The following is a 72,089-nucleotide window of genomic DNA, read 5'->3' as shown; positions in this document are numbered from 1 at the left end:
TTATATTGTCAGGGTAAGTTTTTGTCTTTATTTTAATTCTGCTGAAACAAATATTCTTTTCTTTCTGCCATTGACTGAAAGTGCAAAAGACCATTTGTGTAGGCATATCCTGCTAGAGTAATTTACAGACGCACGTAAACTGTGCTGGTAATGTGGCTGGGTGTGGTTCTTCCCCATAGGAGGAGTTCCCTCCTCTGGGTGATTCTGCAGTGAAACTTCTCCCTCCGTGTTGATGTGGGCTGCAGGAATCTCATGTGCTGCCTTCTTTTAGTCGGCATTCACACAGGGAGTGTGGACACTGGTAGCAGCAGTGAAACCTTCCATGATTCAGGTTTTCAATACATGCAGAATTCAGAGCAGAAATGGTTGCAGTGAAGTCACAGCAGCTACCTGGGCAGCTGTCATGCTGAATGAGGTCTCTGGGGAGGAGATGGTAGGACTAGTGTACTATGCAGTTTCCAGCAGTATCGGGTCATGTTTTGCAAACTCTGTTTCCTGTTTTCCAGTGCTTTGGTGGATGGGTACAAAATCTCACAAATTATTTTCAAGAAAGAACCCTTAAATGCAACAGGTTGGCAAAGGCAATATCTCTGCATACACATGCAAACGAGGCTGACCAATTACAGATCAGCAGCAAGGGAAAGGTGGAAATTTTGGAGACTTTCAAAGGTCGGGAGCTGCTGATTCTGGATGGACTGTGCTAGAAACCTTGCGTGTGTTTTCCAATGTCTTGGCCAGATTATGGAAACCCATTTTAGGCTCACAAACATATACTCAGGCAGGATAATTAAAATGCTTCCCTTTTGCGAAAGGTGCTGAATATCTCCTGTGGAGTTCGGTTCAATTTGTCCTTCTTCAGTATAACAGGGCACATTTATTTCAGCTTCTCAATGGGTGGGTGACTTTAACCTCTCAGATCAGACTGTATGACACACTTTTCCCGGGCCACATGCACCAAACATGACATTGAAGTGATCCAACTCTGAGCAGTCTCCCCAGCAATTGAGTACCCTGAGCTGGAAGGAACCCTCTAAGATAATCAGAGACCAGTTCAAGCTGTTCACCGGAAGGTTCAGGTTGGACATCAGGAAGAATTTTTCACTGTAAGGGTTGTCAAGCATTGGGACAGGCTGCCCAGGGAAGTGGTGGAGCCCCCATCTCTGTAATTATTCAAGAAATGAGTGGATGTGGCATGTAGTGCCATGGTTTTGTTGACATTGTGATGTTTGGTCAAAGGTGGGACTCTATGATCTTGGAGGTCTTTTCCAACCCTAATGATTCTATGATTCTACTATTAAATTAATGTTTTATATTTCAAAAAAAGCATTTTCTCACTAAGCCTGTTAGAATTGGGGTCCTGCAACTTTCCTATTTCAGTGGAAAAAAGAACTATGTTGCTTTGTGATTACAAAAGTGGGAAAAACTTGTAAAAGCAGGGTTCCAATTATTCATCGATTTGTAAACATTGTCCCTCTTCATTGTCCTTAAAGTCTTCCACAGATTTCATTGTCATTTAATTAGCTGCTCTCTCCCTCTCTTGTAGTTATAATTAGTGAAATATATAAATATTGCTTCATTAGTTCTTGTTATTTATTTGCCAATAAGTTTAGTATATGAGAAGTAGCTGGGTGAAGAGATGAGTAAGATTTAAAAATCAGAAAGAATAATTACAAGTGGATAAAGTGAGTTTGAAATTGTTTGTTTTGCTCCAGATAATCTGCAGAATGATAATCCTCTGGTTTTGTATTATTTTTTACTTCTCTTAGTGTAAAAACTGTGATGTTTACTATTCTTTAGAACAAGATTTATAGAGATGAGTGATCAGCCATGCTGTATGCAGAATACCATCTTCACTCTTTATTGGACTGCCAAATTAAAGGAAACTAAAATAAGACTATGATTTTTCAGCAAGGCTAGGAGCTAAATTTAAAAAGAAGGAACAATATCCAGTCCCATGCCATTTAGACCACAGGGATTAATTATACTGAAAATCAACTCAAATGTAGGAAAGAATCAGCTTTCTTTAGGCTTATAACAGCTTGTCTATGTGATGTAAACCATGACAATGTCAGCTCTGCTGTCACTGGGGGCATCTAGCAAGGAAATAAGAGACTGTGTAAGCAGGAAACAAAGGCAACCTGTCATTCACCCTTTATTGAGACATAGTGGTTCTCTTTAATTTTTACATAGCCACAGAAACCAAGCTGAATAATGATCCAGGAAAACACAGGTTATTCAGTACAGAAAATAAAGCAATCTATTTCTGTCTCTGTAGGTCTTTGGTTGCCTTGTTGTGCACACACCCACCCCCTGGTCAACACCTCTAATGAGTGCATTCATCTATGCAAAGAATGGATAGAAAAGGAATTCAAGATCATTTTCCATGCTATTCCCCTTGAAACAATTCTCTGCCAGTGTGATTCCCCAGGGCTTAGCAGAAACCTGTAGCAATTAATCCCAGAAGTGGCTTGATAGACAGTATGGATTGATAGAAAATCCCTGGATGATACCGAGCCCAGGTGGTCACACACCCAAGTCCTCAGCTCTATTTAAGAGTGTGACATTACGGTTTTCTCTCAAAACCAGTGTCACCTGGTGATTCCTGAGACTCAGATGAACCTTCATGCTTACTCCTACCTGAGAGTGAACAGAATACACACTGCTACCACATCTTCAGATTTCCCTTTCTCTCTAAAGAGACAGTCAGTAAGGGATTTCAAGACCATCATATACAACCTTGGGAAAAGTCAAAGCAATAGGAGCCAAATAACAACATATCCCTAGCATAGGTTGTTGTTTTGACAATCAACAGCTTCAATTATGAGGAAGTTTTGTTCTCGTTTTATAGGGCTTTGTTGCTACTTTAACCCTTATCTAAAAGCTTCATTGTTCTTCAGAAATTCTGAGTTTTCCAGAGATGCTATTCCAGCTGACTGCAAAGGGATATACAGCCAGGAAGTGAGAGTTTGTGAAAAATAGCAATGGCAGAGATATATTTTTGATCCATACACTACCTGGCTCATCTGTAATTTTTTAGATGGAGTCATTATGTGACTAAGTAGTATCTTCACTTTTCAATGCTTCCAGTTTGTGTTGACTTTGGTTATCTCAGAGCCTTGCATCACATGGCAAGAAATATGTCCATGTCCTAGTGTAAGAAAACATCTCAGTTTGGTTGTTTTTAATAAATTTTGGGGTTAGAGGAAGGTAGTAGGTACTGAGCTATCTTGTTCATTCTTTGTACATTTAATCATTGTTCTCCTGAATACCAGGGACACCTTTTTCCAAGAATGGCCAGCTCTGGTCAGCATCTGTTCACAGGTGTTAACACAAGAGTTTCTCATCCATCTGCAATTTCGTGTTGGGGAAAAAGTGGCTGTGGTCAGCCAGCCATCTGCATTGAGGCTGACTTCACCTGAGCTAATGACCACCCTGCTTCACTGTGCACCCCATGGAGAGAAAGGGGCTGGCCCAGGAGTTCACCTCAACCTATGCAGGCACCAGAATTAGGAGGAACTGCACTAAGAGCTGTGCTATAAAAGCTGCCACAGTGAGCTCTCTCTGACAGACACCTTTATTGTAGGCATATAAAATCAGATCAAATTATTCCACCCTAGAGTTCTGTAGTTCAATGTTGCCTCAAACTTCTGAGCTACTTGAATTTAATTAAGAAGCCCCCTATAGACTTGGCTGAATCCTTTGTATTGTGCTTTCTGTCCCTGAAGTAGCTCAAGTCCCCATACCAGTGAGTCCCTTGTGAAGCCCCAGATGGGTTTTTATTTGACTGACTTTGCCTTGTTTTATCCAAGTCAGATGTGCAGCATGTATTTTTCCAAATCACTACACAAACATAAGTATTTGCTATAAAATAAGATTTATTTTACATACCTTAAGGTCTCTCTGTTGCTGGGGTCAGTTGTCTATTTTCTGTTCCCTAACTAGAGATAAGAAACAACAGTGAACACTGGAAGACTTATTTCCAGTACTTATACCAAAGTCTGGGCACTTGCTGAAATGGATTCAGACTTCTTACTGAAGGATCACGCTTTAAAGCTCAGAAAAGTTGTCCATTTGCTATTCGTTTTTTAAGAGGGGAGTATTTTCTTATTTTGTTTGAGATGGAAAAATCTATGTCCTTATAGTAAGACCCGCTTTTGGTACCAGACAAAACCAGGAAATGCAGAGACAAGTAAAGCTAAAATAAAATCACCAGTGCCATTGTTACTAATTGGTATCCTTGTTAGCAAGTTCAGCAGCGATGCCAGAAAATTAATGTATATATACGAAGACACAGTAGTAGACTTGGGCCCATAATTTACAATGAATAATTTATTCAATTAATTTAGCCTGCTTCTCTTCTCAGCAAAACAGATTACAATTTTCCTAAATTTATTCATTATTCAGAAGTGCTCAATAAAAAATGCTTATTCTTTTCACTGTATAGACTGATTACAAATATTGTAGTGCTGAACTGGGTTGTTAAGTTCGATTGAAGAACTTGAAGCAGCACACTTTCTTTCACTTTTTTTTCTCCTCCCACTAATTGGATGGACAAGCAAGCACTTAGGGCTCACACATGTGCTGGAGGGAATTTAAAATTTCCTGTCAGCAGGTATTCAACATGCACAACTTTAAAGTTACTTTCTAAGAAGATTTTTACTTTTTTTTTTTTTTTACCCAGGAAGGGTCAAAAGCAGTGGAGACCTGGCCCCCAATATTGAGTAGCTCTGGTCCAGTGTTATAAGTGTTGCAGAAGCACATTCTTTAGAAGAACACAAAATATGTAAACTTCATTTTATTTAGAACAATAGGTATGTGACTGTCTTGGGGGGACAGCTGCCTTTGGTGCAATTATTTATGGGGTGTTTTCATCGTGGCTATCAAACCTGGCATTTTTGTTCACTCTCCTCAGGCTGCCCCTTTCCCCATTCTCTTTAAGTTTATAAATGTTTTGGAGTTATTTTAAGATTTGTTTGAAACTTAAGGTTGCTGGTTTAGCAAATTAGCTTCTGCCACACCCTAGTGAAAGCCTGCAGTTTCAGTAAAAGGAAACTGCCATGAAGAAAGATGAGAAGAGAGAAGATGAAGAAGTTGCAGTTGTTTGTCCTGCAGATGAATTTCACACTACACCCTGTGTTGCCCTGGAGCTGCAGTTGCACACCTGTAAAAATACACACCAGCCACTGATACTCTTGAGGAGTGAGCCCTGTGAGGAGTGATGCAGTGAAGCGTGAGGCCCTGGGCACTCAGCTTCCCCTTCCAACAGCTGCTCCAGCTGCTCCCACAGCTTTTCTGGGTATGGAACCCCAGTGAACACAGGTAGGGCTCTCTGGCAGGATTTGAGCAGACCCCAAACCCTCACAACCCACATGCCTTCCCAAAGAAAGATGCCTCTCCTCCTCCTGCTGTGATTCCAGCTCTGCTGTGGGAGCAGTGGGAGCCCAGCTGGGGGGGAAGCCACGCTCTGCTGTATCCATCCTGCTCCCAGCTACGCCGATTAGCAGCAATATCAGGCTCTTGATATCCCACCGATACAGCATCATTCTGCAGCCCAGCAGGCAGGCAGAATTTGCAGCCATGGCAATAGTGACAGCTGGGTCATTACACACAAACTCGACATTCTGTTAGTGTTTACTGTGATTTTTAAGCAAATTCTTTTTCACTGTATTGGTGCCTCTTTGTGGCAGGGTATCTTCCAAAGCAGGAATATTCTTCACAGCAGTGAATATAAAGTCAGTATTGCAAAGTGATCATTGGATGGTTTCATTTGATTTTTCTCACTCAGTCATTAGGTTTTGCTCAAACTGATTCTTTTACAGGCAGCACATGGCCAGTCAAGAAACTGAAATTTATACTGTGACCTGTTTAGTAAAAGCAATTGGAAATTCAAAGCTTGGCTCTGTACAAGGAACAGCGTGCAGGAAATGCAGCAGGCAGGTGATGAATCTCACTGAATATTAGTGAATAATGAATACATTTTTAGGAGACTCATGGCCTCTTAGTGGACATCAAAAAGAATCATAAGATGCTGCTGAGAACATTTCGCATGTATGTGCCTAGAACTAAAAGTAGATCTTGGCTTAAATAATGAGATCTTCAAACTAGATTAATGCTTATTTGCTGGGAGCTCTGAAAAGAAAAGATTACCTTTTTGTCTTTCATCCTGTAGTTTTTTAAGTGAATACCAGCCTGCAAAGCTGTAAAGCAATGGATAGCCATCTTATTCAGATATTTGATCATCAAATGTAGCACCTTTGCTAAAGGAAGAGATCAAATGTAAGAACAAAGAGAAGGGACCATAAGGCAAAGGCTACCATTAGTCACATCAGACTCTGAAATTACTTCCAAATTTTATTAAAGAGAAGAAAATAATAAAATTTAAATAAGGCAGTGCAAATGAACTTGTAAGAATTACTTGGAACTTCTAAAAAAGCTAAAGAGAATTCTTGAATAGTGTCTGTTGGGTGCAGGACTACTTAAAGATACTCTGCCCAAGGAAAGCTTGTCTTTATTTTTTTTTCCTTTTTTTTTCCTTTTTTTTTCCCCCTTTTTTTCCTTTTCTTAGTCTTTAAGAATGATCTAAGTACTTTAAAACATGATTATAACAGACATATTTTCTGAACAGTGATTCACGAGGCTTCTCTTTTGGTGCTGTAATTTTATGTAGGCTGAATTTTTGGTTAAACAGCATGGCTGCTTTTGGAAGGCAAATAGCCATCAGACCAGCAGCGTTTGTTTCAGACATGTAAGAGCCATGGCTTCTAGCTTTCCTTCCCTTTACCTTTCCATTTTTGATGCAAGATTGAAAAGTATCAGACCATGAAGGAATGGTACCATGTTCAACTTGATATTTTTATAATTTTTCTCTCATGTGATGTAGGTATCCTCATTCAACAGAGCTAGGGAAGTCTGAATCCCATCTGGTTCTGTGTGAGCTGGCAACAGATAGAAAGAGAAAAGACATATGTGACTGCACAAAATAGCATATAATTTTACCTGTAGGTGTTAAGGTTTTACATGTGACCTTTTTGGACTGTTAATCCAGAAATACAATATCTATTGGAAGAATTCGAATAATGCCTGGTCATTGCACTACTTTTGCCAATATCTAGCTCACCTGGTAAGTGTGCTGCAATTAGAACGGTCCTGTACCCTGCCAAATGAGTGTAAGTGTCCACAGCATGAGGTGGGTAGTAAATAAAAGATTCCTTATCTTTAAGGAATTTTCTTCTCTTGCCAAAAGTGAATTGCCTAGCACAAGGATCTTCTAGCACTCTGGAAGTATAACATTCTCCTAGGAAATTAATGCAAAAGAACTCATTTGCTGAAAATTTCTGGTTTTCTTAATACCATCCTCACGTTCACAGGCTTGAGCCAAAGCCCATTGAAATCTTTCCAAGGGTACAATGGGAATGCTAGGAATATTTCCAAGTTTGCATGGGACATCTTTTCTTCTCTTTCTTCTCTATTTGCAGTTCATGAGTTTTCTGTGACTCTCAGTTAAGTTTTTAAAATAGTGGACTCTGACTGAAGAATAAAAAAGATGCAACAGTTTGGGGGTGGGCACCCTGTAAAGTCTGTGGGAGTTTTGGAGCATGGACATAGAAAGAGTTCATACATAGTAAATCACTTTATTGTGGATTTATGATTTGTGATTATTTTTTCCAAAGTCTTGACTTGCAATTAATAATATTTCACACAAGTGACTTATGAAAAAAAGGGTTCTGATCATTTATTTTCTTGCTTGCTTGTTTGCATCTTCCTACTTCTTCTACAGGGAGTTCAGAGAATTCAAACTGCAAGTCATGCAGCTCAAAATTCTCAAGAATTAGTATTATCACCAGTGGATGTTTGAACAGATTCTTTGTTGCTTCATTTCTTGTGCTCAAATATATTTACAAGAAACATCTATTTTTGCTTCAGTCTTCTCATTGCAGCTTCCTTGCCAGTCACATATGTTATAAAAGTGCCTTTTTCATGTCCCCTGAGTGGTACCATATGCTGACAAAACCTTATTAAATTCACAAGTCAGATTTCATTGGCTATTTGCCCTTCAATTTAAAAGAGACTTGTTAATAAATACTCCTCAACACCACTACTTTCAATCTGCTCCCCCTTTCCCAAGGCAGCCTCAGATCAACTGTTTTCAACAATTTCATGATTCCTAAGTTAATTACCAGGTGAAATCTCACAGATTGATGCAAAAATCTCTTTTCTCAGGCACACTTTCCTTCTTTTTGTTTGCCCCTGCTTGCCTTCCTCTGCATTCACTCTTTGCAGTCCAGATTCTGCTGCTCTTTTCAGAGCTTTAAGGCACAAGTGCCCAGAGCTGGGAAGGCTTGACATTTAAAAGGTCTTGACATCGTTCGGGGGATTTTCCCCGGGTGTCGGACAAGTGCAAGCGCACTGGATAATGGCACCATTGTATCCTGCCGCTTCCATGTCAGCTCTGGTTCTCATTACTGCAGCCCCCTCCTGACAGCTCGGCTTAAAAGGGCACGAGTTCAGGCTGGGTTTTATTAGGGCTGAGGCCTGCTATGACTTAATAGAGAATAGAAATCTTCATCGATAGCACGCAGATGTGTAGGCTGAAGCAGAAGTACTGCTTTGAGTGAAGTAGTCCAGCTCCTGGGCTCTAGCAGCGTGCGGGTTGATTGCGCGATGGGTCCTGTCCTCAGTTGCTCCTGGGAAGTTTGTTCGGTCACACATTCCTGTGGGCTGGTCACATAGAGCGGGCTGCAGCTACAGCTGCCTCTGTCCTCTCTTCCTCAGTTCTTCTGCACCCCTCTCTTGCACACTAGCTTGCCTTGCCTTCCTGTCTGACTGCTTTCTTTGTCTCCTCATCCAGCTTTGCACGCTGCCCCTCCTGACTGGAACAGCTTCTCCCTTCATACATGCCAAATTCCGTTCCTCCTCAAAAATGTCTGAAGATGTGGCTTCTCTGCAGCATCCGGCTCAAGAGCCACTAGCGCCATGCCTGCCTGTGTCAGGCAGGATAGCCTGCACTGGCCTTGCCACTTTGGTAGGGAGGGAAACCATCATTTCTTTATCTTTTTTCCCACAAAATGATCTCTATATCTTAATACACAGGGCATTCATAAAATTTTTTCTCTTACTCAGTACCTGATTTTAGAGTGCTACTTAGATTACTGAATTTGTGATTAAGAAGCCCAGATTCTGTCCCTAACACATGAAAGAGCAATGACTGCACCCTATAGGAAAACTTCAAGCATCTCACACTGAAACAAAATCTGTTACATCCTGAAGTGCTCTGAGGCAGAATAGCTAGTGTTAGCTGTAGCAGCCAGACAGGCTTGGAAAGATCCTTTTCCAGCCTTTTATTTTTAGGACTCCTTGATTTGTCATTTTCAGAATTAAACACTCATATTCTTCAATCCCAGCCCTGATGTTTGTTAAGAACCATCAGAGCAATCTGTTATGAGAAACAGAGTATGGAAAAGTAACTGATACTTGTGGTGTTGGATGCACATTAGTTACCTGCCACTGAGTACTTTGTTCACAACTTCAGCACTACAAAGCATGCCATGACATCTAGAGATGCATCAGCTCAGAACTGAAATCAGTAGGATAAGAGAATACAAAGACAAGACGTAAACCCAGGCTTAGAGAAATCAAAGCTTCTGCAGCTTCAGTAGGAGCATGACATTCAGTTGCTTCTATTGCAACCTATGACAGAAACAGTGCAAATAGCCATGTTACAAGGGAAACAGAAGGGAAACATAAATAGTAAGCCCTGTAGTGAATTTGCATATGTTTCTTTACCTACATATATATATATATATATACCTGTTTGTGTCTACCAGTTTGTGTCTACCAGTTTTTCGAAGCCATTTCCCATAGTTTTCATGTTACTAGTGATAACCATGACAAAGGTATGGGTGTGGCTGACAGGTGTAAAGATGCAGTGGCAATGCACTGCAGATATTGAAATATGATGTCAGGAGCGATTGGCTAAAAGAGACTTGCGGCTGATGGTGTTCTGTAGGTTGAGTCTATGAGCTGCTCAAAGTTTGAGCTAAGGGGTGAGCATCCCCAGTGCTCACTAGTTTGACCTGAGGATTCTAACCACTTATTGGGCTCAGATGATTAGCTTGGTGTTTATGCAGTTTGTGCTTTTGCTCCTTCTGGCAGCTTGTGCTGGGGAATGAGAGAGGAAGTGAGAAATAGCAACATCGGAAGGCCTGAAAAATGCATTAGTTAACTTCGTGTTTCCTTGACAGCAAGACCTTTTGCGATTTAGGAAACAACAGTTAGCATGCACTCTTTTTCAGGGATTTGTTGTGCACCCTAGGATGCTCTCCAAAAGGTAGCACACTGTGTGGGGGCAGGCAGTGCTGGCTAACATCCAGCACTTTCCCCCTCCTCCCCTCCCACAGCTGGAGCTGTAGGCAGGCTGTGCAGCAGGTGCGCTGTGCTGCATCTCTGTTGAATCAGGCTGCTTTCCTTCTTAATGAATCTTGTTAGTGGAGTGGTTTATTTTACTTTATCTTTTCATAAGGAGGAACACTTGACTTGTTGTTATGAGGCAACATGTCATTAATCCATCTGATTGCTGGAACCTGCTCAGTAAAATGAAAATACTTGGGAATAGTTAGAGTAACAGTCTGTAGCTTGGTGCTGGAATGCGTGCACACGCATACAAAGGCCTTTGTAGCCCAGCTACAGAGACTGGCAGGCATCTGAGCTACAGGTGTCCCTTTTCCTCAGACTAATTTATCAGGTGTACAGTATAGGGAGTTTTATTTTCATGGTAGAGCACCAATCCAAAGTGTAACAGTCACACTGTATTTAGACTGTCACCTAAGGATCACTGAGCATGTTCATATAATAATTAAATTTTGCAGCACCTTTTGTGAGATCAGATTATTTTTTGTGGCGTAACTTTTCCTATTTAAACAAATACATAGGCTGGCATTGGGGAGTTTACTGGAGGTCATGTAAAGAATCACTGAGAGGAGAAAAATCAAAACACTCATGCTTGAATCCTTTCTGTAACTATTAGGCATTTCCTAGTTACAGTATAGGCAGCCTGGAGAGATTCAGGCATGACAAGTTATGTAGTAATTTAAAAGCACAGAAGGTAAGACAAGCCCCACCTGCTAAAGATCCCCTTCTTACAGTTCTTCTAAAGTTTAAGCTAAATCCATTAAGTTTAATTAATTAATTTTATTAATTTAGCTTAATTAATTCCTTAACTAAATATTGATTTCAGAATTTTAAAGTCAACTTGAGGGTAATTTTAGCTTGATTCATGTCTACTTTTGTACAAATATTGGCTGCAATGCTATTATGGAAAACTGTAACTATTCCAGAAGAGTTTCTAGATGACTCTATTCCAACTGCAGATTTTGAAACATTTCTGTAAAATACTGTAGTTCTGGGGGAAAAGCTTTCTCTCTTTCATTAGGCAAAATTCCTATTGGCTTTAATAGGAATTTTCACAGATTAAAGTCTAGTGGAGATCACAGGATTTTGTGTGATCTTTTACCTTTATTAAAGGTAAAAGATTTTTCATCAGTGACAATGGTGCTCATCATCTTTGGGATCTTTTTTTTTCATTTTCTTTCTTTTTTTTTTTATTCTTTTAGTTGAAATTGATAGAAATGCCTGAGCCGGCTTCTCCTGTAGACTTAGTTACTCGCGGAGATAAATGGATATCTAAGAGAAAAAAGAAAAGAGAAAGAACCTAATTCATTTGGGTTTTTTTCTCAAAATCTGCAGTACTATACTGTGTCATCACTGATATTCTTGAAAAGCTAAAAAACAGCAAACCAAACCCTGGAAGTCCAAACCCTTCTGGTATTCAAATACTAGAGTGAATCAGGCCCCTGTAAGAAAAAAAAAACCAACTCTTTAAATGCAAGAGTTCTATTCCACCAAAAGCAGAAATCTTTTCATCCATTTCAGTATTGTTTTTCTCAGTATGAAGATCTCTGTCATCTAGAGGACAAAATATCCAAAATCTTACTGAACATATCCAGGAATTTCCATTGCTAGTGTTTTTGAAAATACAGTAGATGTAGTTCTGAGAGGGTTTGGGTGCCCATGGTTTCCTAGTCAGGCAAGAAGTTGCATTAAGCCCATTTCCCCACTCCCACGGGTTCCCAGTGAACTTATTCCCTTCTGCTTGTGATGAAATAAAACCACCTCAGCCTGTGGGTCAAGTGTGATGCTGGCCAGCCTCTGTGTCATTGCTCTTCTGTCTGGCTGTGGAAATCAGTCTTGACATTGCCGAGATGTTCCCTACAATACTGTATGTCCAAAGAAATTACGGTGTTTTTCTCCATCAGGAACCAAATACTTGCGGTGTTCCTCAACAGAATGAAAGCAAAATTGCATAGCCTGTATTTCCACGAAATACATAACCTGCCTTTTCAGGAAATTAAGATTACAAGGTAGTTTATCACTGGTTTCATCTACAGCAACTTCTTTTCTCTTATCTTTGATATTCAAATAAACATTTCAGGCGCCAGAAATCTGCCTAATTGTAAAAATTGACCAGTGCCTATTCATCCTGAAATTTATGCTCTTTTTCAGTTACTTCTGCAGATAAACTCTGCATGTAATTTGTAAGTGGAACTACTTCTAAAGTATGTGATTATGAGTGTTAAACTGAACAAAATGGTATGTGTGTTTTTGGAGAGCATATACTCTTGCAGACCAGCAACACGTTAACTTCACACACCATACTTTCTCTGCTCCAAGCACCTTCTCAGCACCCATTATACAGCTATATATCACAAGTGCTTACATCCATAGGCACTGCACAATTATCAGTGTGTATGCATTGCCTGAGCGTTTCCATGTTCGATGAGTTCGATAAGCAAACGGCATAGCTTGATTTTCTCAAAGGCGTCAGAATCACACAAAATATTCTCCCCAGTCCACTGGGTATCCATCCTCTGAGTTTAAGAAGTAAGAAATTACAATAATAAAGAAAAGAGTTGGATTGTAGCATGGCAACCTTCCAAGCAGTTATGATAAACCAGCATTCGCTGCTTGGGAAGTTAAACAGAATTGTGCATTGTTCTAAAGCAGCTGGGGAGTGGTTCCCCAGGCTGTCTCTTACAATAGTATTTTAAAGAGGTATAATACAATCTAGTATCACTTTCATTTAAATTAGCCTAAAAGGCAAAAGCATGTACTGGCTAATTTTCAAGAGCTGCAGCTAAAAAGTAAACATTGCCAAGGTAAAAGCAAAATGGCAGTTTTGGGGAACAGGGCTTTTGTAAAGGAGAAATCTTGAATGTGAATGTTTTTTCACTATAAACTAGAATCATAATAATTTTCAATTACTTTAAATAACTGATTTATTGTTACTGCATATTAATTTCAAAGTCATTGTTCATTATCTTTGCTTCTCATTGTGGGCAATGAATGGTAAACACTTCAGTCCGCTGCCACCACATGGAAAAGAAATAATGCTTTACCTCTGAGACATCTTGGCCTAAAACGTTGTGCATGTTTCCAGCATAATCCTGGATAGAGTGCAGTTTGAAGGGTAAACGTGACTATTCACTCAGATTATTTTGGGACCAAACTCTGGGGTTTAACTTTACAGACGATGGGAGCGCAGTGCACTGTGCTTGCTGGGCCAGGAATCCTTGCTGTCAGGAATCTCAGGTAAGGCATTTTGTGGGAGGTCACAGGAATCTGTGCGAATACCAGAAACTTTAGTACATACGAAGTATATGCATATATTGCACATGTGCTGTTTAAGAAAAGACTTTTGGAAATTAAAACATCCCTTGAAATAAACCGTGTCCCTTTTGTCCCTGTCCTTCAGATGCAGCAGGATGCAAAACAGTTGCTATAGAGACTATTTTTATAAAATGGAGGAATGGGGGGAAAAAGCTACATAAAACCTGAAAGCTGGTGGACAATTTTTAGGTAACAGGGGCTCAGTGGCAATCCACTGAACAGCCCAAAATAAATGTGGAGGCCACTAACCTTCCTACGTGTAGTGAAGATTTCATCCTTCCTACCTGTGTTGAGAGGACGTCCTGTGGCTCTGACTTGTGGTAGTGAGAATTACCCATCTGATGAACTGTAGCAGAGGAAGAAAGTACATGTACTTCCCCAGAACTTCAATCATGCCTTAGGCCAGTGGGGATGCTGATCATTTTGTTGTGGGTTGAAAATATAACATATTTTCAGTCTTGCCAGAAAAAGGGGTAAAGGTCTTCAGTGCCTTTTGAAAAAGGATGACTGCAGGATGGAATTTCCTGCATCTCTAGCATTTGAATCCCCTTCTTAGCTAACATTATTGGAAAGATACAGACACTTGAACTCTTGATATTTTCTGTGAGTCTGCCTTTGCTTCAGTACAAATTGGAACTAATCCAAAGTCTTTCCAAGTTGATACAGGGCATCCCCATAACAATTTTGGTGGACTTTAGAGCAAGGCATATGTATGTCTTAGATCTTTACCATACATTAGGTATTATTTTTCTCCTTAACATCGAATATTCATTAGTGAATATTAGTGTTCTGCTGGTAATGGTTGGTTTTATTTCTTTTTTAAAGATATATTGAGGAGACATTTCCCCATTTTTAATGAAAGGGAAGCTGATCCATTTTCATATTTAAATTTACAATATTCTTATGCATTAGGTTATATCTTTAGGATCCTTTGATTTCTACTTCCCTCTTTTTTCAAGCTCCTACAGGATGCTCATCAATTTCTAACTTGATAATTATACCTTGAATTATTCCCAACCAAGATTTTAGCTACAAAAGCAATTAGTATGATCAACATTGCAAAGGAACCTTCCTTTCTTCTCTCTTTTGCATATTTCATTGTTATAATTCTAAGGATTTGTATTTGTTCCACTGAAAATTCTTTGGTGTGACAAGAATCATATATGTAAGGAAGAAAAGAATATTTTTGTCAAGGAGGGAGAGAGGAATATTGCAGGAATTGTTCTCTAATTATATCTGTTGCAGTGAATTACTTAATATTGATTTCTCTCTTCAGAACTACATATTTATGGACTGGCATACAAAGGCATAAGGCTCATTTATACAACACTTATGTTTTCCCTTGGTAGTAGGAACAGAATTATTATTGACTTGATGATTTTTGCTTTCAAGAGCTTTTATTCCTCTCATTGCTTAGCTGCCATTCATTGGTTTCCTGCTGGTCCCTGATGTGAAAAAAATAGAAGGGAAAATGCTAATTGGAGACCAATTTGGTATCCAAAGCAGCCTAACAGTACTCTCTTTAATAACACATGGGTATTATGGGTTGAATATTTCATACCATAGGTCTAGATAGTACTGATTAATGATCCCTATTTTCCACTGTATCAGAGCATCATGGTCTGAGATAACATTTTGTCGTAAGTGATATTACGGGTGTTTGGGTTGTATATATGTACTTGTTGTCACCCTGGTATTTGCACCTGGAGTTTAGGGAAAATCTGCATGCAGTTATTAATTCACAGGTGAAGATGATGACTAGTGCTTTTCAAATGCAAGGAAGGCAGCTGTGTTGCAGAAGTGTGTTGGGAGGATGTTTGCAGGGAAGGCAAGCTATGTTTTGGAGCCACTGTTCAAGGCACTGACAGAGCGATGCCTCTTATGGAGTAAGTTTCTTACTCAAGAAGATGAACAGAAGCTGGGCACATAAAACAGAAAAAGAAAAGTGTTTAGATCACATAAAGGCTGAAGAATTGTCTTACAAGAATGAAAAGGCTAACAGAATAAAGTCTAAGAAGGATCCGGTTGCTCTTTATCATCATGAAGCAAAGTGCAAACCACCAAAGGAAAAAGAAAATGTAGAAAGAGGACATGATGCCATCATTTGGCTGTGAATCATGGTTTAGGCTTAGAATCAGATTTCTATCCAGTGCAAGAAATAGAATACTGGAAGTATTGAATGCACATACTGAATGCATGTATGTGAGATGTCAGTAAGTGTCATGAATGGGATGTGATCTGGCTGACTGCAGGGGAGAGGAGGCTGGCCTCAGGAAGAGGCACCAGGGATACTCTAGATCTGTTTGCAAACACTTACTAACTGTAATTGCCATGAAAAATATTATCACATTTGGCTGAGGTCAGCTCAGTTTCTTATCATTGTAAAGAGCAGACACAGGAAAGCATCTTGGACAGGGTTCTCTAAAGACCCAATGACAACAGTAACAGCAAAACCAAAGAAGCCTGTACCTCTCTAAATCAGCCTGTCTGTGTATACTTGTGTCTCTCCAGTTTGTGTACGTTTATACACAGGCATATTTAAGGCATTAAACAACTAGATGGGCCCACATTAAGTTGCTGTGACTTTTATCGTGCTAGATGTGTTTTATTTTCTACAAAACTATCCATAGTTCCTACTTTAATTGCTTTGTTTCCCATGTTGCCTTGTAGCTATACTGCTAATAAAATAATATTTTCATTTTCTCTGTTAAAACATTCTTTATCTACTTCTTGAATTATGGCTATGACATCCAAAGAGGCAAATCCCTGTTTCATTTTCAGAATTTAATGCAAACCCAGCACTGCAAAAAATATGCATTCAGGTAGTCCACAGCCTTGAGTGCCTGAAAAGCAACATAAACTGAAGTTGTTTTTTTTTTTTCTTAGGTCTTTGTTGGCCTTGTTTCTTTCATGCATAAAGAGCTTACCACATTCATGCATGCTTTTGTCACCTTCAGACTTGTTAATGCAACCTTGTGGTTACATAAGACAACCACTGTGAAATTTCATCTGGTTTTAAACACATATAAATATTTCACATGTGGAGCATATTAAACTGATGTTTCAGGAGTTTTGCTGGCTTAGGAATTTTTTGCTTGCATTTATTAGTTTTTTCCTTTTCATGGATATTTTTGGTTGGGAGTTCTCATTCATAAAAATGACTGAAAGTACTTGTTTGATTCACCTCTAATTTTCTGGGGAAAAAACCCTCCAGAAATAACCAAACCTTTTCTTTCTTCCTGTACTCTGAAATCTCCAGTCAAAGACACTTTTTGAAGGTTCTCATGTTCTTCCTATCTCTTTTCTCTCTCTCTGCTGCCTTTTCCTCATCCATAAACAGATATGAAAGCCCTTAGAAGATTTTTCAGCAATCTCAAAGCTTAAGACTCCCTAACAAAGCATTCTGCCAGCTAGCTGTAAGTTGTGCTGGACTTCCCAGATCACAGAGAATCGAGGTTGCTAAAGGACTTTGAATAGGGAGGTTGAGTCAGAGTTAGAGAAACCTCTTAAGCAAGTGACAGCCCTGCCAACAGAAGTTGATGTTGCCTTTCTATAACTGAGTTGCACAAACCCTCATATTCTGCTGTGTGCTCTCATGTAAGGCTCATATGAAGTCATTGAACCATGTTTTCTGTCAGACCAAGTCACTTAAATTCTATCTTAATTTTCCCACATATAACATACAGCTAATAACACACCCTGCAGATTTCTAGTACTCATCAGGATAGCGGCAGGTGGTGTTTGGGTTAGGCTAACACTGACTTTAGTGAGCAGAAGAAGAACCTAAGACATGGGAAAGGTAATTAATTCACTGAGGGAGGGAGCAGAGAGGAGGAGGTGGCTCAGGAGTCAGCTTGAGAAGTGTAAGTTTTGGAGAGCTAGAGAAGGAGAAGAGAAAGGAAGATCTTTTCACTCGTTGCCTTCTGTATACCCTCTCTGAAAAGCCACGGCAGCAGCAGTCTCCTAGTTCCTGATTGGTATGAGGTGAAGGCAATGGCCTCTTGTCTCTCTTCCAGTTGCCAGGAAGTAATGGTGATTTCTATTTCATGAAAATATTCCTTAGGAAATAAACAGAACAATAAGACGGAACCTGAGCCCACGTGGACACTGCTGGTTATGAATATTGAGAAACTGTCAAATTTTCAAGCAAAAATCTCTACTCCAATCTCTTCAGTTCTGCTGCGTGCTGCAAATTTGTGTCCTGATTCTTAGATGCTGTGATTCTAGTGCTACTTGCCTGACTTTCACTTGCGTTTTTTCTGAGCTTGTGACTCCTTGGTTCTGCATGAGACAATGAGTTTGCTCTGTAGACTTAGATTGGCCTCCAAAAGCTGATTATCTTTTTTATAGAAGCAGGGCTTTTGTTCTTGGATCAACTCTGCTTTAGGATATTCTGACCTACAGTCCAATTCTAATCAAATTTGATGTGGGTAGAATATAGGAACATAATTCCAACAATTAGTTATATGAAAATAGGTGTGTGAGCGTAGGAAATAATGTGTCTTCGACAAGCGAGAAAGAAGAACCAGAAAGTGTTCAATCCTTACTTGGCATCTGGAAATCCATTCACTCAGGAAAAAGCCTGTAGAGAAGCTACAGCTGGAAGGAAAACTTCAGGTGGCTCTTTCATTTTCCCTACAGCCAAATCCAATTAGCCATGAGCCATAAATTTACAGGAAATGAGGCTCATTAGTCTTTCTGTCTAGGAGACTACTTGATTTTCAGTGTTTAGCACTATAAGGACTAAGCTGTGGCAGAAGAGGGTGTAGAATTTAGGCTCCAGCCCACCTTGGCTGTGGTTAGAGCCTGTTATGGCAGATATGCTTGGAAACCACAGACTCAGCAGAGCTGCATGACGAGATCAGAAGCTCAGCCTTCATACAAAACACGTTTTTCACATGAGCTTACAGACTATTCTAACATAGCTATCAACAGTTCACTGAAATCTTCATCCCCTTCTAAGATATTCAAAGGTCACAGCCATGAGGTCATGAGAATTTAACTTGGATAACACTTAAGGCACATACTTAAAGTCTAAATGATATTATTTTGGTGATCATTTTTCAATACACCTTCAGCCTGACATCTATTTAAAACCCTACCTTTGGATGCCTATGGCACTTTAAGACATAAGTATTGTCATATACGACTTATATAATGCAAAATGTGGCAGAGAACCCTCATTTCTGACTGATTATAAAAATACCATCCTAAATTTTAAGGTAATGTCAGGCTATATTCCCCATGTGTAGAATGCATTGCCTTAAAGCGATATCACATTTACCTTATGCATGCAAACTTGCTGGGAAATGCTGGAAAACATCCCTTTTTCCCTAATATTATCCAGTAACAGTGCAGTATAATTACTCTTTGATGCAGTCTCACCTAACAATGTCTTCTTAATTGTTTTAAAATTGGTCTGCTTGCATTTGAAATACTCACCAGTGAAGAGGGTTAGTGGTCGCCCACCCTAGACCTGCTCCACTGATGAAGTGCTTTTCTTCACTGGCTCAAATATTATAAGCACGAGTCTGTTTCCAGAGTCGAATAAAGTGTAATGGCATGGCAGGTGATGAGGCTTGTATCTCCAGCTCTAAGATGAATATGATACTGTTTAATTCATACTTAAGTCTGAAAGCATTTGGAACGATTGGTACATTAATGAAATGATAATTTCATGCAAAATGTCTGACCATTATTTTTCCTGAAAGAGGCCACAGTATTGGCCACATATCTTTATAGGGCTCTTTGAGAATAAATTATTGGCAACCCTCTTTATGTTTGAATTACATTCCTCTGATCCCAAGTGAAAAACAAGCCTAAAGAATGATTACAATCAGCCATCACTTTCCATAGCAGAACGCAATGTAACTTGTACTGAAATATCTAACATGTAGAGCCCTTTTTTGATGCACTTTACATACCAATTTCATTAGCAGGTGGAATAGGGCAACTATGCTAAATGAGTCAGGATTTATCCTTTCAATCTCTTCTTTATCTGATATTTTGCAACCTCAGTGCAACACTTTAACCTCATGATTCAACTGTAATGATCTTGTGCATTCCTCAGAGATACATTTAATCTTTTTACTAAGATAAGTTCTTGGCTTAGCATTACAGTATCAGGCAAGTTGAACAGAAGGAGAATGCATTTAACCTAAATGGCATATCAGGAGGAGTGCCTTTTTGCCCTAATATTAAACAAAATGGTTAGCACAATTAATAGCCAGCTAGCAGAGATGCAAAACATGCTCAAGAAGAGCAACACAAGCCTAGCACCCCTGTCTAATGAAGCAAGTGATATCACTGTGTCTAGATGGGGTTCAGGCTTATCAAGTAGTCATTTTTCTTTGAAAAAAAAAAAAACAACACTGCTGGGCTTTAACTGCATCCCTGTAGTGGCATTGCAGAAGGTGATGAACAATGAGTCACAGGAAAGGTCTTACATGTTCAGACTTTGGTCTCCCTAGGTATCAGAACAAGTGGTCTGATTTTCAGAAGCACCAAACGCTCCCAGTTCCCTGCAGAATGGGCACTGTTCAAGGCTCTTTGTATTGCTGCTTGTGGTGGGATGGCTCTTAAGAATATACACATTAGACTAAATATTCTGGTAGTCTAGCTGGATCCTGTCCCTAAAAGTGGCCAGGAATAGAGGAGTATATGAAAAAAACCACTCACTCAATTATTCTTCTTGCAGAAAAGCCTTGTGTCTTATTACAACCGGTGATGGGGTCAGTGGCTCTGACCCAGGAAGAGGTCCGGGGAGATGGTCCCGAAAGGAATCGCCTTCCCAAGGCCTGGTGTCTTCCCTCAGCTGCTGGGCAGGAGGGCCCTTGCAGAGGCTGTCAGCTCTTTAGTGATTATCAGCTCGTGGTTCCAGCTCAGCTCTGCAGGGCAGCCTCCAGGCCACGCCAGACCAGAGAGAGAAGAGGCTCGTGTGGCTGGTTCCACATGGAAGGTAGCTTTATTGTTGGTCCCCTCCGGCGAAGGGGAAAGCCAGGGATGAGAGCTCTCTCTGTGTCACAGGGGCAGTGGGCTAGCTTTTATAGAGATACAGGGGATGGGTGAAAGCCAATGGGTTACAAAGGATCTGCATAGTGTCTCCTAAAGGATTGTGGGTCTGTCTTTTCTCGCCGTGACCAAGAAGTGGTTGCCTTTCCAGGGAGTCCTGCTGGGCAATTACAAAATCTCAGCAGAGATCCCTCCAGGGCAGGGGCTGGGCATACCCCACAGTGTCTGTTACCTATTGTGACCCAACCACCCTCTGCTTACAGATCCTGAGAATGGGTATCAGTGAAGGGGGAAAGAGTGTTGTCTGGGCTTCCGACTCCTTTACTCTTAATGTGGACTACTTCCAAACTAAGGAACTTTTTTATTTATTTATTTAAGAAAATTGGTATTTCAGGGTTTCCACCAAGGTGCAATCATTAGAGCACACATTGAAACCAAAGAGCTGAACACTTGAAATGCCTCTTATGGCAATCAGAATTGAGAGAATGCTGGAAAATTATCCCCCATCCCCTCATGAACTACCCTGGAAAAAAAAATGTTCTTATCATTGGCTGAGTCTTATTTTTCTTAAAATCAGGTGTACTGTGCTTTCTGCACAAGCTAAGGCTAAATGTGATGGTAATGCAAAAAAAAAAAAATTCAATGGCATAAAAATATTTTGGCAGTGAAAAAAAGCAGTCTCAAATGTAGGAATATCGAGGGAAAGAATTTACATGTTTCACAATGTGTTTAATTATATATTAAACAGTTTAAATTAGACTTTCACTGCAACAAAAAGGTAGGGAGGGAATGCTTCATAAGGTGGAAGAAATGCAACAGTTCAATACAATGGTAAGTATTATCAGTATTCTGTTACAACTGAAAGCATTTGTTCCCCTGAAATCAGTTATGGTTTTGCCGTTGACTTTACAGAGATGAAGCACAAGTCCCTCTTGTTTAAAATGAAGGTGGAAGGAGGTTAGTTGGAAATGAAAAGCAGCAAATAGTGCAAATGCATGAATCTGTAGGTATATTTTGCCTTCCCATAATTTCCATCAAGGGAAGAATTTTCCAAGAACCTGTCTTGAAAAATAATTACAAGACAGAGCATTGGGCAGAATGGTTTTAGTGAATCAACTACTGCTTGGAAAACAGGAGTGAGAGGGAACACCCAGCTCAGCTGCTGAATTGGGTTTGGTCTTCTGGTTCCAGCTGCTATTCTCCACTTCTTGCTTCCTGCATTCCCACATGTAGTATTTACCCTGTAGGAAGGTGCATGCAGTATATGGTCTGTAGGGATACTAGGTACATAGGAAGGAATTTTGGGAGTTTGTATCAGGGTTTTGGGGATTTTAAAAAATAAAAATTCCTCCATATTTCCTGTGAAAAGTCTATGGTAGTAGTTTGCTGAGACCTCAGTTCTTCCAAGCCAATGAACTTCTAGGAGAGTCAAAACTGAAAAACCACCTTTCTGATAGATCTTTCTGATATCCATCCTTCTCCTTGTACATCCTGAAAATTTTCTGAATTTTTTAGCTTCCTCCTCTTTTCTTCCTTCTTTTTTCCTTCCTTTTCTCTTGCTGTAAACTCTGTTCCCCATCAAACTTCACCATAGGACTAGAAAAATGGAAGTTTTTGGGGTTTTTTTCTCCTAGTAGAAAGTCTTCAACAGATATCAATATTATTCCTGCTGAGAGGAGCCCACAGCACTATGATGTTCCAGGGCTAACTGAACAGAGTGCAGCAAGGGAATTGAGATAGCCATATGTGAACAAACCTGCTTACCTGCTTGCATGACTGACTCAAACTGGGTCAGCTGGAGAGGAAAAACCATTGGAATTATTTCTCAAATATTTAGATATATAATATTTATATTAATATATTTATAAGGAATTGCTAAGATTTCCTCAAAGCATTCCTAGTCCAAAGGTCAAAAGTGAATGGTGGTACAAATCAAGAGGTGGTTTATTTAACCTATACAGTTACCCTGTAAGTGCAAGAGTATAACATTTAAGAATTTCTGCTTTCATATTTGGCAGCTTTTGTTCACATCACTTTTCCTAACCAGTTCGATGGAGTACAGCCCCGGGCTGTGTTTTTTGAATACCCTTCATTGGCCTAGGCACTCAGTGAAGTACAAATCACAAAGGTTCTATTGGTGTCAGCAAAGTACCGATGATCTATTCCAGCATGAGGGTCTGGCCTCTAATGAGTCAAGGATGATATGAAAGCTGTAAATGGAGAGCAAGTAATTTAAGAATTAAAGATATGTTAACCAAAGCCTGGAACTATGCCTAAAATAATAATTTCCATCCTGTGTTTGAACTTAGACATTCATGAGTTACTTCGTGTTATTCAAAGCTTTACTTACATTCATTGCTGTGAAAACCCCTCCTATAATACACACTACAAGTGACATAGATCACAATCACATCAAAGTAGGTTAGACTTCAGAGAGGATAGACAAGAGGATAATTTGCACTTACATAGTTTCTTTCATCCAGGGAGTTCAAAAAGCCCATATTCATTAGGTTTAAACACCACTCCTTATGGTCAGGTAAGTATAAGTACCAAACCCACTTTACAGACAGATAAATTAAAAGGCAAAACAAAATAGAAGCAGCAAAATGTACTCCCTCTCATAGTGGCAGGAGGCATCCCAGTTGCCAAAACCATCCACTTCTATTAACTGTCATGGTCTGCCCTTTTGCCTAGCCCAAATTATTGCCCTTGAGGTAGAAAAGCTTACTTCTAACACATGGCTGACACTATTTGGACCATTCCCAGGGAATACTGTGGGCAAACCGTTCCCCCGTACTGTGTGCATTTCATCCAGAAGTGGAGGGTTGATTTTGTGGCAGATTATTTGCCAAATTATCCTTGCACTGTTCTGCACATGAGGTAAATATTAAACAGATAAGATAAATAGCTACCTTTGGCAGAAAGATGAACAGTACCATATTACACTAGATCGTTACCAAAGACCTAAAAGGTAAAAAAGGCCTATGCACCTCTGACCTCACCAGAGGACATGACTTTGGGGATTGTTTGATGTGCATGGCTGGGCTAGAATCCCCTGCATTCCACAGATGCTTTTTGGGGAAGAAAAACAGAAGGAACTCTTCAATCTATTGTTTTAACAGGTATGGAATCATGTCTCTGCTAAGCAACACACGACCTCACAAACTAAAAAAAAGTGCCTGAAAATACATGCAGAAAGGAGATTTTTATACTAATTTATAGCACTCAGAAGGGCAGGCTCCCTAAGCCCGTAAGAGGAGAAAGGTTAGAGTAGTAAAAATGGTCAGAAAGAGCATTAGCCATTAAATCTTTGGGACAGTTTCTGTAAAGAAGCTCACTAAGATACTTCTTACCTTAACTGTGTAACTGAAAGTGCTCAGAAGACTTAGGAAGCGGTTACTGAGCCTTTCACCTCAAGGTCAATGATAACATCTGGTTTCAAAGTACACACTAAACACACCATTACCTCTGACAGCTGCTGGTAGTTCTTTGCTAAATAACCTAGAGTAGGTGTCAACTTTCTGAAAAATAAATATCTAGGTAAACAGCTATTTAATGTAGTTAACCCATCTGGGCAGAAGAGAATCATAGAATTGTTTAGGTTGGAAAGACCCCTAAAATCAACATGTCCAACCGTTAACCCAGCACTGCCAAGTCCACCACTAAACTATGTCCCTAAGTGCCACATCTACACATCTTTTAAATGCCTCCAGAGATGGTGATTCCTCTACTTCCCAGGGCAACTTGTTCCAGGGCTAGACAACCCTTTCGATGATGAAATTTTTCCTGATAGCCAATCTACACCTCCCCTGTCACAACTTGAAGCTGTTGTCTCTGTTTGCTTCTCACCTTCTGGAAAATGACACTGAAAACTGTGTTTGAATGGTGGTCTAATAGCATAGAGGGAGGATGCACCACCACTGCAACTGTCCAAATTCTTTGGGATTCCAGGGAAGGTTTGGATTTCCAGTGCACCTTACCTTAATGCAGAACCCTTTCAAAAAAATGTTTATGTTGCAGGGGAAGGAAGATTGGTCTTTTCAGTGGGTGACAGTGTTTTTCAGGACCTCTTTAAATGGGAATAGTTGAAAAACAGAGAATAGAGAGACCTGCTATAAATTTACAGAAAAGAAGGATCTTTCCTTTCTTCTTTCCTGAAAAGGTTTCCTAGTAAAAGGCTCAGGTTTGCTGGTAACAATCTCCCATATCCAAATTTTCCATATGGGAATTTTCTTGAAAAATTATGTTACACTTATTGAAAAAGGGGTTTATTTTTCAGTTAAATTGACAGTATCAAGGATAATGAAGTTTTGAAAAATGTGACATCTGCTGTGGCAAGTTCTGTAAAATGGAGCAGTAGAATAAAATGTGAAGTCATTTCTGTTTCTGTGTATAAGTGGGGAGTGATCACAGCTTTATGTCAGTGCAGTTTCACCAACACAGAATCAAGCAGCAGTAAGATTAGGTCCAAAAAATGAATTGTTTTTTCCTCCTGCTGGCTTACATTCAAGCCAACATGAAAGCCATTGCTTCATCTCTGAACTGACACTACCATGAATGAAAACCGAGTCATAGCTGCAGTCTGTACTCACTTACACTTGTATCCATGCAGTCAGGTTAGTTGGAATTTATTTTCAGAGCTGAACTTGGCCAGATTTTAAGATGGCATAAATCAGTGCAACACTGTTCTGTGTCTCCAGCTGAGGATCTGCTCCATACAGTTTAAATTAGCCAAGTGAGGGTACCTAAACTATGTGCTAAAGGAAGTAGAAATCTGTTGAAAACTGGAAAAAAAATACACGTGTACAAATGACTAAAACCCTCATGTAGCTTAAAGAGAGTTAATCACTAGTTTATATGTAAATCTATGTATTTGTAAAATGTCAGGAAAACTTGATGTACTCTCTCTTCGCAATTCAGTTTCAAAGTACTGTCATGACTTTCACTCAGTGGAAATGCCTTTTTCCACCAAAGCTGCATGTTTTGTCTTAAAAAATATTCAAATTAGATGCAAGAGTTGAAATAATATTGTAAGGCAATGGTTATTTTATCCACATTTTATCTCCTAGCCATAAATTTTATATGTTTTATTATACAACTCCCAATAGAGCTTGGTATAAGAGACCTCAATAAATCTCAAACCATTCAATATAGAGGAAATTTATTTGTTATTTGTGTCATGTTTTATTAGTGCCCTGCAGTTCAATCTTGACACTGGAGAGATAGCTCCCTTTGCCAACAAGTAAGAAAAAAAATCTTTACAGCTCTAATTTATGGTAACAACATATTTATTATTTTTTTACTATGCATCTTAATTCACAGATTCAGGTATTCCAGCATATTTGTCTGAACATACCTCTTCAAATTCTGTGGCATACTTATATTTTATGCCACTGATATAGGCTTCATAAATCAACAGCATTTAACTAGAGTATGCACGGAAAAAATAGCATGTAAAAGATTTTATTTTCCCACATTGGAAGTAAAAGCCACAGAGTAATGGGATGGATGGGTAAATAGATAGAAATTCCCTTTCCTTTTCAATCTCTGGATACCACATCTGTGCAGTACATTGTGCCAAACGCTAGTACTGTTTCTGCTGCTGTTGTGTCCCAAAATTGCTTTGTAATTCATGAGCTATGTAGTCATCTCTAGCTCTTGGAATAAAAAGGTAGATTCAGTCTCTTGATATCTATAATGGATATAAGAGTATTCATTTTCTTGTTCTCGCTCTATAATGGATGAATGGAGAAGAAACCTGGCTTCTGGTTTGTGAAAAGAAAGCGGTATCTCACCATTATCATACAAACAGAGCGCTACGGAGTAGGGCTGGGAGGACATAGATGAGGAATACATTTCCAGGTTTGAAAAGGGAAGAACAAAACAGTACTTGCAGCCTTTTTAACCAACAGTGTGGTGATATATAAGTAAATTTGTGACAGTGGGTAAACAATTAAACCAGGCCAGCAGCTAATCCTGCCCACCTTTCTCTCTCCTTTGGTCAGTCCCATGGTCATAAGGCAAATTCCTCCATTTAGCACACCTGAATTCGAGCTGCAAAAGTCTCCAAAACAGGGACATTATCCACATCATGAGAGGATGCGTTGCCAGTGTCATGCAGTATTCCCAGAAGAAATTGCTGTCATCATAACGAGATTTTCAGGTTCCTTCTAAACTATGTGGACCACTAGTTCTTTTTCTTTTTCACTGCTTCCCATAGAGTAAAATCATGGTCTGATTGCAAGATTAGCATCTTACCTACCTAGGTCTTACTTATGTTCACCTCTGACTTTCACCATGGCCTTGGGCAAGTCCCCTCACCTCACAGTGACATGCAGATGATAATCCTGAGCTCAGCTTTTAGCAGCAAACTCTTCTTTCTGGAAGGAAAATCCTAAGGAATGGCCCACGTTGTTACTAGGCTAACTGGGTCGTGTGGTCAAAAGATCAGTGTGTTCTTAGTTATTTCAAATTTACAGAGAATATTACAGTCAACTGCCAAACTCACTTCAAGAACATCTTTCCATTTTGACTTCAGGAAATCTAGTGCCATGTCAATTATGCTGAAATGTTGTTATTTCTAACAAGAAGCTTTGAAGATGTTTTCGCAAAGTTTTTTGAAGTTTTACTTTGCAATGACCTTCCATTTTTTGAAATGTGCTTTGAAATGTATGTTGAAAATTATGCCATTGAGTCAACATTGAACTGAAAGGTTTTGAAAATTGCAGCTGAAGGGAAAAATGAGGAAAATGCTAACATTTTGTGCCCATTTGGAAGGGAAAAAATAGAATCAAAACACAGAACAAAAAATCTTGTTTTTAAGAACTCCTTACAAATATCCATTTTCTCCCATATTGGTTCTCTCTGTATCTCTTAGGTATTTTTGTTTCAGGGATGTAGTGTTTGCCTCACTGTAAAGGACTCTAACACACCAGGATAACAGAATATGTTAAGAATATAATGCCACACAGCATGTGACAATGTTTTCAGTGAAACTCCATCTATCCTTGGAGAGAATCATCTGGCCAAAAGTTGATTCAGACCTCTGTGCATAAGGCCAAATTCTGAGAGGTGCTGGGTGTGCTGCTGGCATTTGCAGCAATGGCCACCAAAGTCACTGTACTCACTGACTGTACATCGTGCCTCCAAGTCTGGGCCTGAGCTCTGATCTGGAGATAAATTCTGTCCACAGATCTTTACTGCAGTATAGGTGAAACCTAATCTCTTCATCTCATTCCATCAACACCACTGAAAATAACATAAAATCTGAGCTCCAACACAGAAAAATGGCTTTTCCAGCCAGGTTGGACTGGCTGATCATTTCAGTTACTTGGCCTGAATTATAGAAATACTAAGTAACAGGTGATATATCTCCTCTGAATACTTCCCCCATTGTAGGTCTAATAGCAGCTTTTTGGTTTGGTTGGGTTTTTTCTGTTCATATGTGATTATTTTCTGTTTCTTTTTCATGTTTGCATTTTAAATAGAACTTTGAAAAACTTGTTTCAATTCATGTTTATAACTCTGCTTTTCATTTATCCTGCAAGCTTCATGTTCTGTTTAAGGTCAAACACCGAAAACAACATTGTTAGTCTGGTAAACGTCTCGCTCCATTTCCAAGGGTGGTGTTTGACCTCCAAGGGCCTCCTTTGTACCCCTATCAACAAGCTTTGTTATCAAAACAGTACCACAGACCTCCATCCCAGAAAAATGCTGACAGTCAGGGACAAGAGAAAATTTTGTCTTGATGTTTGCTGTTAATTCTACCAGGCACATAGTCATCTTGCATACAGTTTTCTGCCTCTCTTTCCTGCAAAAGTTAGGAACTGAGACTACTCCCTCAGTGTTGGGAGCACAGGAGATGGGGAAGGAATATGCTGTTTTGTAGAGCATGAGGGCTCCTGTTTTCTGCCAGGCTGCTCTGTATTGTCTGTGTTGTGGTTTCCAGCAGCTTTCCCCACAGAGCTTCACCTTCTCTTTGCATCTCTACACATGCCACTGTGACCTTGTTTTATTGTTTTCTAACATCCTGAGCACAGTTTATTTCTTACCTGTTTCCTGTGTTTCTTTCAGACATTTTTCTTCTCTGCCTCCAATTCCTTTTCAGAGAGTTTAAAAGGCTCTCACGTTTTCTTTGTTTTCTGTCCTCTTTTCTCTTTTCCAAGACCTCATTTCAAAGAGGAGTCCAGTCCTGTTCATGACAGCGCTTGTGCATCAGTAGAAGTCACTTGAAGCCCAGTGAATATGTGCCTATGTACTGCCTGAATCTCTCACTCTCCTTGGCTTTTCATTTTTTTACATTTTCCATTTTTCATCTTTTGAGCAATCTTTTTAAGGGAAAAAAAAATATAGTGACTTGAATTGGGCTTATGGATTCTTACATTACTTTCTTGTTCTGTTAGGCTAGAGAGAAAAAAAACATCAGGTAGTGGGGGCTTGAGTGTCTCCTGTTTCTGGATGAGGTAGTTATTTTTGTGAAATGAAAGGATCTGATCAGAAATCAGAGCTATCTGCTGTGCTCTTAGTGAGACAGACAAATTCTGAATGCACACATAACCACATATATACCTTTTTAATTCTTGGGTCAGGAGTTCAAATCCATCCACCTTGCCGTTTGCTAAAACTCATTACTGTCTGATGGCCACTTTGGACTTATTTGAAATTAGTGGAGAGTGAGCAAGGGATAGAGGAATGGAATTTGGAGGGGGAAGGTAAAAGAGCAGGGGATCATCTTCTATGACTTCACATATGACTCCTTTTCCTTCCACTTAGAGAACTTGCATTCTTGTCAGCAGCCTCAGCTAAGGAGACAAAACTATGGAGACCAAAGTGTACACCAAGTTCTTACTGCCCTGCAAAGATGAGCTGTTGAAGCAGTGCTCAAACACCTGGCAAGGCCCCAAGGACCAGCTTTTCCTGGCACAGGCTAGAGGCTGGTTGAATCCTGGTGGGCTTCAGGCTGCAGTACTGTCAATGTGCCACATTTTAAAACTCATTTTGAAACATCCTTTGATGTTTTATCTGTCTCACCAGAACAATTAGCTCCTCGATGCTCTCCATACAACAAAGGAAATTAATTAGGAAGAGTCAGATGCTGTGATACAGAGTGGTGTTTGGGAGATTGCAGTGTCTCCAGTGGGTTTTGATGTTGCAGCAGCTGAACTGGAGGCTGTTGTCATGTGCAGCAGGGTAAAGCTGGACAGGGAGATTTTACTGAAAGAGAGAAAGTCACCTTATAAAAGCTCTGCATTTCCACCCTAAATGCTAAAGGTTGTTTTTCTCTGAGCAGAGACATAAAGAGTATGCATGTGGGGCAAGCAGCCACCTTGAGATTCTCCCATGAATATTACAGTCCATGAAAAACAAGGAAAAGACCATACCTGCATGTTTTCAGTTCCTAGATATACCCTGGCTGGAAATCATAGTGGAGTAGCTCTGCTCTTGCTTCCCCCTTTATATTTCTAAATGGGTTTTCCCTGTAAGGCACTGAGATGCTAAACTTTGATCATAATCATCTGACTTTGAAACCGACAGATATCAAGAGCCATTTCTTTTCTGTGATATATGCAATCTACTGACATGAAAAGAATGCATTTAACGTGATTGAGAGAAACAGAATTTTGATCCCAAGTCAGGGCCTCATGTTTGTAAAACCTTAAGTACAACAATATTTTCCACGTGCCTGACAGATAATTGGAGTATTTTTCTCTTTTCCTGCTTTTTAAAAAAAATTATTTTTAGGGTGGGGTGTTCTTTGGTTGATGTTTTTCATGAATCGCCCAAACTGGTACAGGTTTCTTCAATCTCCAAACTGGACTGTTGAGTTCCAAACCAGGCTGCAGCCCTGCTCTGGCAGCACCTGAGGGAACAGGACTGTTGGGGGAACTCTGAACAGCAGTGGCATTCCTTAGAGAATCTGTACTCCTGCACTGCATCCTGGCAGGCAGAAATGGGAGCCTGACAGTGAACAAGGCAGACATAGCTACAGCTTCACAGGGAACAGTGTGTCCTGGGAAATGGAATACAGGTGACAAAGTGGGAAATGGTTCAAAAAAGTATCATGAGAGGAAATAGCTCTTGTGTAACAGAGGTTGGTCCTATAAGTATTATCAGCAACTTCAAAGGAAAGGCAGCAAAATACAATAAAGACAGACAACTAATGTTCATAATACAATTTTTAAAAGTTTTCTCAAGTACTGAAGGATCTCTTTTAATGCATAGCCAAATTACTTGTTGAATGGATGTGGGCTGCGCACTAATTTTCTCCCATGAGAGTAAGAATACTTAAAAATACTATCTTGCAGTAGTATTTCATCTGGAATATTTCTTTGTTCTCTTATTGAAGACTAGGAAAAAAATGCCAAACAGAAAAACTTTGAAAGTTAAGACAAAGGGGCAAAATACATGGAGGGCTGAAAAATTTTTTAAGTTATATGTTGCAATTTTCCCTAAGAAGCATAGGCAAAAGTGAAATGAAGGGAAAAAAGAGCTGTGAACCATGATGAAGATGATTAAAGAGGGTACAAAGTAGCTGTCAAAGCAAATATCAAGCAACATTAATAACTTCATAGCAAATCAGAAGACTGTCTCCTACCTTCCCAAGAAACAAGAGCTTTTGTTGCTGGACAGGGTAAATGGAACTAATCCTCAGGTGCAGGTACTAGTCTTTGTCAGAGATACTCCAGTGTCAATCTGGAGCAGAACAAGAGATTTTAATGGGGTTAATATGACTACAAGCTACCAACTGAGAAAAAAAAAGGTTCCAAGATTTCAAAAACTTACAGCTACATGGGAAAAACCATATTCAGTGGGGAACTTACACCTTCAGAGAAATGAAAAAATACATTTTCTTAATGCCCTTTCTTGTGTATAAAGGAGATAATTTTTTCTGTGTACAGAAAAGGAAAACAATGAGTGTTGGCTGAGAAGGGCTCATTCTTTTAGTCAAATGGTTGACATTTTTCTTTCCCTAAAAGCACAGCAAACTTTCATCTCATGCAAATTCATGAAAAATTATGTTCTGGACCACAGAGTAGAATTTCACCCATCTTTGCCTTCAGCCTAAGAAAATATCTCTTTTCAGAGCCGCAGAGAGGAGTTTGTGAGACATCTGTTGTTGTGGCTGGAACTCCCTAGCCAGTATTTTAGGAACATTTTCTTTCAGTCAGATTTGCTGTGTCCAACTGATTCCTGCATGTGGGTTAAGAAAACCTTCGACATCAGACATGAGCAAACGAGTAAAATTACTCCCTTACAGGAATCAAGCAAATGATCTTAAATATTTTGGTGTCAGCATGGTGTAATCAGTTTATAAATGGATACAACAGACACTCCTGCAAGCTTGTATGTTCCGTGTCTGCAGCCAGAAGCAAATGCTACTCTGAGGTGTGTCAGGTTCTTCACTGCACACAGTTTGAGCTTCTTACACATTGTAAAGTCTCCCAGGAGGCTAGGGTTTGATATCAAATGTGGTATGAAACTGTACTCCCTCATATTTCTGTAGCACCCTCTAGGAAGTGGTGCACTGGAATAGCTCCCGTGAATATTAAAAGATTAACGACAAGGAAGCTATTACTGACAGTAGTAATGCCTGTTTTCAATCTCCTTTTCATATTAGAGAAATTTCCTCTGACTCAGGTCAACCTGGAATTGTACCAGTTTTTTCCCCACTTGAGATTAACAAGTGCATCTGTTCACTTGTTTAAATGTCCCCCTACCCTGACCTGGCCATTTCTCTTTTGTCTCTTTTTAAGCAAAGCAATTGATGTAGGAATGCCTGAAGTCAACATTAGCAAGCCTTTCTGTATTTCTTATGAAGTTCCACAAGAGTAACAAGAGTAGAATTTTGTCACTTTCTCCTGGAAAACACAATCTACCTTCTTATTTCCCAGTCACAATTAGGTTTTCCAGATCATAGCTCTGCTATTCTGTTCTTCTTGCCTCTGCCTCTTGTGTAAAACCTGTTTGAGAGCTAAACAGTCATTTCATATTTAAAGCTGTTTCTGAGTTTTCAGTACAGGTATAAAGACAAGAGGGAAATTCATGCTGGTAGGGAGACCTGAGATATTATGACTCCACTATGGGATATAAACTCTGTATTTTCAAAATACAAGGTTCCTATATGGTCCAGTATCCTTCCCCTTCCCTTGAGCTGACCAGTGAGTCAATCAATATAATGATCAAATACATGTCTCTTTTTTCCTTTCTGTACTTTTTAATGAAATACGTCATTCTAAAAGAAGTAAAAGTGAATTTTCTTTGTTATTTTTGTTGGTTTTTTTTTTTAATGCATTCCGTCACTCTCTTCACTATGTGCATTGTGACAAAATTTGTGGGAGCTCCCAGTAAAACCAGACAAATTTGAATTATCTGCTGGTAACCAATGACCCTGTACAGGTTGTTCTGGCTTTGCAGAAAGGAGTTTTTACAGTTTCCCTACATGTCTCTGCTTTGAGGAATTCACCCTCTTCTGTATCTGTGTATAATGATTACTTAGACATAATAAGGGTGGTGAAAGGGGAGGATGTTCTTCATTGGAACAAAAAGCTGGTAATAGCAGAGAAAAAGGACTATCTGAGATAAAAGCCTGGCTACATGAAAGATCAGATGGGCTGCTCATATGTAATTACTCACTTGAGTCCATGTGGCCATGGTGTATTATACCATTCCCACTCAGCAGGCCAGCGGCATTTTGTTGGTGTCTTTCCTGTTATTAACCATATCTTTTTTGTCAACCCAAAGACTTGATGCTTTACTCATAGAATTAATATTTTTAGTGTCCTAAATATCTTATTCTGCATTCTGAGCCAGCCCAGCATTTCAGTAGCTGCAATGGAAATAAGGAATAAAGGAGCCCAAAGGATTTTTTTAAGTGATACAGAATTTTCACTTGATGGAAGATCATGCATCCCCCTGCAAATGAGATCTGGGAGCCTATGATAAAGTCTCCAAATGGCACTTGCACTGTTCTGTCCTCAAGGGACATTCAGAAACGTTACGCTAGTGGTACTTATTTAGAAGTGTTTTAGCAGATCAGTCCTGTTAACTCCTGTGTCCTTTAGGTTCCCAAGAGTTAGATCACATTTGAAAATGGGACTTGGCATTCTGAGTCTTTTAGGCAGAAGCTGTCTGTTTCTTTTCCTTACTGGAATCAGGCAATTGGAAATCGTTTCCTTGTTCCAGCTGTGTGTGTATGCATGTATATGTGGGAAAGTAAGAGCTTAAACACAAAATCCACTTCTTTCTCAGATTTAAAACTTTTTATTTTTATTCTTTCAATGGCATAAAAAAGTACTTGAATATGTTGGGTTTGAGGGACCTTGACATGCCAGTTTGGCTTTACCAGAGAGAAGTCTCCACATAGTTGACACGTGAGAGACTGAAGTATAATCAACTCGTGAGGCTTCCAGTATGGACTGAAAAGGTTTTGAAGAAAAATGGAAGAGCTTCAGGAGCACTTCAATAATTTTCAGAGTCATTCAAGAAGCCATCAACCACTTAGCTTATGAAACAGTACTTCTCAGCCAATACATCTTCTCAAAATAGCTGAGTACTGGCAATGCCAATAAAATGTGCAGCCTGTCTAGTCACATTGCTTCCCTTTATTTATTTATCAAGAAAACATGTTAAATAGACAAGAGATCTCAGAAAGGACAGTACATACACACGTGTGACTAACTTTCCTCTATGTGCACACATCTGCTGAGTCTCCCAAAGAAAGCTGTCACAGACTGGTTAAAAGCTTTTTGTTGGCATTTGTGTGAGTTTGGCTGCATGAATGTGATCTTCATAATGTAGTCTCAGTATTTTCAGTGGTTTAAACAATGGAAAGGAAATTTTTCCAAGGCACTGATAAAGCTTTCTAAATTTTTACCACAATAAGAAAATGCTTCTCATTCTTTTTGCTAACAGCACTCCTCTGGGTGGAATCCATGGTCCCCACCAGGCAAGTGCAATAGCTAACTATGGTCTTGAGTGCATGTGGGAAAATACATCTAAGGAACTTTTAGAGAAAGAAACCTACTGTGCTTGGCATTCTTTCCCTGTCCCAAGGCTGCCGTACTCCTACGTGTGTTTTGTGCTTTATGCAATGCTGTAAAGTTAAGACGGTGATGAAAACATTTGGGAACTTGTCCACAGACTTCAGCAGGAGTCAGAGCAGGCACTTGCTCAAAACAGAAAATGCATAGAAAATATTTTGTTAGAAAAAGATGCAAAAAATGCAAATTCCTTAATTGCTATTCAGACCAGAGGGGGAAAGGGTATTATTCACACTGTCAGTCAGCTTTAGAACAATTAATACAAACAAAAGTTTGGGGATCAGGAAAAATACATATAGGTCTCTTGTTTTGGAAGGGATTATTCCTGAATGTGCTGCTAATCTGACTAATACATTTATGTTACACTTTGGGGGTAAAGGGGATTAGGTGGGAGGAATTAAAGAGATTTGATATGGATACCATATTTGGTAGAACTTGTAATGAGATTACTTAAAAAAAAAAAAAAAAATAGCTGCCTTATGCACTGGCTTGACTTAGTCCAGAGACTCTAATGAGATCATGAATTCTGTCTCCAGCAGGGGAAATGGTGCCAATGCAGAGCAGTGATAATAAAATTCATTGGACTCTGATTAACTCAAGGATTGTAGCAGTACCCAAACTAGCACTTAGAATTTCATGTCTCTTGGAGGTCAAAAGGAAACCCTGTGGAAACAGAACAGGGAGTCAGTTCTGTACCAATGCTGATGCATATTTATTTTCCACCAAGCTAAATTTCATGGATGAAGTTTTATTTTCCTATTTCTTAAAAAGGAGATTTTATGGAGGGTTTTTTCCAAATGATCTTGGAGCTGAATCAATGGTCTATCCCTTCTGTTCATATGATTTCAGATGCCTAAAGCCACAGGATATGAGGTGAGTTATTAGATATGCCTTTCCAAAGAGGAAATGGTGAGACAGAAATGACCTGCCTGAAGTTACAGTTTATAGATTAGAAAAAGGCACAAACAATTAAAAGACTGAGACAGTTACAGCAAATTACTTGCAATCAAGCTGCAACTAAATGAGCTTCTTGATGAGGAAACCAAATTTATGTTGTTTAGAACCACAAAGAAATGTTCCCAAAACAAACAAACAAACAAAAAGTTGAAGGTGAGCAAAGTGTTAGCACAGTTGGATACAGATGTGTTGATAGGAGAAATTATGGGTGCAATTAAAGCTCTGGTCCTGGAAAAGAAAAATAATGAGAGTAACTACAAAGACCTTTCCTGCCAAATCCAGTAAGACAAAAGCTTAAGAGGTGTAGGACGGGATGTTTTCCCCCTCTCTGTTTTCATGTGTGGCTAGCAACCTCAATAATCAGTTTTGACTCAAATAAAGCAAAGTGTGGCAGTTCAAATCAAAACATATATTCACCAAAAAAATAATGCATTTAAAGAAGAGAGTGGCTGCCAGGGCCAGGGGTGAATACATTTAACACTAGAATTAAACATTTTGTTCTCTCCCACTATAAAAATGTGAATTACCTTTTTGGCAGCTCTTTGAAAAGATCTTTGTGAAGTTATGTATATTCAGCGAGGAAGACAGAAAGTCACACAAAAGCCCTGAAGACATGTGAAGGCTTCAGTGTGGAGCACCACATTTTTCTCTTTGTTGCTTTATATACATTTTGCATTCAGTGTAGTATTCATCAGTTTCACTGAATGCTAGCCATTGTCTACCTCTATTTATCTGAAAGGAGTGACTTTAAAGACTTTGTAATTATGAAAAGGCAACAAGCAAATCTATCCTTCTCCATTCTTATTGCCTTGGAATGGTAGGCATAACACAGGAGACAAAAGCAAGGTATAATAGGGCTTCTTATTGGCAGTCAGAAAGCACAAGTATATGTAGAAGGAGATAATACTCTGCTGGCATTTTTCCTTCTCTTCATTCCTCCTGTCCTTTCATGCAAAAAGTTTTGTGTGAACAGAACCTTTTTGGAAATAGGCAGATGGAGAACAAGACTGAAAAATTTGCAGTTGTGAGCTAGACGAACCGAGATTTCCAAGTATGAAATTTTGACAAAAAAATTAACGTTACTGACCCTGTCATGTTTAGAACAGTAAATCAAAGTCCAGACCTCTAAGCTCCATAATATTTTGTAGCACTAAAGAACTAATAATACCATATATATAGTTTTCTGCTGAGCTGAAAACATTTATCATCTGATAAACTTCTGTTATACTGAAAGAAAGAGATTACAATGTGTGGGCCAGTCAATCATTAAAAAAATTAAGAGTAAATTTTTCCAATGATATTGTATAAAGTGATAGTTGCCTGCTTAGTTAAGTTTTGAATTTTGAAAACTCAAGATAGATTTTGTAGATGTACGACCTTCATTTTATTTCTGAAATGAGAATGGACTTTGTGAGGACTTTCTTTGTTACCAAGTGCCTCTTCTCAGTTTGTATAATCAAAGGTGTTATTACACTGCTTATAAAAATGTGACTCACAGAAAGCAGTTTAGCTCTGGTTTGTAATCGTGGGCTTTATGCTTCATCACTAGTCTTAATATTGTTCTGAAATGTGATTAGGATTCACGTCAATACCCTCAATATGCATTATTTATTTTTACATTACATGATAACTTATATGCTTAAAGGTATAGAGAATGATAACACGCTTCAGCTGAACGTAGTTTTATCCCCATTAACTCTACCTTTGTACAATCCTTAATTCTGTCTCCTCAGCTTGATGTGGACATGATCAAAGGAAGGAGGATAAGTTTGGGTGAACCTGCTTTTAATTTTTATCAGGATCATAAGGGCAGCATCATCTGTTTTGAGGGATTGCTGGCAAGGTGTGAGATTAGGAAGGAAACTCAATTTTCTTTAATTGTGATTTGGGCATTATTTTAAACTCCCCAGAGATGAAGGGTTGGATGATTAGACAGGTAAGTAATGTGAAAAGTCTAATGACTTGGAACTGCTGAAGGGAAAATTTGTCTCCTCATTTATATTTTCTCTCTGAGAAAGTGAAGATGTCTTTGGTTAGCAACTGCAGGGAGATTTTAAGAGTCAGGTACTGACTCAGAGGCAGAGGACTGGCAAGAGGGGTGAAGGTTCAGTTTGGTCTAAATGAAGAGAATTACCAGTGTCCTTCCAAGAGGACATTTACCTTAACCCAGTTTATCCTTTCCACTGCTCAGCAGGAAGCCAACAGAGACCTTTGAGAAACAGAGCAAGAGAGGAACTGGCTGGATACAACAGTGTGTCTCCTACAACTTTTTCTCCCCTACAACTGTTTCTCCTCTTTTGATTTCTGTTAGACTTCCCCCAATTATATCTGTGCCAGGCAGCATACTTTATCCTCAAGGCACCAAGACACAGGCAGGGAGTAAATACGGGGCACCTTCAGAACTTGAATCCTACTCAAATTTGTACAATAGTATTAAAACCAGTGACTGAACATAAAGCCTGTAATTGCATGGAAGTATCTATTTCAGAAGCTGTTCAGTTGCATCTGATCTTGTCTTTCCAGTAGCTAACATGGAAATAACCCCACTGAATCCTGTTGATTGTGTTCTTTAAAAATAATAATAATCTCATTTCATACTGGCCAACAGCATTTCACTGTAATGAACAGGTGGGACAGCAAACTTAAGACCATTTTCCAGTTTCTCTGTTGTAGAGACTAAAACTGGTCTTTAGACAACCAGAAACTGTTGTAATATTGGCATGAAATGGAAAAATAGAGCCATTAAAAGTATTTTCATTGCAAAGAATAAAAACCCATTATATTTCAAACAGGATTTAGATTCCCTGCCTCTTCTCCCATCAAATGTACAACACAAGTTTCTACTCTTTCCAGGGATAGGCAACATTCCTGTAAATACTTTGTCTCTGATTCACAACCTCTTCCAGGGTTGCCCTGAACCTGGATAAAGGGTTTTATTTTTCCAGTCTACATGCAAGCCCCATTCTTTTCATAGAGCTTAATTGCAAAAATAGCTGTACAGATGTATAGTTTTGGAGCTGTGGAACTGTTTGTCTCTTCCTGAAGTCATCCTTCCTCACTTTACAGCTGGAGCTGTGGTTGCTCTTCAAGGACCAGACAGTCTCTCTCCCTCTTTTGCCAGGGAGACTGTTTGACCTAGAGGGCAAGAAAAAAGCCAAGGAAAACAGACAAATCTTCTGCTTAGCCATGCTCGTAAAATGTCATGATACACAATGCCTACAACATGGGCTTAGAGCACCAGGTCAAAAGCTTAATTCCTCTGTCAACGAGTTACATTGAAAATACCCCCATCTTTCTGCCATAAGTAGTCTTTGTGTCTGAAATCTCAAGTTAAGGGTCCCATTGTGTTTGTGGTGTTTGCATTCTGATCATCCCTAACAGATATCTTAATTTGTAAAACAAAGGAAAGCCTTGCTGAGTAGAGCTCTTTATATTGACTTAATCCATCCCCAACACCAGCTATGTCGGTCTTTATGGATGCAAACACTGAAACACTTTCCTAACTTCATCTTTCAGTAGTTTCCCACTGAAGGCACCGGAACAGCAGCACGTACAAAGAATTTGCCAATCTGGAGTCCAGATACTATGGATACAGGGTACTGTTGTTGGATCTAAAGACTCACTGGAGAATTTTCCTGTGAGAATTTTTACTCATGACCCTCAGGCCACTTCTCTCAGCAGCTGTTCACTAACCTCAGCTAAAGCATAACCTTTTCTTCTTGCAAGGCCAGGCCAAGGCAAGAAAGGAGAAGCCATCAGCTGTGATCTGTAACAGAGTCTTTGTTTGGAACTTCTCAACTTCCTTCTGCAGATGATCACCCTCTGTTTTCCACATCTTTTCCCTAGAATCTACAGCAACCATGCAACATGCAGCCTGTGTTGGGCTGTGAGCAAATGTCAGAAAAATATAGCATGCTTCTTGCTGAAATGTTTCCTGACTGAACAGCTGTTTTACTTCCAATAGGAAAGGGTGGAAGGAGAAGACACCAACAGGCCAGATTCAATACCTAGATTTTGGTAAGGTGTGGAAGAATTGTCATACAATTATATGCATTGGGGATAAATTTAGAATTATTCCTATATTATTATTATTTAGAATTATTCCTACTGGCAATACTTACCAATTAGGTCACTAAAAGAAGGCATGTAATCCCTTATTTTCTGATACATAATTCTTTGTTTCCTCAGACATGAGTATATTATTTATATTCAGAGGAAAAAAGGCTATGTTTGTATTTTTGTGCCAGCCTCAAGAAACATTGTTTACTCAAGTTTGTATTGTCAAGTGGAATTTGGACATAAGGGACTAAAAAAACTTCTCAAGAATGATTTGGTCCTTGTGTAGTTTACTGGCCTCTTGGTTCCTCTTTGCTTAATCCTGCTGCTGTTTTCTGATGTTTTCTGATGTTTCTCACCCCTCATGGGTGTCACTTTCCCTCCACCTCTCCCCAGCTTTCAGGATTTTTAGCCTGATCTTGTAAGGGGTTGAGCATACTCAGTTGTACTTTTGTCTTCTCCTTTTCCTCTCCAATCAACCAGCAAAACCAGTGGGACAATTCAGTTTCACAGCTGAAGAAAACCTTAGAGCATTTTCTAAGTTCTATGCAAATAGGGTCCAGGAAAAGAAGAGAGATCCTGTAGGGGCTCTTTCTAAAAGGCCAATTAAAAAAGATGCATCCTTTGTTTGACCCCTGGAAATCTACACAGAGGGCAGACCAGGTCTCTTTTGTTCTGCTGTGTACAGAGGAGCCAAATGGTCCTTCAATTTGGTGTAGGCTACATATCTGCTTGTTTTTGGACTGTGTCGTGTTTCAGCTGATGAAATGGTGACAAGAGACAGGTCTTCACATCTCATAAAGTGTACATAAGGTCTTCATTGAGGGTGTGTGTCTGTTTCCAGCATGCAAGATGCTTAAGTTAAAGCTTAATGCACCCTCTGTCATGACTCCAGAGAAGAAACATCAAAACCACTCAGTACAAATCCCAGAGAAAAAGGAACACACACAAGAGGAATGATGTGCATTATTAAGGCAGTGGTCTGCAGTCTGGAGACTTCAGGGATCAGACTGATTTTGTATACCTACAGATATACAAACAGATAACCAACAGATTTATCAAGAAGTCTTAAAAGGAAACATTCTAAAAGAAATGTTCTTTGGGGAGGTCAATGCAATATAGTACCATCTTAGTTTAGTAAGAACATGGATGAATTCTGATTATGGCAGGGTTATCATAAAACCACTGTGACAGGGTATCTCTCCTCCTTTGAGTCTTCCCTACCGGTGTGTGCACACGGAGGAAAAGAGAAGGGTTTCTCTGGGGATCTGCCTTCTTTTCTTCTTCACCGGGGTTCTGCAGAGTGCAAAACCAGGTGCACACACTGCTAGAATGCTGATGAAGTGTGTCACATCAGGTACCTGTCCCTCCATCCTTCAGGCTAGTGGTGAGAGGTGCTACTTGTCAAATGCTAGATTGTTACTCGAAGGCAACAGAACAGTTGGCACACTCACCCTGGCCCAACTTACAGCTTGGACCAGTTACACATGATTTAAGACTGAATTCTATCCTTGTGATTTTGCACACTTTTGTGATATGTGCTTTCTTCTGTTTGCTGTGTTTTGGTTTCTTTTCTTCCTCTTCAAACATTCCCCAGAGTTTGGGTGAGAAAAACATTCTGTACTGCTAATATGACTGCTGCTATTCCAGCTTCATCACAGAGGTGTAGTATCAGCTGTGCAAGCCTTAAATTCTGTGTTCTTACCAGCTTTGTTTTATCATAAGACATGGTCTTTCCAGAAAGTCCAGGATAGAAGAGGTTGGATGTTTTGAGCCGATATAGCCAATATATATACTCATACTCTATATGAGTACAAAGAGATACAGATGTGGGACAAATTCTACCTCATGGGTGAACAAGATGGTTCTCTGGTTGAAAAATGACTCAATGAGACAATGCCAAATATTCATCATATGCTATATTCAGCAATGAGGTTTTCATGTGTTGAGATGCTCATGGAAAAAGAAAAATGAATCTTTGAAGAACATTAGGAAAGGCTTAGGCAAGAGTCAGAACTGGAGAATGTACATGATACAATAGTGTTTTCAAATTAGAAAGGCATGGTCAGATCCAAGACAGACCATTCAATCTCAAGAGACATTTAGGAATACTACTGTTCCAAACATCTAAATTAGTCCTGAATTATAATAGAGAATTTTATGATCTAGAAAGAGCCACATTGAAGCAAGCTGCTCTGTCATATGTGACTAGGGAGGTGCTCTTCCCCTTTTTTTGGCAAGCTGTTGAGTTGAGACTGAGAGAAATCCCATCTGAAATTTTCTGTAAGGACAATCAAAGTTTAGGAAAGTTATGTCAGGAGAAGGGCTTAACATTGTGTGCTTAAACATGTATCAGGAGTTAACTGTAACTGTTTCAGGCTTTATTCCACCAGCTCCATTCAGCTACTCTAGGGAGTGTTTTTGTGCCTGTATAATTCTCCATCTCATTTGGAGTGGAACACAAGCTGTTGAACTGTAATGTCGAATTTGCACTTTCTTGTGTATTTATGTATGTAAGGCAGATTCATTCTGCAGCTGCTCTGAACCTTAAAACAGGTAATGGATTTATCAGCATTTTATTAAAGGAAGACCAAATGAGAGGAGTAGGTTATTTTTTTTAAGTATCTCACCTCCACCTTTATTTCAAAAATCCATTACCTGTCCTCTGACTTTTCTGTGAGTGTTTTCCCAAGTTATCCATTATTTCAACTGCTGCCTTTTGTCTGAAGAAGGATTACAATACCTGCATTAGCACTTGCTTCTTATAGGGGGGTTTGGGTGAGAAGTGGTGTTAAAGCAAGGACATACTGGAGGGGTTGTATTTACTGAACAAAGACTACTACCCATGGTTCAGGATACTGCTCTGATCCATGCTCTTTGTTCTCACCACCCTTCAGCAGTTCCAGGCACTTCAGTAATTTCACTGCTGGTGAACACTGCAAGAAGGATCAGAGTAGGTCCTGGTGTCTTTGAAGATCTGGGCTTCAAAAATATATCTGCTTTGTGCAAAGTGAGACCTGTCTGGAGTCTGTAGCTCCATTATCACATCCCTGCAAATTTCTTTGTTTCTCCAATAAAGCCACTGAGGATGGTTTGTCCTCAGTTTCATTGTGGATGTTGCAGAGCTGCAGTGATCTGGGGTCACAGGACCTGTGCCTTGGCTGGAGAGGCGGAGAACCCCTGTGCTTTAACAGTCTGGACAGCCACCTTTGGCCATCACTGATGAGGGGGTGGAGTCCTGGTGGTTGCTTTTCATCCCTTAGGGTACAGGAGTTGCCACACTGACAAATCTAATCCTGTGGGGGGGAAGATACCTTCTTGCTTGATACTCACTTTGGATGAGATCCAAAGTAATCACAACCAAAGGTGGAATTTGGTGCAGTTTAGGTGGAGAATGGAAATTTTTCCATCAGTCCAGATTACAGAGAGTTATCAGATTACAGTGACTTTATCACTGGGAGAGTAGGAAAGATGGCCTCAGGAATTGGATGCTTTTTTAAAATAATGACTATTAGCATGGCCTGGAATTGGCAGGGCTGCAAGTGCTGAGAGATCCACTCCTCTGGAGACAGTTTGGAAAGAGTGTAAAAGAAAGTGCTTTTTCGCCTCCAATTTGAAAGAAGGCAGCTCTGTAAAGTTATTTGTAGGCCTTTAGACTGCTTTGAGCAGGGAAATAGGACTTTGTTTCTGAGTGGAAACCATAGAGACATTTAATTACACTACAAAAAATATACACAATAAACAAGTCTATTTTATTTTATTTTATTTTTTTCAGCCAAATATACTAGAGAGCCCTGGAGGGAAAATATATTTTAGTACTTTACAGTTACAATTGCAATTTATGTTAGTCTAGTGTCTTTCATACGAGAAGTACCATATCATAAAACACTTTACAGTCTGTTTATCAATACAATAAACTGAGAATATTGCTCAATTTACTTTATTAGAACTTGCTGAGAGATACAAAAATAAAACCAGCTTGGATTGCTAGTACTTTTTTTTTTTTTTTAAAGCAAGTGAAACATTGGGAAGGGTAAACATCCAGACACAGTCTTAGTTATGAAAGACCGTAAAAAAAGCTTCAGGTAATGAGAAAGGGTTGATGCAAGGACAGATTTCTCATCAAAGTCATCCAAGAAATGGTTGGACTGCAAAGCACATCAAGAAATTTTAGTGATGCTTAGACTCAAATTAAACCATTATGATATCTCTATTTTTGCTTGCTTGAATTGTGGGATATTGTGCAAGTTGTTTTTATGGCCAGCACTTGCCGGAATTTGTTTCATTAAATATCCTTGTGATACTGCAGGATCTTGTGGTAATGCTTCGACAGGCATATTCATATGAAAATTTATGGCACCAGCAGAAAACAACAAAACAGTTTTGATAGGCAAGAGTTTCTTTATTTCTGTACATTTGGAATCAGTCACACATAGATCATGGGCAGTAACCAGTTTGGCACACAGAACTTAATAAGATATAGACATGGACTTCTTGCGTTTTAAAACATTTTAAGTACTCTGAGTACAAGTGCTTAACCCGCCCCAGAAACTGCTGCCGGGTGTTTTACACAGCACTCACCCGGTGCAATGGGGCCATGAACGGCTCCTGTGCTCACACACAGGTTTTGCAGTATGGGGATGCTCTGCACCTGCCAGTACTTTTAACGAGCATCTGAAAGGCACATTTCCCTAGTTTGAGATGATAAACACAAACATGCATTAATTGCATCAGCAGGTTATTGAATACTGCTCTGCAACAATATCACTGACAGCCTGAGTTAAAGCTGTTCGAGAGGCTTAAGTGGACACTTCCATATGGTAACAGCTTTTGATTTTTTTTGAGCTTAACCTCATTTTATAAGGCTCTGTTTTGAGATGATTGAAGTCTTTCTTTGATTTGCTGTCTATTAATATTTGAAGAAATATTTTCAAATTTTCCTGTATCCTAGTGCAGTTTGTAAGTTTTCAGTCTGTCTTATTATAAAGATAATTATAGGTATTGTTGCTTTGGAATTTTTTACCAGAAACTTCAAACTAGCCCAAATTTCATGCTGTGTCAATTTATTATAAATTATAATACTCACTCTCTAAACATAATTTTTTGTGTGCCTCTACAGTGTTGTTTTGTCTTGCTTCGCAAACAATTGTCAGCATTAAAAACACTGGCATCTCAAAACCATGCTTGATATTTTATACGTGTATATATATGTAACACTACATCCTATCATTAAGTCAGGAAAGACAAGTGGTAACTGAACGATATTAGTTGACAAGATTAGATTCAGAAAGGCAAATATCTGTGTAATAACAGGAGATTAGAACAAATAAACTAATTATGCACTGAAAAAATTCAGTTCAGGTGATTCATTGCTGCTAATTTCAGCATAACAAGAAATGTATTCTATTTCAGTTGCCATCAGAGACTCTTCAGGAATGCAAGCATAAACCCAAAAGGGAGAAATGCAAAACCCATCAAATGTTTGGAATGCAAAGATATATATTATCCAGTATGAGATTGCCAGCTACAACAAGGTCATTTCTGGAGACAGGGAAACTCAAGCTTTGGAACACAGGGTTATTGTTGTTCTAATTGCTTTGGACACCCCTGTGTTATTTAGTAGTTATGTGTTCAGTAAGAACGCCCTTTCACAGTAACTTCCAGACAAGATGACATCAGTGCAACACTGCAAGAACTAGAAGACTGTGTGAGCTCTATTTGTGTTTCTGTCAGCATTTAATTGAATTGTCTGTGAGGAATTGCTAGGCCTGGAGCAATTACTATCAAGAGCAGAACTATTACTTTAAATCTTCCATACCTTCTTCCTTCTTTAGAAACCACTTTTTGTAGATCTTGTAACTTCACTTGCTTCTTAGAGGTAATCATATACTTCAGGAAATGCAAAACTAAGTCATAGGTTGTGTTGAATAAGCACAGGTTGAAGAAGCAAAACTATATTTTTACCGATCTCAATATTTATCAGGTGATATTTAAATTCCAGAGCTTCTGGTTCCAATTTTCAGAGTTAAGTTGATAAAACATCCGTGTTTGACAGTATTTCATGGAAAAAGGAGTTTAGTGGCTGTTCATGCCAGAATGAAAGGTCACAAACATAATTTTTCAATGAATTGACTACAGACCTAAAGACTCCATTAGAAAGAAGACCTGTACTGTTCTACTGAATTTCAATTATGGTCTGGCTAAGGGAAAAGGGAAGTAGGGCTTCTACCTTCACACTGCTAAGTGGCTCTAAATTGCAATCTTTAACACCTTCTCTTTGTTTGCATATTCAAAGTTCAAATTAGTGGCATCCCAGACTCTAAAAGTGACTTGAGTAAAAAAAAGTTTATGTACTCTACCTTGCAGGTGTGCACTAATTTTAATGTTAGCACATATGAAGGACATAATTGTGTTTGGCCCTCTGAGAAAAAGTTGTTTCCTTTAGCGTTATCTTTGAGGCATATTCCTAAAAATAGTGATAGAATAAAATAGCAGACTGAGAATGGGAAGGAATAAATAAGGTACTCAGAGAAACTAGTGACAAAAGAAGTCAAAAATCAATCAAGCTTTAAATGCTGATAAAGAAAATAAGTTTAATGTATTATCAAAGAAAAACAATTGTGCTGTTAAATAAAAGACCATCAAAGAAATAAATGAGAGTTTAATCCACAGGAAGAAAGAAACCATCATAGCAAGGTGGGAAAACCTAGAACAAAAGGTAAGGGATGAGAAGTGTTTTTGTCTTGTTCAAATATAAGTGTGCATGTAGCATTTGGGAATAACAATATTTGCTTTGAAATTTGCATTAAAATGAAATCTTAATCACAATAGAAGGAAAATGAAAACACGTGCAGAGGGTGGGGAAAAAAAAGGACCCTAAATCACACAAACGAAAAGGAAAACATCAATGACAAATGAAGAGGAAAAACAGGGAGATGGGGTAGGATACTAATGAAGCCAGAGTATAATGGTGTGAGTGGGCAGAGAGAAACTGTAGAAGTGTGTCATGTGCTATAAACATCTATCCCATGGAAAATCAGAAGGTGTAGATCAGGGATTGGCGGGTAGTGAATGAGCTGGCAAGGGGGGCAGAGGAAAATGTTTGTCACTAGAAACTTAGCAGGGTAGGAAACTAAACACTTCATGATCATGGGATGTGGTTTGGCTGTAGAAAATATAAAATAACTTCTACTGCATTTGTGACCAAAATAACATGTAAATGTCTATTTTAACATGAAGTTAAATGGACTGTATCTGTAAAGAAATACATTTACTTATATTGATAAAAATACTTCTCCAGTGCTTTCAAACTTGCCTATATTAAACCTTTCTCACCTTCAACCTTTTAATGCCTCCTAAAAAATATTTGAAAGGCCACCTATGCACCAAAGCATTGTCATCAGTCTGACACTACCCCACTTCGCTACTGCAGGCAAGGCTTTGGATTCGTGTATTGTTGTAATGCTAGATTTAGCTTAGCAGGCTGCAGCTTTCCCTGAGAGCTCAGCGGGGATGCTTAGGGCAGTGTGACTATTTTCACCCTCCCGCAGTCCATTTCAAATGGCTCTGTGGTTTTGCTCCAGCAGCTAGCATTGCTACAACCAGTGATGGTGAAGGAGGTGAGAAGGGTCTCTCCATGAGGGGTTAAGAAGACTTTTAATCACATCTTGTCCCCACAATCCCCAGACGCAGCGAGAACTTGTGATCTGGGTGCAGGGCGATTTTCTCAGGGGCTCAGGGGCGGTACATAGGCAAGGTTGGGTATAGGAACCAATAGGGAGAACCCAAAGGAGTGGCCAGGGCTAGGGGCAAGGAACAGGGTGGGAAACAATGTGGGATAGGAAAAGCAGGGGGTGAACAGATTGCCACATCTCCCCCTTTCATTTTAAGTTGAAAAGGGAAGGGCTTAATTTTTATACAACAGAAAAAATGGTAAAACAGTGCAAAATAATTAAATTAAAATGATGAGGTGGCTGGTTGCTGTTGGCTTTGGAGATCGGTGCCAGCTGAGTTCTCACACAGCAGCTGCTTTTGTAGCTTCTTCTGCTGGGGCTGCTGGGATGGCATCTTTTTGGTTGCTGCTTGCGGCTTTCGGTCCAGGTGGCGTGGCGAACAGGGAAGGGGGATGCAGCTGCTGTTTCTATGCCGTGCGCCATGCGGAGCTGCCAATACCCTCGGAACAGGCTGGGTCACACGGTCCCCGGGCTGGCCTCGCCCCACAGGTCCAGTCTGGAACCGGGGCTGGGGCTTTTCCCCAGCGCAGCCGCCACTCCGGCGCCGATACTGCTCAGGGTCCAGTTGGCCCCTTGCGGTGTATAACCTTGGAAGTCGTGATCTGAAGATAGAGGGGTTCAGGCTTTCCCAGAAATATCCTTCTTTTGCAAAGAACTGTTAGCTGAAGCACTTCAGCTGATGTCTGTGATGATTGTTTTGCCTGGGATAGCTCTCAGGATAGTTTTGAATGAATCCCATACACTTGAAGAATGTGAGGGAGGAGTGCGTGTGTTGGGGGAGCTGTGCAATATGACATCTAGAGTGATTTTTTTGTTTGGTTGATCCAGAGTTTTTTTGGTGACAGAAACTTAATATCTATAATTTTGAATGGACTTGCAACTCTTTGAGGTGCATGTCATGGAGTAAACTGTAGCAGAACGCTTGTGCACATGCTGCTTACTCCACATACAATTTCTAATCTTTTGAGAGACTTAATACTGATCCAAGTCCACTACAAGAATCCACATAAGAACCTACTCTAATGTGAAATAAAGTAAGGCAGAACAGCAGGGTCATAGGATAATTTGGGTGGGAAGGGACTGCTGGAGGTCAGCTTGCTCAAAGAAGGGGCAAATTAGATCATGGCCTCCTCCAGCTGGGGTGAAATGTCTCTGAGACTGGCATTTCCACAAGCTCACAGGTACGTCCTCCAGTCTTAAAGCATTCTCAGTGTGACTGCCCCCACCTAATTGAAATTGCCTTCATTGCAACTTGGCACTGTTACTTCCCATCTTAGAAATGCTTTGAGAAGAATCTGGCTCTGCCTTCTCTGTATGAATCTGTTAAATTGTTGAAATAAATAGTATCTGATTTTGCCATTTCTTCTTAGAACTAAAGAAACCTACTTTTCTCAGCCTTTGTGCATCATGTGCTCCTTACTCCTCCTAAAGGATTCTGGTACTAATAAAAATCTACTAATGCTAAAATGCAAACAGTTATTTAAAAATTAACTGATCAGAAAAGTTTGGCTTGTGGGGGGTTTTCTGTTTGGTTGGTTTTTTTTAATATGACATGTTTGTAACATGTAGTATATGCTGCTAGATAGTATAAAGAAGAGTGAAATATAGGATCCCACAAGCAATTTGCGTTAGATAAAAAAATAGTCTATTACTTTAAGTAGGATAAAAATGCACAAATGTACCTTCATTCTCTGGGGCATAAATCGACCTTTAATTCAATTGGTTAAGAAATAAACCCTTGTTAAATCCATATTTTGTCAGTATATCATTTACTCATACACTGTGCTGAAGTGTCAGACACATGCTAGTGGATTAAATAGTTTGAATGCCTGATTTTACCATGCCCTTGTAAAAAGAGTACAAGAAAGCAGTCTTAGCCACCCCAGTTTGCCTCAGCTTTCAATACCTGCAGTGAGTCATAAGCCTCTGTAATAAAGAACATACTTTGTTGTCTGCTTTTGAATGTACCCCTCAAAAAAAAAGGGGAAAAAAAAAAAAAAGAAAAGAATCCCTCTAAAATATTTGCAGCTAAACCCCCTCAGAGACAAAACAGAATTTATGGGGGGGCTGTAAGTAAGTGTTTGCCTACACTACAGCTGTAAGAGATTTGTAGACTTGGCCCCATGTTACCATGATATTCAACACAGAGGGGCTGACCCCTCTGTGAAGTATGAACAGTAGTACAGGAAAGCTGTACTTGTACAGCACCCACAACTTGGTACGTAAAACTTTGTTTCATAGATTCGTGGAATGGTTTGGGTGGGAAAGGACCTTTAAATTCTGACATCTAGTTTCAACCCCCTGCCATGGGCAGGGACACCTTCCACTAGGCCAGGTTGCTCACAGCCCCATCTGACCTTGCCTTGAACAATTCCAGGGATGGGGTATCCACAGCTGCTCTGCCCAACCTCAGCCAGCTGTGCCAGTGCCGCACCATCTTCACAGTAAAGAATTTTCTCCTAATATCCAATCTAAACCTATCCTCTTTCAGTTTGAAGCCATTACCCCCGGTCTTATCACTATGTGCCCTTGCAGTGCTTTCTTTGTCCTCTTGTTGATTTACATATTTGGACGCTTCTCAGAATATCCTTTAACTGCTCAGCAAAAAGGAGACTAATAAAGCTCTGAAAGTAAATACTACCAAGTTTTGTAAAATGCCGGAGTGTTTGTAAGCTTCAGTAGAAAAGTTCAGTTTAAGAAGAAGCATTTCTCATGTTTGTCGTATGGGTCACCAACTGAAGTAAGGGTCCTGGGCTCTCCAGAACTTCACTATTTACTCTGGCTCTGACTCTCTCCGCTTCATCAGAGCTATCTCCAGTGAGGGTGGTTTCAGTAACCTCACAGACTTATGTGTTGCTGTTGGCTTCACTTCCACGTGTGCATCTCCTACTGAAGTGTAGGGCTGTTGATACATACTGTAAATTGCACTCATTGGAAAGCAGAACAAAGGTCTGGGCAGTCCTGAAAGCTCATGGAGGTGATGATCACTTGGGGAGTTTGCTGCATCCCTCAGAATACATGGAGAGTGGTAGTGGAAGGAGCAAGCTAGGAGGCCAAGTAAAACAAAATGAGGCCAAGGGGCAGAATTTGAACTTCAGATGTAATACAAAGGCTGGTGCACTCCTGCCTGCTTCCAGTCTTGTCTGGCTTCTGGCCATGGATAGCAGTGAGTTTCAGTCAACAACTGGGGTTCTTCCATTTTCTGTGCCCTCTAACCACTAGTACTACTATGGCTCCCTGATGAATTACAGGGGCTCCAATCTTTCTTTCAGTCTTGCCTTCAGCAGAGCAGATTCATTTACACTCCTATTTTCTCTGCATAAGAGAAAAGAGAGGCATTTCATATCTGAATTTCTTCAAACTATTGTTTGGCCTAAGTCAATTTTCCTCTATTTTTTCTTTCTTCTTTCAGTTCTTAGTACTAAGAAGGGACAAGCTTGCCTTGCAGGCCAAAGAATGTGTGTGATTACAAATTAAAACAGATTATAAATGTCAGAGCTTGCTTTCTTTAAAGCCATACTAGAAGGAGGCTACTTTGTCTAGCAGGAGAATTGTTGGAGTGGAAGGACTGTGGCTTGGGTCAGCCTTTGATTTTTCTAATCATAAAGGGATGTGGTACAATTCAGGTCTGACCCCATCATTATCTTCTTTTCACCGCCATCTCTAACCCAAAGAGACCCTAGGTAGAGGAAAGGTAAGTTCAGCCTTCCTGCCTTCCAAGTGTTGAGACCCTCTTAGCAGGCTGAGGACAACCATGTGAATGGATTTTTTCCCTTCTCACTAGGCTGAGACCACCAGGTCTCATAAACAAAGGAACACCAGTGATTTTTTTTCTTTTTTTTTTTTCTTTCTTTAATCACCACTGATGTGTCTCAGAGTTTGAACTAGCAATGATGCCTTGAAGTCCCTCCTACTCTCCTCATGGATCATACAATACCTTTATTTGTTTGTAAACCTGTGTGGCTACTTCTAACAGGAAGGTATGAGGTAAGCAGTAGGTGAGGTGGTGCTACACGAGGAGTAAAGCTAACTGGGGGAACATGAAGTGACTGATGCCCGACTGATAAAAGGCCTTTGAAGAATATCTGATTGCCATGGATCTGCCGACACACTCCTTTGTCCCCTTGACTCATGAATAAACAGCCTGACACTGCACTCACTCTCTGTGAGATGGATATTCCCACTTCAGAAACCAAAACCCAGCATTTTGTATTTTTATATGATGCAACTATTTGAACTAGGATAGGAATATCTGCCCACTCTGGCAAGGAAATGATATTTATGTGTTGTCATCTCAAATGTATGAGAGGTCACTGGTAAAAGGTGTGAAGGAAGCAGAAGCTGATCAAAGACCAGACTGTTCCCAGATATGTTGGATCGATGTTACAGCTCTCCATTCACACAGAGAAAAGGCAGGATAGAAACTACTGAATAATTAAATCCCTCTAGGTTGAGGGCTTTCCAGTGATGTCTACAACCTCTTAGGCTAGTTTCAAGCATGATGCTTGAATTGGGCTCATGTGACCTTAGGAGACATCTGGTATAAAGTAGGGAAAAGGATTTAATTACAGAGAACAGATAATCTTTGTTCTAATGCCTTTAATGCTATCACTTTCTCTGCAGCTGCTTTACACATAATAACAGCTTAGGTTTCATTACAGATATATATTTTTTTTAAAAGGCAGTATCCTCCTGTCACCACATAAGCAGCACTGCTTTCATTCATTTAAAATCATCATTTCTCTCTGGCTATAGGGTATTGCATTCTATGTCATTCCATATAATAGTCTTCTAGGAATATATATTTTCGCCTTTATTATTGAGATTGCTTCAGTTGGCAAGTTCCCATGGAACAAAATTGCAAAAGATGCATGCAAAAAGTTGGCAACAAGCTGTGTTTCTTCTGCTGATGTGCTATACTGACCCTTAGGAATGAGACTTAATACATAGTATAATCTGAGGTGTCTTTTGGGAAGGTGAAACATCTGAAGGAAAAAGTGGGCAATGGTGTTTCCTCCAGAGAGCTGAAATCATTCAGTGACTCACTCCCACACAGTGTTGATTGTGTTTGACATGAAGGACTGGTGCTTCAGCATACTTGTGATGGACAACAGAACATTTTTCCATCTTGGATACTGGGTTAGTTTAGTTTCCACTGAGACCAGCTGGTGATTGCACCAGTGTTGGCTTTGCTTAAAGAGGGTTTGTGACTGAGGGCCAAACCTGTTCTTGAAAATGTGAGTTGTGTAGTAGTGTCAGATGGGAGTTATGATTTGTGATAGCATTTCTACACCTGAGAAAGCCCAAGGATAAGACTTTGTGAAAATATGATTTTGGTGGTAAGCCTTATTTTGGCTGAACCAGTTTACAGGTTAAGCTGTACCAACACTAATGGTGTTACCAGGCTCTCCCTTTCACACTACAGGACTGGCTTCAGTGAAGTTTTACCCGACACTTAGAGGTGGGTGAAGGCCTGAGTGCTGAAGGCAGAGTTATCTTTCCTGCCCAGTCGGCACTTCCTGTGGTGAGAGATGATGTACATAACTGTGTGTGGGGTTGTCCATGGTAAACAGAGGAATTTAATCTCCCCACCTATCACTAGTCTGTCATGGAAGCTGAGTTTGTTTTGAGAAGAGTCAGATGCAACCTCTGCATACCAGAAGTAGGGAATCAACAGGTTGTGTCAGGATATCTGCCTGTGGAGGAGTGAAGTGCAAACGGTCTTATTTTGGGCCTGGTTGTCTTGTTATGTTCTCTTTTGGCATGAATTCTTCAGGATTTCTGGTAAATTGTACCTGCTGCTACCAGGCTTGGAGATAATCAACAGCTGGAGTATAAATGAGGAATTTTTTTTATTGGAATTCTTAGTATAATGGCCTAAACTGCTACTCCTTTGTAATTCAGAAAGCCTCCTACTTGCAACAAATCTGCTGCTGGGACAGCACCACTGAAGAGCTTGTGCAAAAGTCTCCCTGCCACTCCACTGCTACTTCATAGACGGCACAGAGCAAGCCCTGAAGGATAACTCACATAATGAGTTTCCCACACTGCAGAGGAGAAGAGTGATCCCCAGATGGCATACCAGAGAAGCAGGAGGTTAATTTTATTTGAAATTCCCTTAACTAAGAATTTGGTCTCAATAGGTGAGTGAATTGAACCACCAGAGCAGATGGGTTGATGCTCTAAATCCCATGCCACAAGGCTTGTACTCTTTTTCAAGAAACAAAGATGAAGCAACAGCTCTTTCCTATTTTGAGCAACTTTTCCCTCGTTAGGGTCTAATGCAATGCTTTGGAAGGTGCTTACAGACCTCTGGCACCTCGGGTATTACAGCTCATGGGCATATGCAATATTAAAAATAAAAGATTAATTTAGGATAGACCCTTGAACTTAGTTTTTCATCTGCGTCCAAGAAGCACAGTATAGATCTGCATAGCACAAATGTGCAAAGGCTTATATGTATTTCCTGAATTCCTAACCCAAGTGGAAAAATAACAAAAGCATTTAGCCTCTTAGACCCTGGATACAGATGATCAGTATACTTTTGTTCTCTTCCCCCCTGCCCCCATCATGAGATCATATCCTTTTTTAAAAAAAAAAAAATTATTCTGCCTTTTGACAAGGTGTTGTTCATTCTTCCTGATAATAGCTCCAGGCAAATGTATCTGTCACACAGAATGAAAGGCATTTTGGGAGGGGGTTGTCTTATATCTTGATGCTAAGATGGTGGCAAAGTGCCAAGTTCTCTGATAATCACTCTATAAATATTGGTTAGTTTGAAACAGGTGTCTTGAGTTTCATCAGGTTAATCAAGTGAGAAATGGGTAAGTTGGACAGGTTTTACTGTTGTGGGAATTTTATTGCTCAAGCAAGTAATTAAATTGTTCACACAGAAATCCCCTCACAATAAAAATACATTTATGACAGGATGGTCTTGTTCATCTTGATGGACCAGGCCCCCAGCTCTTCTTCAGACTGTGTGCATGTAGGTTCGGTGTGAGTAACCATATTGTTTAAAGTTTAACAGCTTCTGTGTGCAAGAATTTTGCAATAACACCAAAATATACTTGATCCCCAATATTTATATTACAGAATAGTAAGAAAAGTGGGTTTAGAACTGCTCCTAGAATGAATCAACCCACTTTTTAAAAAGTTACATGCTTCTTAGGAATTCAAAAGTTCAGAAAAGTGGCAATCTACATAACAGTGGTTACAGCTAAATAGTATATTTAAACATGAACAGTGGGATTCAAATTTTTTAAACTAATAATATTTGTGCACTTTTCTAAATGTTGACAAAAAACATCCTTGAATGGTTACTTGAATGTTTAGTTCTTATGAAAGCGCAGTTTAACAGGATGTCAAAATTAAACATGGCATTCCTTTAGGTATTTCTAGTCACACCCCTCTCTTAAATTACATTTTTGTCTGTGAGAAAGATTGAAGGATGACCCCCTGGTTATTCTGGAATTTCAGCAATCTTCAATGAACAAAAGTCTAAAACTTTCCAGAGCACTTGTCTTGATCATTGAGTCATCCTTGCACTGATAAAAATCTCAGGCTATTCTTTCATTTATTTGTCTCTTCATTTATCTGCCTGTCTCTGTAGATACAAACAACAGAATAAAAAAAATATTACATAATGCTGAAAGTTTCCTTGGAGGGACAAATCACCTCTGGGCAAATTGTAACCATGGAAAATTCCACTTAGCACAGGATGTTTTCTTTTCCTTTGGAAAATACCAGCATTTCAGAAGGACCATGGAAAAGGACAGGCAGACTCAAGCCACAGCAAGCACTTAGGGAAAGCTTTCTTTTGGGCACTGCTGAAATGCAGCTGCTGCAGCAGCAGGCACCTGACCCAGGCAGACCTGTCCTGAAGGTGGTCGAGAGAGTAAAAACCTGTGTCCTTTATGTGTGTGGTGACACTCTGGAGAGTTTCATAGGACTGTTGTCCTGTCTCAGGCCAGGGTTAAGGAAGGATTCCTCTCAGGCTGTCCCTGGGGCCCAAGGCTGGTGGCAATATGTGGGTCCCCGTCACTTGTCCCCCTGCCACATCTCCTGACAGTGATCCTGTGACTTCTGGCACTTGCTGCCATGGTTGAGGGCTTGCTTGGGACAGTTGGTCTGTCCCCACAAGCAAGGCATAAGTGGGGAGCATGCCATGAAAGTTATTTTCTCCTCATTTAGTCTTTTCCAAGGGTCACTCATCTAGCAGAAGTTAGAAGGTGAAGTAGGGAACCCCCACCTTATGTGGAACAGCTTGCTTATAAATGCTGGCTGAACACTTTTCCCAAAGTACACATTTTCTCTCTGCAGAAATGCAGCACACACCATTTTCCCCAGTGCATTTAGCCTCTGTGGCATCAAAGTTTTACTTTGTGCCTGGAGGGAATGATGTGCCCCAGTTGAAATACCCCCTTTTCCCTCTCTGGGAGGAGATGGGAGCAGCCCTCCACCCCAGGGGGAGGCCCAGGTAGGGGAGCTCTCACTGCGTGGGAAGGGAGAAGAGAGGAGGCTCCTAAAGCTCCAGGCCCATCCTGGCCATCACGTTCAGTTTTATTCTCATCTAGAGTGGAAAGAGTGATATATCCAAGCTTCCTTTGTGCTCCAGGCTTTACTCATGGGTTACTCATGGTACTTAAAGATCATCTCCCATCTTTGTTCTCAAAGTGAGGGTGGCAGGTCTCAGATTGTTTCAAATACTGCTGTGGTGGCATGGATTTTTCAAAAGAGCTCAGTTTTGTCACTGGGCATGTAAATGCAGGGGCACTTTCCTTTACATCTCTTGGGAGCTCAGCTATGTTTTCTGTGAAAAGGATTGGACTGGATGCTAAACACAACTGGTTATTTCACTGAAATATCAAAAAAGGATCTGATTTTCAGAAGGATGTAAAAATAGGAGGGGTATAGAAAGGAAAATGTGATAAATCAGTAGCATATTGTACATTGAGTGTGCTTGCCTGCTGAATCCATTTGGGTCTTTTAAGAGGAAAAAATTGGAGGGAGTTCAGAAGGAAACAGAAAATCCTGGGAGTAACATGAAAGAACTCAGACAAAATATTGTCATGATTTAATTATCCAGTGTATTTCTAGGTAATGACTAAGGAGAAATGATGTTAAACAGACTAAGAATAACTGGGGTGTAGAAACATCCAGGAATGAAAGAAGGGTAGCTTGACGTATCCAAGCATGATTAAGAGGCATGGGGATGTAAAACTTAAGTGGAGGTACATTTAAGCCAAAAGTCAGGTTCGAGTTTTCAAAAGGACGACTAAAATATCTTGCAAAGGAGCTACTAAAAACCCCTAGTGCTTGTGACTTGTGAAAGTCAAAAGCAAAATACTGGCCAGAGGCCTGTGGAAACCAATCCTGCTCGTCCAGAGACTGAACGACTTAACAAGTCTTCCTACACAGGGTGTGGTATGTTTGACCTTAATTAGCTTTTATTATAACAGAAATTTCTACAGATAGGCTCTCAAAGTGAAATTTGCCACACATGTTAATTCTTTGACTTTCTGGGTTGGACTGGACTCTGAAAGAAGGATCCCTTGGGATCTCTTGTGTTTGCCACTCACCTGCTGTGTGACTGTAGGCACATCATAGCCTTTCCCTTTGTGTCATGCCTTGCCCAAGGACATGGATGGAGTTGGGGAAGGAGCCCTGGTGAGCTCAGGTTTCTCTGGTGAGGGAAATAGAGCCCTGTGGCACCTGAGCTGTTGAGCAGTCAAGCACAGAGGCAGATGGCTTATTTTGCAGGCTACACATAGCCGGTGTAACCTCTCCCCCATAGCTAAAACAGCCCATGTTAGGAGTTATGCCAACTGGGAGATGGCCCATGCTGCCAGAAAGCAGGGAGTACCCCAGGCTCCCCTATAGCCAAGAGAGGTATGAGTCATCTCAGATTTCTGTGGCATGTGAGGATACTGAGATTTGCTGCTCACTGCAAAAGACAGGCTGAAGACTGGTTTTGTATGTCTCATTGCTTTTATTTTCTTTGTTAGCCTTAAGCTGAGAGCTGTGGAAATTCAACAGTGAAGAGAATGTTATGGGCAGGAGGGATTGCAACTCTTGTTCTGACAGTGGAGCTGGTGCATTAACTCTCAATATTTTCATGAATTGAAGAATCCAGTCATAATGCTGTGTTGTCTTATCAATAAGCCAGGGTTTCCACACTATTATCTTCAGGAGCATCAGTGCTCAAGAGGGGCTTGAAATCTACCAGGCCTTTATTAAATTCCATGTTTGGTCTAACCTCTTAAATTATTGTCTAGTCCCAAATTTCCAGTACTTGTCACATCAGTGAAGACAGAATACAGCAAAGATGAGGGAATCTTTCCTGCTGCTTCTGTTTCTCAAGCTCTGCAAGAGTTTATTCTGCAAGCTTCAGGTTTTGGAACAGCAGAAATAAAAAACTCTCAACCCATCTTCCTAGGATTTAGTGTTAGTAGATGGAGTTTTGACTCATCCTGATGTGTATTATGTATTCTACTGTGTGCAAGTGTCTTGACTAATTTGTAGCATCTATGAGCCCTCTAGATTATGGCAGTGATTTAAGAACATGACACAAAATTTCAGGAAAAAAAAAATCAACATGCCTTCAAATGTCCTTATTGATTTTCTCTTCTTTCCTATTTCTCTCCTCATAAACTTTTAGTATATATTTGGTGTCAGGAAATAAAGTACTTGTATTCTTCATCACCCAGTCATAGGGGAAATGATCTTTGTCCTTTGTCTATAGGTCTTGTTAAGGATTAACAACTCCTTTGATTTAATTAAACAGCAGGGTGCCTTGAGTCACTCAGCTGTTACTTCACCTGTAGGCATAATTACCATTAGTAGTAAAAAAAAGTATTCCAGGAAGCTCCTAGTGCCCAAATTTGTTCTGCAAACCATATGTGTTTATTAATTTCCTAATAAGAATCTGAGAAAGCAGGAAATAATAAAAGAAAATATCCATTGTGCCCTCTGTCCCTGCTACGTTTCACTTTCTATTACAGCTCTGTTGAGAACTCAGCAGCAGTCCTGTTACTTATGGCTGTGCAACACATACTTCTTAGGTTTGAGGATGGCTCACAAAATTTAGATGCTCACTGGAAATTTCAAGGCTCTTTTGTCAGCTTCTTTTTAGTCTTGCCTTTCCTTTGCTCTCCATTTCTGCAGACAGTCAAATTTCCCTTTCCTCAGTATACTCTGAATAGTTTATCAGCTAATTTACACTTTTCTGGGTCAGGCTATTGGCCAAATGTGAAAAGCTTATGCCAATTTGAAGTATGTGGTATGCTGATTTCCTATGCAAGGAAACAAGGCAGGAGTGTAGGGGGAAGAAGTTTTTCAAGTTCTCTGTCTTTGGAGAACTTGCTTTGTGCTTTTTCTCCATAGTGTTTTCACTAGAATATCCTAATAGGGATACCTAATTCTTCTGGATGAATTACAATATAAAGGAAATACAGGAGTGCAGCATGAGAAGTTTGTATCTGATATTGTAAAATGACAATTTCTGTACTCAGCGTAAACACATCAAATATGTAAAACACGTCCCAGATATTGTCATACCTTCTATATTGCAAAGGAATATCTCAGCAGACTTTGGAGCTGTCTCCTTGGTGAATAAGCACCAAGTCACTCTCCTGTCCTGCTCTTATTAATAAGCCCACGAGCCTTAAAGTTTAAGGTGTAGTACGGCATTATAAAAAAGACTCAGTCTGCCCCCAGTTTTGAAGATAAAGTTTCATATTTCAGGGCTATCAGTCTAAAAATTTACACAAGCACTTAATAAATACATATATACCTAAAATCATCTATTGATTAGATGTAGAAAAAGGCTGCCATATCAGATCATATGTCTTCAGCCTGTCTAGGGTCCTGGCTAATCATTCTTTGGTCACAGCATAATATTGGGTGCTAATAAATCTGCCATCTCAGATTTATCTGGGCTTGCATTAATCAAAAGTGTGTTAAATAATGTGTTTCTATTTATTGTCAATTAACAACCTGACCGTCTCAGATGCAGTGCTGGTCCGACATGGCTACTTGAATAAATCAGATGGACTCCCTGACAGTCACAGCTTGTAAGCATCAGGCTTTATTCTTGTGTACCAGCAAGAGTTATGGTTCCTTGAGAACACCTTATAAACAGCAATATGTTTTCTGGTTTTTGAAAGTGAGGAAAGATTTGCAGATTTTTATTTATTTTGGTAATTTTAGTGTAGTTAGGACAATGCTGCCAAAGGTAATTCCATTGCAGAACCTTCTTTATTCAGCAATCCAGAAAAGAAGTTGAAACACAGATTTTCAGTAGTGTTACCAAAACTTGTCCCCAAAGTTATGCAACTGCCACCTGTCAAGTTGTTCAACACATGTGAGTGATCCACGTGGCCAAGAACAGCACCCAAACTTCTGATAATGGCTTTTGTGCTTCATCCAGCAGGCTGCACTCACTCCTGACACACGCACAGCCTGCCTGGAGTGCAAAGTCTGTGGAGGCTGCCTCGCACAGACACTTGCAGACCAAAGGAATTGGCCAAGGATGGGGGAAGGGGGCAGGTACACACGTCACCAGCCATCTGTCACCATCTTTTTCATGTTATCTGATTATGGACAGGTTTGTCTACAATTCTGAGCTAGGAGTAAGCGTTTTTAAATAGATGTCTGGCTTAAAAGAATGCTTTGCTATTGCAAATTTAACACTTGATTGACATCCCTGGCGACTGGAGTCTTCTCCCTCCCCGTGGGAGAAGGGAGCAGCAGGCAGTCACAGGCACAGCCTCACACCTCTCCTCGGGTGGCTCGGCCTGGGAAATTGTGCTGGGAGTGAAAAATGGGTTCAGTCATGGGCCCACTAAAGAGCTGCAGTAACAGCTGGCAGTTAAGTAGTGTAGTGTCAAATATTCCCTGGTGAAACTTTTTTTCTAGCAAGCAGAAAGGATAAGAACAGTCTGTAGAGGATGAAACACATCCAGCGCTCCTATCTAACTTCACATTATGAAGAGAAGGGTTTATTTTGGAAGGAAACTTGAGAGACATGCTCAGAGGGCTAGAGCTGGAGGTAAGAAAGAGTGTTTCTGTAGCACCACAGGAAGAAAGGCATTGACAGTCAATAGAGAGGAACTGGCCAGCAGAGGAGTGGAAGTGAGGATTCGTGAATGACTACACAAAATGTACAATGAAGCGCGGGGGAATATCTGCTTTAAGATTTTCCATTTAGTGAGAGCCCTACTCATAAATTTTCTTTCCTGGTTAGCTTATATTCCTTTAATCTTAATTACTAATTAGTTACTTAATGTCTTCTGTGGGGGCATCACTCACTTTGGAATCATTGCAATTTTCTCAGAGTAAAAAGAGGATTGGCAATAACCTCAGATGCAGCTGAAAAGAAGCAGCAGTCCAGAGGCAATTTACTTCAGGAATAAAGAAAAAAAACATGTATTTGTGTGTGGGGAAATATTATTGGAAAGTGAAGTTAATAATTTTTTCTGCACAGGGGACAACAGGTATTTGCAAAGAGTTCAGGCTTGCCTAGTCAAAATCTGCTGAATAGAAAGCAGTAGCTTGCATTAAAATAGTTTCACCTTTGCCTGCCCTTTAATCCTGAGCTGCCATATTTTCCATTAAACTTTCCTCACTCTGCTAATGCCCTTTCTACAGTGTTACTTCCAGTTCATGAAACCCTCTTGCCCTTCTGAAGGTTCCTTCTGTTACACGAAGTAGCCTTGGTACCTAAAGATTGTGATTTGTTTGTTTCTGTAGTGGTGAATGTTGCATTGTACTTACAATGAAATGTCTGTCAAGGACAATGTAAAGTGTTCACTCACACCAAACTGTTTTTGTACTAATGCTATTACAGTAGGTCAGCTTGAATTAAAAGTGACAGGATTATTTAGTGTTACAAGAAAAAAAAAATGCATCTGAGTGTCCTGTTAATCCAGCAGCAAGGGAAAGCTTAGCGAAAATCCTCTGAAAGGCCCTCATCATTTAAGACCAAAGTCAGTTACATAGTCTGGATAAAATGAATGGAATGAGAAGAAAAAGGCAATAAAGACTTAGAAATGGGCTGAGATTTCACTGTGCTGTTTGTTACTGTTTCTATTAAAGTGTCATCCAGCTGACATCAGGACTCCATCATGCCAGAGACTGCCTCACTACCTATAGTCCCTGAGCTGGGGAACTGTTTGCAATGCTTGCAAGTAAGGCCAGGTTTCTAACAGGACAGAGAATTTTGATGAAAACAGATTCTTTGTGTAAAAAATACCTTGTCCAAGCTCCTAAAAAAAACCCCAAACCCAAAACCCTCTTGCATCTTTCCTAAACAAAAAATAAAAATCCAAACCAAACAACAACAAAAAAACCCAACAAAAACAAAACCAAAAAACCCAACAAAAACAAAAACCCCAACAAAAACAAAAACCCCAACAAAAAGAAAACCAAAACTAAAACAAGCAAAAAACCGCACACAAAACCCAAACCAAATCCACAAAAATAAACAAACAAACAAAACCAAAAAACCACAAACACGCTAACAACAACAACACAAAAAAAAACCCAACAAAAAAGTAGGAAGGAAAAACTGGAAGAAGTTTGGCCAGCTCCCAGTGATTCTCAGTGTAACTGCATATTAGCTGCTTAAATGTGTTTTCTAGAACAGATTCTTAGGTCAACTGCAGCACTAAAAAGTGGAATAATTTGTTTTACATGACAAGTGTGAAGCAGTGGTTTAAAACTATAAAATATGTGTTAAACACTGAGTTTCTTGTGGTTCTGATATGAAGAGCAAAGCTTTCAAGGCTTCTTTCTCTGTAGGTATTCTTTAGGCACAAAAACCATTCAACAGTTGATTCCCCTGAAGCTGTGTTGTTTAATTATAACATAATATACAACAGTCACAAATATGTGGGACTTGGACAACACATCTGTAACTAAGCGCCACTTTTTAGTACTGTGCGTTATTTCAGAAAAGCACATTTCACTGCTGTTTGCAAGCATTGAGGTCTAAACCTGAACTCAAAGTTCTACCTCCTGTTTTCTTTGTCTTTGTTTATTTGTCTGTAAAATGGGCCAGAAGCTCCTGTTTTCATGATCATGCTGTATCAGCTCAATAAGGAAACATTTGAAACAGGTTAACCAGGGTATTGCACATCTGTCCTTAGAATCGTGGGAGGCTTCTGTAGTAATGGTGAAATGAAATACTTGAAACACTCATTCCCTGAAAACCCTTTATCTTTTTGCTTTCAAATGAGAATGTTGTATTCTTTCTAAAGAAATGGATGTAAATAGAGAAACATATAGAGCTGAAATTACTCTTATTCCCTGCTAATGCATTAGTTCCTGACAGTAAAAGCCTGTATTTTGTGAGTGCAAGGAAAGTAGATGCTGTATAAAAGCCCATAATAGATCCAGCTTTAAGGAAAAAAGGAAATACACATGGTAAGATTTCTTCCAGGGCTACAGATGTTGCTTAAGTGGCATCATTCCAGGGAGACAGTCCTTGGAGATATTTGTGCTTCACAAAGTTGCAGGGACAAAGGGATAAATGAACCTTTGCCACAGGCTGTGGCAGGGTAGAAAACACATGAAGGGAGATCCTGTAGAGCTGCTGACATGCTGTGTGTGGCTTACCTGGAGTAATTTGAGTAATTTATGTCTGTGTCCTCAAGCGTGAATTGCTTTCCAATTCCCCTTTTCTCCCAGGCTGACAGTCATTAGTTGCAGACTTAATTCCGTGGCTTGTTTAGCTCTACAGTCTACAAAGTGAAGGGGAGAATCAGTACCAAGCATATGAGCCACCTTTTCTGCTCCACATGCTCTGCACAGGGAAAAAAGGGTGCCTACAACCGGGCAACATAGCCAGGCGTGCCAGAGGTGTGCAGTTATTACCGTCCCTCTGTGGGAATGTGGTCCAGTGGCGTTCCAGTAGAGTGGTGGGGTAGGAAAGGTAGTTCTGTATCTAAACAAAGCCTGGCCTCCTGTTTCAAAAACACTTTTAAAAGAAGTCAATCCACATTCTGCTGCCATTTGTGGCTCATGACAAGACTGTTGTTTCAAAATCCACTGCAGCAGTGGAGCAAACTGTTCCTGCACCAGTAACATGTAAACTGACAGTTTTTAGCCAGCTGTTGAACAGGTAACATGTTCATGGGAACTGTTCAGTCTACTAACCTGCATCCTAGGCTGTGTTATTTTATTCACACCACTCAAGTACTTAGTGCTGTTGAGGTCAATTTTATACATCAGTGGGTGCACGTTCACCAAAATTAAAGAGTGGCCATTCATCAGGGCTACAAGCAGTTAGAAGAAAAAAAAGGCAGCTGCACAAACAGTGGGGGCTTGTTTTTCTTCAAATTTTTGCCTCAAGAAGGATATCCTGTGTAGATTGGGTGGACAAACTGGCTGCTTATGGCTTGGACAGGTGCAGTCTTTGCTGGGTGCAGAACTGGCTGGGTAGACAGGCCTCTGGTGTTGAATGGAACTAAATCCAGTTAGCAACTGGCCACTAGCGGTATTCCGCAGGGCTAGTACTGGGACCAGAACTGTTTAACATCTGAAGTGAGATTTGGATGAGGGGAGAGTGAATCCTTAGTAAGTTCACAGATGACACCAGGTTAGATGGAGGTGTTGATCTGCTTGAGGATAGGAAGGCATTGCAGAGCAATCTTGGCACACTGGACCATCAGGCTGTGGGCATCTGCATGAGATTCAAGCAGGTGAAGTACCAGGTCCTGCACCTGGGCTGCAGCAATCACATGCAGCACTACAGGCTGGGGGAAGAGTGGCTTGAGAGCTGCTGGGCAGAAAGGGACTTGGGGGTGCTGTCAACAGCCAGCTGGATATGGGCCAGAGTGTCCCCAGGTGGCCAACGGCATCTTGGCCTGTATCAAGAACGGTGTGGCCAGCAGGATCACAGAAGTGATTATCCTGCTGTACTCAGCTCTGGGGAGACTGTGCCTCAAAGTACTGTGTTCAGCTTAGGGCCACTCCGAAAAGGACATTGGGGAGCTGGAGCATGTCCAGAGAGGAGAAACAGAGGTGGTGAAGAGTCTGGAGCACAAGTGCTCTGAGGAGCAGCTGAGAGAGCTGGGGTTGTTTAGCCTGGAGAAGAGGAGGCTTGGGGGGGACCATTATCATGCTCTACATCTGCTTGAAAGGAAAGCATAGCAAGGTGGGGGTTGGATTTTTTTTCCATGTATTAAGTAAAAGGACAAGGGGAAATGGCCTTAAATTGCACCAGGGGAGGTTTAGATTAGACATTAGAAAATATTTTTTCACTGAAAGTGTGGTTAGGCATTGAAATAAGTTTTCCAGGGAGGTGGTAGAGTCACTGTCTCTGAAAGTGTTTGAGAGGTGTCTGGATGTGGCACTTGGGGATATGGTTTAGGGGTGTTAATGGCTGGGTTGACAGCTGGACTTGATGGTCTTGATGGTCTCTTCAAACCCTGATGATTTTGTGGTTCTGCACTTAATATGCACTGACATCACACTACCACCTTTCCTTCGGTAGAGGTTCTATAAGATTTTTTTCATTACCCAAAACCTTTTTTCGTTTCATTTTAAGGGATCAGTATCTCTAAGGGTTTCAGGATCAGTACCTCCATGAACTTCATTCCTCCACAAAATATGTTAGAAATTAAGTCTCAAAGATTACAGGGACGATTTAAAGGGAAGGAACGAAAGGAATAGATGCACATAGGTTTGTGAATGCTCAGGCATGTATATATATACATATACAGCCCTTCTTGTAATCATGTGGGTCTTGCTTCCTTGGGATATTTGGCTAAAATAGTGAGATCCAGCTACAAAACCCTTTTGCCTTTGTTGTCGTATGGTTTACGCCTGGAAAGGTCCTTTGCAGTATTGTGTACCAAGTCATATTTTAATTTTCCAAATTGGAAATAAAGCACATCGACAAATCACCAGAAGGTTCCTGGATGTGTTTTGTCTTGGAGGTAAAGTTTTCCAAGTCGTTGGTCTGTAGTGTCCAAGTAATGGGTGTTGGGAAATGCCTCTAATTGTGTACTACGTAACTTACTGTGAGTGAAGAGCTGGTGGGCAGTGTCTGTGCCAGATGCCTCTCTAAAGATGCCTTGGGTCCCTGACCTCAGCTGCTCCCATGTGCACCATTCAATGTCAACCCTTGTTAACCATAAGATTAAAGAAAAATTTCTTTTCCTCGCTGCGGCAGCAGAGCTTCCTATGTCAAACAGAGGAAGTAACTAAGTGATTTCAGGATGGGGAGCAATGGAAAAGACTGTTACTGTTATTATTACTGTATTCAACTTCAATCACATTAATACATTCATGGCAAAAAAAAAAACCCTCTGCAATTGGAGGGCAGGACAGGATTTTGGACAGGATTGGACAGGATTTTGTCAAAAGTAAACATAAGAGGAGGCACGCACCAGCCTCCTCCCTTTCTCACCTAAGGTGATTTTTCAGTTTTCCCCCTTATTATTTTTCCAGTTAGAGCCCAGTACAAGAAAGACCTGTTGGAGCAGGTCCAGAGGAGGCACACAAAAATGACCAGAGGGGTGGAACACCTCTCCTATGTGAAAAGCCTCACAGAGTTGGGGTAGTTCAGCCTGGAGAAGAGAAAGATCCAGGGAGACATCATTGCAGTCTTTCAAAACTTAAACTTTTTAGCAAGGCCTATTACTATAGGGCAATGGTTTTTAACTAAAAGAGGGTAGATTACTACCAGATATGAAAAATAATTTTTTTTATGATGAGGGTGGTGAAACACTGGAACAGGTTGCCCAGAGAGGTGGCAGATGCCCCATCCCTAAAAACATTCAAGGTCAGGTTGGAGGGGGGAGCTGAGTACCTGGATCAAATTGAAAAAGTCCTTGCTCATTGCAAGGGGTGTGAACTACATAGACTTTAAAGTTTTCTTCAACCCATACTATTCCATGATTCTGTCTTTAGTGTTACTTGTAGTATGAGTAGTAGTGAAAAGGGGAGATGGGAGAAGAAAAGAAGAAAGAAAAAGAAAATGGTTTATTTCTTAATGGCAATGTCCTCCTAAATAATTTGTTTAAAAATTCTGAGACATATTGGTTGGTGGCGGGTAGCAGGAGAAAATGAGTTATCTTAAAAGACACAAAAAATTGCAGAATCAAATTCCAGCTTAGCAAGATTTTTGTCTTTGTGGAAAAGACTTGAGGAACAAAGTAATTATCCTCACTATTGCATTTTAGCTCAGTGTAGAAAGCTTTCACGGTAGACATATCCATTTTCTTTGTATGTAATTATGATCCACAATAGCTCTATCTCCAACCAAACCACCGTTTATTTTGAGTGATTTCAGTGTCTACTGATAAAGGATAAGTTGTCTTTTTGTGCTTTTATTAAGACTGTAGAGATAAGATGAACCTTGTTAGTAGGGTCCTCTGGACTGAAATAAGTTTAGTCCTCGTATGGGTTTGTTTGTTTACTTGGTGAATTCCATTTTTATGTGTTATCTTTCCTCCTTAACTCTGATAGTCCTGTCTTACCATGGCAAAGAAGGCTTGCAGTCCAAGCTAATGAACCTGCTGCTGCAGGAACAACAAATGCTTCTGATTTGAAAAAGAATGCAAAGCATGCCCAGAGTTTATTGTTCTCTTTTTTTTTTTTTCCTTCCCTCTCTGGTGTTTGATTTCTCTGATTTCTTTATCTTTGGTTCTCCAATGCACTAGTGTCAAGCTGATACCCTTACCTAAGTATTTGTAACCAGGATTTGATGAGAACTCATTCATATGAGGAGATAATTTGTGTTGAACTGTCTCTTATTTGAGGCTCTGTATAGTTTGGAAAGTTCTGAGTTTATTCAATCATGCCACAGGAGCCATGATTTCATGTGGCTGCAAAGATATCAGTGTTAGCACCCTGCATTTAGTAAATAAAGCTTTGATTTATTGATGGGTGGGATTTGGCTCCCATCACAGTTAAACTGGAGTGCTAGTGGTTTGGATGGAAGTGCAGCTTAGCCCAGCAGAAAATGCTTTTGAAAATCTTTGTTTACTAAGAAGTGGTCTGGGTGGAAAATTCTTGATATGACTTGCATACATTTTTGTGAGGTATAATCCCAAATATTAACAGTGTTTGAGCCACATGGAGTAAATTGGTTACCATGCTTATGAGTTTCTCATGCCTCTATCATTTTATTAGTAAGTCATCATGCACTTTGTCTGACTTCTGTTACGTTTTCCCACTTTGCAGTATGGCTTTAACCCCCAGCAGAAGCAGGCTGTATGACCAGTGACTTTAGTGTGAGTGAGTTTACACCAGGAAGCTTACTGCTAGAAATTTTAGGAACATGAAACAGCTTTTACATGTGGTCAGAAAAAAACAAATTGTGCTATTTGAGCACAAAGTTTGTGCAGTCTCCTGGCTGGTTGGTACACTGTGGTTCTACAGTACAAATGCTCTCCAAACCTCCCTCTCTCATTGCTTCCTGCAGGATGTGCTTTTTTGTGGTTTACAAAACAGCAGAGAAGAGAGATAAGGAAATCATAGGTGGGTGAGAGTGGCTTTCCATATTTTCTTCTCTTCTATACTTTAAATCCCCAGCACCCAGCAGTTACCTCTCCCATGCATGGTCATGGGTCTTGCTCCTACAGACGTCTGTGTATAACCAAACTAGACAACTTACCTGGATCTGGTGTAATTTTAACAAAAATTCTGCTGTGGCCGATCTGATGGAATCTTCAGAGAAGAGAAAGCAGCTGGTGCACGCGAGCACCTGGCCAGGAGCAGGGGTGATGGAGCAGGGAAGACCTAGAAGCATCCAAGAGGATCAGCAGTGGGGAGAGGATTGTCCAGCCCTCCAGTGCAGGCCACTGGCCTGTGATGCTTCTGTAGTCTTGAGGCATAATTTCTTTCTTGTTCTTAAACAAATAGCCAGTTGTACAAAGTGGACACTGTTGTTTCAGCCTGGTGGTTGTTTCGGAGGCGCCATCAGTAGCTTCTACATGATCACACCGTGCTATGATGGAGCTCAAGGCCCCCTGTGGCCAGGCCGGGGTGCAGACAGCCAGGCTTGGCATGGGCCGTGTCTGGGCTTACCATCCAAAGCAGATACTGGAGCCAGCCACATCGACACAGGCCTAGGGCTCCTCTGAGAGGGACTGGGCTGTCTTACTCCACCCTGAAGCCATGGTACATTTTAGGATGCTCTTAGCAGAGCATCTCTCTGAAGCAAGCAATTTTCATGCTATTGCCTCTTGCTGTGCATTGAGGAGTATTTGACGTAACAAAGATGATGTGGTGACTGGGAGAAGGAAACAAAAGGAGTCCTCTGATGGCTTTTCACAGCAAAGCACCAGGCAGAATCATAGAGGAGTGCTGAAGCTTGGGAAAACCTCACTTTACCACTGTGTCTAACATGGGCTTAATTGTTGCTTTTTTGGGGTACTTTTCTTATGTAAAGAGAACAAATATTTATAGTGGTGTTGATCCTGTCAAAAGGAAGAGAATAGGTGCTATAAAATATCCACTGGTTCTCGTGTATTAACACTGAACTTCATCACAAATTTTTAGTGTATGCAAAAATTCTAAAAAAGAAACATTTCTCATTTGGAGCAAAGAGAATCTGTGGATGCAAGAGATGCCTGTTTCCTGCCCTTGCAGCATACAGGAGTGCAAGCTGCCAGTGGAGCAGGTTTGTTTTCATCTAGTCTTGGTTATGTTTTCTACCAGCATACAGTGGAACAGCTAAGGACTGATTAGTATCTCCTGGGAAAGGCTGCTGAGACCAGCTTAAAAAGCAATGATGTTTGAGTCATCACAAAATGCTGCACAAGCAGAGAGGACTCTTCTTGCTTCATAACAGCATAAGTAATTCTTCCTAAAATAAGTTTTAAATATTATTCTCTTTGCCATCTTCTGCAACAGCTTGGGCTGTTTGGAGTGGGGAAATTTGTCATGAAGTTACAGTTGCGTGTTTTTCAGTGCATGGGCACTTTAAAAAAAACCCCAAGGCCTCAGGCTGAATTCACTGTTGAGTTTTTCAGCAAATACACATTTATGTCTTTATGTCACTTATTTTGTTATGTTTGGGGACCAGGAACACTTTGACTAATTTATGAAATGTGTTCCTGGTGTATTTTTGTTTTGCAACAGTTGAAACCCTACCAGATGGCTCACTCTGTCTCTTGCTGCATAGATAGGACAGGTTTTTGAAATAAAATATCTGCTCCCCATGATCTTTATTTTTCAACTCTACAAAGAACTGCCATTTTTAAAGAGGATATGAGAGAGGACAGGCTTATGTGCTGTTCATGGGGACAAGTTGTTAAAAGTGTAAAATTTTATATAAGCATCCTCCCTTGTCCTCATTTGGTGGCAGGTGTCAGCCTGGTGATTTTCAAAAGGCCAGAGACCCATGATAGTGTCACCTCCTTGCCCTTTCCTATACCCCAGAGACTCTCTCATCCCATTCACCATTCAAAGTGCTGCTGAGGGTGAAGAGGAAGACACCATCAAAAAGGAGGAATTGCTCCCAAATCGGGACAGTTTTTTGATGATTTCCAGAAATTGTGTGGATTGTGGTTCTGCTTTGCTAGAACAGGCTTCCCTGGCTGAGCCTGGCCAACTTTCTCTCCCTCATTGCTGCTGGTGTCTGTCCCCCTTGCAACATCTGTGTTTTCTGAGACCTTGTGCTCTTCAGGGCACGAGATGTAATCAGGCTCAAAAGAGAAAGAGGTTTGCCAGTTTCCTGAAATTTGTCTGTTGGGACCTGTACAGCAGTTGTTAAAAGTTTGCATTGTGAGTCTGGGCTATGAAACAGTTGTCACTATGTTAAATTTGGCCAAGAAGAAGGAGCAACCATAAGAGAAGCATAATAGTATATTCTGAAAAAAGGTGAGAATCATTTATCATAGCTATTTTTTATTTCATAATAAGGAGGCACCCTGGGTTACAGTACTATGAACTTATTCTTTTGAAAATATAGTTAGATATGGCTGATTGATCAAGATTTCCTCTTCTTTTTAGGGATGCCTGATGTGTCTGTGTATAAAAAAGATAAAACTGGTTTTACCTGCCCCAACAGAGCTAGCTGCAGGTATGTGAAATAGGTGGTGTTTGCAATGTGACAGCAGATCTTTTTCTTGCCTTTTGTAAACACTAAAAATAAGGTTCTACTGGTTTATCAGTGCTAAATACAAGTAAATTCCTGATTCTGATATATCTCAAAATCTTTATTGCATCAGCCATTTTTCATGAGAAAGACACACGTACAATCCAGGTGTAGTTCCTAAAAAAATCAAAATTTATAGCCTTTTATATCTAATGTTACCTTGTACAAGTGGGTATTTCCAGCTGCAGTAAAAATTTCTGATGAACACTCTAGTCAGCTCTTATTTTGAATCTCTGAAGTGAAAATAAGAACATAGCCTAAAATAATGAAAAATTCAACATTTCAAAGTTCCCAGTCTGGGATTTGCATTAAATCCCTGAATAAAAGGACCCTTCCCATTTACTTCAGTAGTGTCTAGATAAGAACTCCATGATATATGGCTCTTAGGGTATCTTTTCCTGTGTCAAAGAATAATAATAATAATGAATATTCACCTTCAATACATATTCAGGTGCTAGAGGACATCCCCATAAATATGGATGTTGATCATAAATAGATTTAGACATGGATGTGTGCTGTGGGCTTCAGTTCCAGTAAAAAGAATGGAAGAACTTCTACTTGAATAGTAAATGAATGTTGATAATTTTATATTTAGAAAATGTTTTGCACTTTACAAGTGTGAAAGTTCCAGCTTGGACTCACTGATGTCCTAATAGTTGCCAACTTATGCTGGGTTAAACAATCAAATACCACCTTAATAGCTCTGTAATTGTATAGCCAATCACAATCAATGTACTAATCACTGTTAGAAAATCTCACACTTCTGCTTCAAAATATTATCCCAATTATTAACATAATCAATATCACATGTAGCTGTAACAACTGATTATAATGAAAGGACATTTAGCACTTGGGGAGCAGTGTGTGTCCGCAGATTTGGTACAAACGTTTGCCTCTTGAACTAAAGCACTACTTATTTTGAATTTTGTTGGCATTTTTTAATTAGCTTATTTTCTAAAGGTCGTAGCCCTCCACTTTTCTGCCTCCCTTCCCCCCCCAGGCTGAAGGGTAGAGAGCTGGTATGGGGTTTTTTTTACCCCTTCTCCTTTTCCAGCACAGCTTCTGACCAATTCATTGTTCATACTTCCTGGGACTGAAACATTAGATTTTGGGAGGGAATTTGTCAACCCTTGGACTTTCCATGACAGTAGAAAGTATGGCAGGTGTGTTTTAAATGAATTCATGAAGAGAAATCCTCACTCTCTGTATGGCAATAGCTGGTAACTCCCCATCCAAGCTCTAGTGCCAGGTGCGGAAGGTCTATACAGACAAACAGAAGATATTGTGTGTCCTAGTGAAGCTCACACACTTGTCTGCATAGCTCAGACTGAAGTCAATGACAGCATTTTCCACTTGAATCTAACCTAAAATGTGTTAAAACCTTAGTATTATTTTCTCCAAGCATTTAAGAATTATCAAGAAAGACATCTTGTTTACATGCAGAGATTAAAATAAAAACAT

The sequence above is a fragment of the Corvus cornix genome, chromosome 1 (genome assembly GCF_000738735.6).
Source record: "Corvus cornix cornix isolate S_Up_H32 chromosome 1, ASM73873v5, whole genome shotgun sequence".
Taxonomy (NCBI): domain Eukaryota; kingdom Metazoa; phylum Chordata; class Aves; order Passeriformes; family Corvidae; genus Corvus; species Corvus cornix.
The sequence above is the reverse complement of the archived record's forward strand: the minus strand, read 5'-3'. Positions refer to the sequence as shown.